We start from the raw sequence: 58,202 nt of genomic DNA on the forward strand, positions 1-58,202 counted from the left end.
AAAACTGCATACTAACTTGCCATACTATACAACTAAGCTGGGCTCAAAACGCAATCCTCCTGCCTCCTGCTATTTATTCATCTCTTTCTACTTTTCACTGAATTTTTTTAAAGAATAAACTCACTGATTGCCATATAGACAGAAACAGTAACTTCAGAATATATGTTGAGGGAGAAAAACAGGAGGGAGAAGAGGTTACTCGCTAATTTTAGTATTGCCATCTAGGGAACAAATAGAAAATAGCCAAAACTAAGGACTAAAACTGTCCTATAAGAGAATTTGAATAAAGTTTCTCAGAACAAAATGTTGAACCTTCCTAAATACCTAAAGAAAGCAAACAAAATTGATCACATTAATACACAGATATAGATACACAGTATTTATATGACAATCTGTATAATAAAACAATGTGACAGAATTGAGGTCACACATATAGAGCATACTGATAAATGTAATTGGGCTTAGCTAGTTACTAAAAGAAAAAATATTTACTTTGGCTAAAAAAAGGCAAAATTTAATGCTTTGTCACATATCAGAGATATTTCTAGCACAAAGAGATTTAGAATGCTTCAAAACAAAAGGGTAGAAAAAAATGTATGAGTAACTGAAAGATAAAACAGGCAAATAAAAGTAAAAAAGAAATTATGAGTTCTCTTGCGATCCAGCAAGGTTGAATTCAGACCAAAAGGCATTAAATGAAATAAAGTGGATACTGCCTTTTCCTAAAGTCTGCAGCTCAGGATGAAGATCTAACAGGAAGACTCCAATGGATGCAGTGACTTAGTGACAACTTTCAGGAAGCAGAAAGCATAGGAGATGATGGGGAAAATATACAGAAATATTACTTTAAAAAAAAGAAATGTTTACTACCTGTATCTCAATCCAAGATAGGTCAACCAGTAATAAAGATACACAGATGCAGAGATAGATGATAAATAAAAATAAGGAGGCCTGGGGCCGAGGATTTAGCTCAGTGGTTCCAGCACCTGCCTCGCAACCACAAGGTCCCAAGTTTGATCCCCAGTACCAAAAAAACAAAATAAAAAATAAAAATAAGGAGGCTTGTAGAAAACTTAAGAAGCAAAATCTTAGATAAATTAAGAGATGAAGGTTAACACTGTGACAGACCACCCGGATTGTCATTCAGAAGCAAAAGCCATAACTGGAAATGCCACCAGAGTTGGCTTCAGCTGTCAGCTCTTGTGTGGCTTTGCCTCTGCAGATGAAAACTCAAGGTCACACCTCCTGCAGCCAGTGATGCATTAATGTGGAGATAGAACAGCCCTCCTGTCACCCCCAGCTCAGCATCTCGGAGAGGCTTTCCAGCCCCAGAGATTCCCCCTGGCCTTGGCTAGTCCCTCCGTGGCTCAACTCGCCCCTTGTCGAAGAAAACACTGAGATACCATTTCTCATCTATGACCTTGGGCAAAAATCTAGAGGTGTGACCACAGAGGCTGCTGGCAAGGTTAGACAAAGAAAGATTTGTGCACTGCTGGTGGGAAATTTAGCAATACCTCACAAAATTATGTGTGCATTAACCTTTGACCCAGAAAATCTGGGAATTTATTCCACAGATATGCTAGTGAAAATATGAAAAGATGTATGCACAAGGTTATTTGTGGTACCACATTCGTAATACTCGCAAAGTACTGGAAACAACTGACAATGTCTTAGTCACTTGCCTGTTGCTGGGACAAAATACCCAACACCCACAATTTAAAGGAGAGACTTAAATAAATAAATAAATAACAAAGGAGAGATTTATTTTGGTTCACGGTTCCAGTCCATGCATGGTCGGCTGGCTCCAAAGCAGAAACAGCATGGTGGAAGGGCATGGTGGAGAAAAGCTGTACAACTTATGGCTGCCAGGAAGCAGAGGGAGAAGGGAGGAGCTAGGGACAAAAATACACCTTTCCAGGTCACACCCCCAGTGACCACTCGGATCAGCCTCCACTTCCAAACACAAGACCTTTGGGGGACATTTTAGATCTAAACCATAACAATCAATAAGAGATTGGTTAAATTAACCAAGTACATCCCCATGGTGGAGTATTAAGTAGCTATGAAGACAAATAGGGAATAATCCTTCATACTAACATGGAATGCTCTCCAGATATTAAGTGGGAAAATCAAGGAGAAAAACATGTATGGATGCCTTCATTCATTGAAAAAATGAGTAGGAAAAAAAAATGAGTAGGGAAACCACATATATATATAACTTGTTTCCCTGAAAATAAGACTTAGCTGGAAAATAATCAGCCTTGAAAAATAGAGATTAAAAAATGCCAAGGGGCTGGGGATTTAGCTCAGTGGTTCGGCCGCCTGCCTTGAAAGCAGAAGGTCCTGAGTTCAATCCTGGTACGAAAAAAAAAAAAAAAATACCAGCCCTGGGCCAGGGATGTAGCTCAGTGGTTCTGCCACCTGCCTCGCAAGTGGAAGGTTCCAAGTTTGATCCCCAGTACCAAAAAAAAAAAAATGCCAGCCCTGATCAGCCTATCCTGGCCTTTCCTCCCTTACAGAGTACCTACCAAGCAAGAGAATAGTGGTGGCAGGTGAGACAAGATAGGCTGATGGGGACTGGTACTTTTTATCTCTAGTTTTCAAGGCTGATTATTTTCCAGCTAGATCTTATCTTCCAGAAAAGAGGATACATACATTTACTTATTTTTAAAAACATTGGAATGACAAACAAAAATACCTTACTCGTTGTCTATGGGGAAGAAGAGAATAGCATAAATGGACAGAAACTAGACTTACTTGAATATACCTTTCTTTGCAGATTAACTTTAGAATTAAACCTAAAAAGCAAGTCATAAAAATGAAAAAGGAAATTACACAAATGAACCATCACTGTATAATATAATCACCAAAGAAGGAATTATTTCAAGGACCTAAACACAGTAATTTGGCTTTATATCTTAGTGGGATAAAGCCTAAGGAGAAAAGAACTTCAACAATATCACCAACTAACTGTTTCCAATAATCATATTGTTAGTTATACTGGCTGGTGATGTCACTCTGAGACCGCTGTATAAGTGTGTGTGTTTGTTGTGGATTAAAGCAAATGACTAAGGATGTAGATACCATTAAGAATTGGGATTTTTGGCTAGGGATTTAGCTCAGTGGTTCTGCCACCTGCCCCCGCAAGCGCAAGGACAAGAGTTCAATCCCTGGTACCAAAAAAAAAAAAACAAGAATTGGAATTTTTCAGTATGAGAAAAAGGAGATAAAGACATAAGATCAATGAAGTTCAGTTAAAACTCTGTAGCTGTGAATCTGAAGTAGTAAAATCAGCGTGAACACATTGTATACTTTATCTCTTAAATGTAAAACATACTTCTTAGCCATAGCAACTGGAAGGACATACACCAGTCTAGACATAATGAGAGCAGCTATCTATAAATACAGTTCCCATTAAAAAGAACCAGGACTCATTGGAGAAATGCCTATTTCCCAGACCAGGGCAGAGAATGTACAGAATGATTTGATTTGGAACATCTTGTAATGTCATAAAACAAGGAAGCTATCGAAAGCTCATGTTAAGGACTCTGAACACACACAAAGGAACAAAAGTAGATCTCACCGGGTGTTGGATCCAGCTCTTGAAGGTGGTAATGATATCGAGCATTGGTAGATGTCTAAGATCATCAAATTATACTATTAAATATGTGCAATTTTTTCTTCATGAGTTGTATACCTCAGTAAAACTGATTTTTAAAACTATAACTAGGGTAATGTCAAAAGAATGCAAGAACCAATCTGAATATAAATTCCCACCAACCAAAAAAGGAGATGTTTCAATAAGGTTAATAATTACACAGGATTGAAACTCAATTTTTTTCACTCCATGAGTTTATAATGCTAGTATAGAAAACTCATCCTTGGGCCGGGGATTTAGCTCAATGGTTCCGCCGCCTGCTTTGCAAGCGCAAGGACCCGAGTTCGATCCCTGACACCAAAAAGAGAAAAAAAAGAAAACTCAGTCTTTGCTTTTGGGGTTTGCCAGGGAATCTTATTTTGAAAAGCCAGTTAAAAATAGGGAACAAATCAAGTGTTTCTATTGCCCTTATATGAACTGTGCCTCTGAGTACCCAAATAGTTGCTGAGAGAAAGTTTCCTATGAAGAAAGAAATCCAGCTATTAAATGAAAAAGAAGAGAATTCAAACACCACTATTTTGCAAGCCCTAATGAATTAATTTGATTTAAACAAAGATCATTAATAGCTTCCATTCACAGAAAAAGAAGCAGCTAGCTACTTTTGTGTCTGCTGTTGAGACAGCACACCACCAAATACAGAATAACCTTGCCAAAACATTAAGCCTGAGCTTGGTGGGAGCTGTAGGTTTAACTATCCAATTATAAGAAATACAGGTGGCAGACAAAAATGTAGTGACTACCCACCCAGCTTGTGCAGGACCTTCTTGGTTTTATCAGTGGCTACACTGGGTGTGTCAGTCTATGTTAAGCCACATCACAAGGATACAATCAGCAAAATCCAGATTGTAGAACACTCTATAGTATGAACAACCTAGACTCTTCACTCAAAACAAAACCAAAAAACAAGGAAAAATATAGAGGAGGATCCATAAAAGCTACTTAAGAGTCATACCTACAAATTGTAAGGTTTGGTTTCTGGTTCAAATAAAGAAATTTTTTCAAAAATATATGAAATAACTGAAGAGGTCTGATCACTGTCTTAGTCACTTTCTCATCACTGAGACAAAACACCCAATTCCCACTACCTAAAGGAGGAAAGGTTCATGTTGGCTCACAGTTTTTAGAGGGCTCAGTCCATAGTACGCTGGTTTCTGGGCAGGAAAGGCATTCTGGAAGGGTCTCGGGGAGGAAAGCTGCTCACCTCATGGCAGCCAGGAAGCAGAGTGAGCAGGGAGGAGCCAGGGAGGACAATAAACCCTTCTAGGCCACACCACCAGTGACCCACCTCTTCAAACCAGCCCAACCCCTTAATATCACTTTTAGCTACAAACCCATCAATGGATTAACCCACTGATGAGTATAGCGCCCCCATGAACAACTTGCCAAAAGTCCCACCTTTGAACGCCTCTGACCTCTGTCCTCCTGGAAACAACCCTTCCTCTGTTGCCCAAAGCACCTGCAACAAACAGTTGTTGTTTTATACATCCGCTGAAGACATAGAGATAACAAAACGACTAGAAGGAAAGTAATTGGGGACATAATCTGATGCTCAATGTCAAATATCAATCTTCCTTAAAATTCATTAGACATTCCCACCTATAAAACACCTTACTATGAGCCTTCATGGACTCTGGGTGTCTTGAGGATCCCTCTTGCTCTCACTGGCCCTCCACCTCCTTTCCCTGAATGTCCATGAACCCCCAAAACCAATTCCTGTTACGCTAACAATGAGAGTTAATCTTGACTTTCAACTTGATTGATTTGAGAGACACTGAGGAGGTTAGTAAAGCACAATTGAGGGTGTGTCTACTGGATCGTGGAGTTGTGATCTGGGGGCTACGTCTGGTCCCTGACCCCTTTCTCTCTAGCTCTTCCCTTACTTTCTGCTTCCTGGCTGCCATGAGTTAAGCAGCTCTTCTCTACCAGGCCCTTCTGCCAGAGCGTTTCTGTTTTGCAGCCAGCTGACCATGGACTGAAATCTCTGGAACTGTGAGCCAAAGTAAACCTTTCTTCCTTTAAAATCTGCATCTCAGATGTTTTGTCCCTGCCATGGAGAACTGATTGATTATATACCATTTTTGACCTGGCCTCACCGACCCAGGCCACTGTCTGGGGACCCCATCCTTAATAACCAAACAGACCCCATTGTATAGAAGGCATTTCTAAACAAAAGTCACATCTTCTTCCCAAAAAGACTATTCTGTCTTTCTCCTAGAATGTTCAGCACAAGCTATAGTTAGCTTTTCAAAATATTCTTTCTGCTACATGTAGAAGCTAGAAATGGCTGTTACCATCCTCAGTGATAAAACATTGCAGTAGGAGTCAAATGATATATAACAGTGACTTGCCACACAGTCTCATATGGGCAAGGAAAAGGCTGCGGAATGTCTCTCCCCAATACATTCTGAAGCACAGGGCTAAGCAGGGTTTCTTGACCACAGCACTGTGACATTTCAGGCTGAACACTCTTAGTGGCAGGGGCTGTCTTGTGCCCGGTAGGGTATGTAGCAGTATCCCTGGCCTTTACCTGCTGGATGCCAGTACAACCCACCTACTTCCAATCCTAGCTATGAAGCCAGAATTGTTCTCAAACGTTCCCTAATATGTCTGTCTCAGGAGACAAGATCACTCCTGGTTGAGAACTATGACCTGGAGGAAAGGCACACTTGTCTCTGCACAACAGGTCAAGGTCACCTGGTTCTATCCCCCTCTGAGCCCATCACTATGACCAAGATCAGCTTCCAATTAGCCAGAAATGGACAGCTGGGTGGGAGACAGTCAGAGAGCTAAAATCAGAAGCTGATTATCCAAGTAGATAGTGATTGAAACAGAGTCTGCTGCTCCCCTCTCCTCCAAGAGAGAGCAACATCTTCTGGAGGTGTAGGTGGTCTGAGCTGAACGGCTCGGTAAGATCCTGCTCCAGCCCCACAGGAAGGACCCCAAGCCCAGGCCATCTGCTGAGGCTCTAGTGTGTTATCTTCATCCCCAGAGAGTAGTCGACATCCTACACAAGTATATTCCATAGGTTGGAACGCCATGAGTTGGGTGCTGGCCTTGCTCCTACGTATCTATATGGCCTGGGGCATGCTCCCTGGGTCTCAGCTCCCGGGTTTCTGTCATGAGTGGGTGGACCTAGGAGCCCTCCAGCCCTGATGTCATTGTCCCGCGGCAGCTGTTTTCAAGCCCATCTGGCCTCCAGTCCTCTATCACCTGTCAAGTGCTCACGACGCTCACTTTTCCAGCTGTGACATTTTCAGTCAGCCAGCCAGCCCTCGTAGAGCACAGCAACAAGTGACAATGACAACAGTGAGAAAAATTAAAACCTCAGGTTTGTATTTCCTGTGCCCAGGGACAGGGATGTCAGTCGAGATACATTTGAAAAGCATCGCCCTGCTGCCTGTCTGCTGCCGGTCTGCTGCATACACCTCTGGCGAGAGACTTTCTCAGACACCCCCACTTCATTTCAACTGCAATCTCAGCCCCAGCTTCAAGGAATTTATAGTTGTGTTAGGGAGACAAGACTAACACACATTTCTATTTTATTTTGCCAACGTTAAAATATGCCACCTTTCACACAACAGCATCCAGCAAAACTCATCCCCAGAATAGCCTGGTTTATATCAGGTTTTGTTTCATAATCTTTAACCCTTAACCTGAGTGTTTAAACCCTACTTTGGAACACAAAAAGAAGAAACCCATCACGTACAGCTCACCCACCGTCCCCCTCCCTCTCCACTTCCACAAAACACTATGCTAGTTAGGCTACCTGGGGCCCATCCTGGCCCCCCACAGCTGTGGTACCCACACACCTGTGGCTCCCGCCATCATATCCCTAGCTACTCTCATGTCTGATTCTCCAAGAGCCACATCCCTACCCAAGCCCGCAGAACCGCCTCCACCCACAACCATGCCTGCCGCTGACGTGCGCCAGTCACTGTGTGACTTCAGTTGAATTTTCATCAGGCTGACCCTGCCTGAGGCCCAGTCTCAAAGTCTATTGTAGATTCTTTCTGCTATCATTTGCATGTCAAATATTCCCAAAGGTCTGTAAGTAAAGGCTTGGTCCCAGAGTGGCACCATTGAGGGGTGGACACTACAGGAAGGGGGCCTTTGAGAAGGTCAGTAGGTTATTAAGGGGTTACACTTTTATTTTTGAACCTGGGATTGAACTTATGACCCTGCACTTTTGAGGCAGGCACAGTGCCACCGAGCTAAATTTCCAGCTTGAGGGCTCACTCTTGAAGGGGATTGTGGAGCCTCAGTCTTTCAGTCTCTACTTCCTGGTTCAAGATGTGAATTCTTGCTCCAACAGGCACTCCTGCCATGATCCACCACCATCTGCCACCGAGTCTTTGAACCTCCAAAACCATGAGCTAAGTAAACCTTTTCTCTTTATAAGTAGCTCCTTCAAGTATTTTGTTGTAGCAACACAAAGCTGACTAAGATGCTCCCCTAGTGGGCCAATTTTGTCCCTTAAAGACTTCTGAAAACAAAAACAACTAGAATGTGGTTATTACCTGGACTACTGGAGCCCCTTTGTAAGCTCTCCTTTAGTGTGAAGAAAACATGCCCACAAAATTATGGCATAAGTAAGAGCTAGAGCTTCCTCCAGTCCAGGAACCCGTTGCCCCTTCTGGCTGTGCAGTAAGAACTGAAAGTTCCAAGATACATCCTCATGGGGCCGAGGTACAGCTCAGTGGTAGAACACTTGCCCAGCATGCACGAGGTCCTGTGTTCCATCTCCAGCACCAGGGAAAATAAAGAAAAGATTAGAAAAGATATCCTGGGACCTGTCATCTGGACATGGGCTATAGGTGAGAACAGAATCTCAAGTAACCAGAGAGCACATGGATAGCCCTGAAAGGAAATTGCTTTCCCTAAGTCCCAAGCTGTAATTCACACAGACCTCACATCTTGCATGATTTGGGTTCCAGATTTCTTATAAGAAAAAAATGGTTGCCAGGGTCAGAACCATGACAGGTAATTGATATCCTCTGCTACTGAAGAAGGACTGAGGGTTCCCTCTGCAAATAACAAACTCTACTTGACCAACATAGAGTGGAGAAGGGCCAGGGGCTCGCATTGAGCCCCCTTCCCAGGAGACAGGCAGCATCCCACAACCAGGGAGAAAGTCAGAAATTGGGAGAATGGAGAGGAGGCGGGAGGAGGCTGAATGAGGGGAGAGTGGTGGGTAGCAGGTCTTTCTCACCACACTCTGGTCAACTGTATTCCTCTGTACTCCACAGAAACCCTACCGGAAATCCTCTGTGAAACAGGGCTCGAAGACCACAGCTATGTGCAGGGAGTGGACACAGTGTCGTTGTTGGAGAGTGGATGCTGTGGACACTGTCATTACTAGGGGAACATCACCTCGGTGTCAGTATCCATATTAAATAGTATTCACACTGAAGAGGTCTTCCCCAACACAGCTCTTACAACAAGGACTTGTCACAGGACAGTGTGGGGTGGTGTGACATGTGAGCTGACAAGGGTCGTGGACAGGCCTTGTAGTCAAGGCCACCAGGAGCCAGGTACACACAGTGAGGAGGACTTGAGCAGGAATAAGAGGCCCTGCTGGGGGCTTATTAGGGAGGACCAGTTATTTTCCTCTTCTTCTCTCATGTGCTCCCAACTGAGCTCCAGGGTCTTGTGGGCACAGCTGCATCCTACATGGTCACCCCTGTGGCCTACACCACTCATGGCTGAAGAAGGACTGGATACCAGGAGGCCTCATTGCCCTGAACTCACAGAACTGGGTTGTTCTCCTCCACTAAAGCATGAGGGTAAGAGACTGGGCTCTCTGGGGACCTTTCTTGGCTTCCTGTAGGTCTAGGTGGTGTTCAGGAAAAATCCATTTAGTTGAAAACTATCCTGCCTTTGTTCCAGCTGTGAAGTCAAGATGGGGGAGCATGGTTGGTGGTGGCCACCCACATGGCTCAGGATCCACTCTGTGTAGAGACCGGCAGGGTAGGAACCTTCACAGTACTGGGCCTGAGGTAGATGGAGAGCTGGGGAGGTGCTATCTGGGAGGATGATGTAAGGACACAGAAATGTCTGTCCAACTGGCCTCAGTCAATTCCAACATGCTAAACTGCCTCTTTACCAAAGCCACCTGCAATTTTGCTGCATTTGATTCATTTCCAAGCCACAGAGTTGACAGTCACCCAGACTACAATGCCCACCAGTCCATCAGGAGGTTGGTTAGCAGGAAGCCATGAGGAATCTGTGCTCCTCCTGCAGTATTGTGCCCCAGACCCTGTTTGGGCCAGCTCTGCTAGTCAGCAGTGGCTTTTGAAGTCCCTCCTGTCCCAGCCCTTCGCCAGTTCTTGCGGTGACAAGAGTGGCCTCCCCTAGAATCTCGGGAGGAGGGAGAGCTGGTGCAGGAAGAACTTTCCCAAGACCATGGCTTGATGCACTCACTCAGCCCAGCCAGCCCCAACCTCAGACCCACACTAAGGTCCTCAGAGAGTTCCCACCCCCAGCTTGCTCCCTTCCTTTATATCTTCCTCCCCTCCTTTTTACTCCCTGTCTGTGCAACTCCACACCTCAGCATGCATCACTAATTATTATTAGGAGGAAGCTGCTTGCTAATTTAAAAAAAAATCTTTACAGCAGCCAGTTTTCCCTTCTAAGGACACCATTTAATTCATCTCCTGAGCATGCTATCAGATGTAAGCATCCACTGACTTTGGAAGGACCGGGAAAGACATGGTCCGAAGAGAAAGCCACTGAGAGGAAGGTGGTCAATAACTTGGGGCTGGAATGTCTGAGATCACTTGGTAAGTTGTTTGTTGGCCATCCAGTGGGGTAACTTCCCCAGGGCTCACAAAATACTCCAAAGTCTTCATGAATCATCTGCTGCATGCAACAGCCTTTGGCAAGTGGTGTTTGGGATTATGAAGGGGAACGGTGTCCAGCTAGAGCCGGATGGCATGGGAGAGGGGTAACAGCAGGAATAGATGTTAACTTCTGCTCTGAGCCTGGTGCCTGCAGAGGTACAAGTCAGGGGTGGGTTAACCTAGAATGTAGGCCTTGCTTCTCAGGCCTCCCCATGGCATGGCCCTGGGCATACCCTACCCTACATAGGATGGGGTTCAACCCATTTCCCAGTCTTTCCAGAGAAGGGCTGCACTTGGGTGCAGGGTGGAGGGCAGCAAAATCATGTCACTAATGCTCTTTGCCCTGATCCTCACCCCTCACACTCCTTTGAAGAATAATTTTCCTTTATGGTCACTTGGAGCCCTACATAAAGCAAACTTCCCTGTGGAACAGTCCTAGTTCTGGGTGGTCCTGGCATCACTGGTCTTAGGTGCTTTCTTGTCACTGGGACAAAATACCTAACACCCACAATTTAAAGGAGAGGCTTATTTTGGCTCACAGTTTCAGAAGTTTCAGTCAATGACTAGTAAGCTCAAAGGCAGAAACAACATGGTGGAAGAAAGTGGCTTCTGTAGAAGAAAGTAGTTCAGGTCATGGCAGCCGGGGAGCAGAGAAAGTAGGGAGGATCTGGGGAGGGAGATATTCCTTCCAGGTCATGACCCCAGTGACTCATTTGTAATCAGGCCCCACCTCCTAGCAGCAAGCCAGCTATGAAATCATCAGTGAATTCATCCGTTGATAAGTATAGCATCCCTGTGATCCAGTTACCCTCCAAACACATGAGGCTTTGGGAGGACACCCCAGATCTGAACCATAACACCATTAAATGAAGCATTTGATGGTTACTTTCTCATCTAAGAGTTCCATTCCATCTAAGAGCCACCTGAGTGGCTCAAAATTTGACCTTCATGGTGTCCCCAATCGGTGAGCACAGCTTCTCTGGCTGTTGTCACCTGATGGAGCAGGAAAGGAAGCACTGGAGTTACATACGGTCACGTTGTTAAGAGATCCTCTCCAGACTGTTTCCCCAGAGACTGGCTTCCTTGCCAGTTAGTGCTAAGTCTTTTGCAGCCAGACCTTATGCTACTGCTAATTTTAAAATAATGGCAAGACAACCATGCTGAATTCCTGTTCTGGTTTCTTAGCAATGGTTGTTGCAGACTTCCAAGTCACTTATAAGGTGTGATCGTAAAATAATGAAGCCGATTATTTAAACAAAGGTCTCAGGATGCATTCTTTTGTGTTTTTTTTAAACAAACATTAACGACAAAAAAAGAGTTTGAACTGTATTTAGACTTAGAACATAAATTAGAAAAAATCACTTTATTTTCATTGCTACTGCAATAAGATTAAAAACAAGTTTTATTCCTTAATATCATGCACATAAGCACTTTGAAGAAAGTTACTAAATCATGACTTTTCATACTAACCACTCTTATGTTATGCACTTATCTGAAAATGCCTCAAAATAATTCCCTCGGAAGACCTTGAGCTTCAGATTTCTCTATTTTGAGCACCTGGGACAGACTGGCGTGCATAGTGTCTCCACCCAGAAGGGTCCTATCTTGTTGGTCACCAGGACCCCAGGAGACACAACTGCTCCCTGGAAGGCAGTTCGAGGCTGACGGACTCTCAGGTCCCATAAGACTGTCCACTCCCGAGGAGCAAGGTGGCCCCACTGGCCAGATGATGGCTCTGCCAACCCCAAGATGTAACCTCTCTTGGCCTTGACCATCAAAGACAAGTGAGCCCCCGACAAGGCAGTGAGCTAGAGTCCTCCGTGTGGTCTACCTGGGACCTAGCAACTGGGAGAAGACCCTCAGCAAAGTGCCACAGAGCCACCCCAGCCCCTCCAAAGAGCTCCTCAGAGCCTGGGAAGAGGACAGAGCCCAGAAGGAACCAGGCTGAGGCAGTGCAGACGATGTGCATTTTATAAAACCAGCTCTGGGCTTTGGGGGCAGCACATCTCCCCTCATTCTCTTTCAAAGAGTTAATCGGGGTGTTCTTAAAATGCCAGCGTACCTTAGTTATGATACAGTAAAAATAAATAAATAGTAAGACAAACATTTTTATCTGTACTTGTTAATGAAGAGGTGAGGTCTGGACTCCCTGGGGCATGTGGGCCAGGAGAGGGAGCCACAATCAAGGGGCCAAACCCCAGAAGGAAGGTGAGCTCCAGGTCAGCAGTAAGCTTAGCTGGGTCTACCCAAAGGGCATCTCTCCATTCTGTAACAAAACCACTTTCTACATCCTGCCAGATCTGACCTCTAATAGTTCGTTCTGTTAAACAAATTTCTATCTATGTTCATACTTTTTTCTTCTATTATCTTTATCCAATTTTAGGACTAGCACAATGTTGAGTTCCTAAAATGAGGGGAGAAGTGTTCCTTCCTTTTTTTTCTGCTTTAAATGTTTGATATAATTTATCAGTTAAAATGTATATGAGCCTGCTGTTGTCATATAGGTAGGTTTTCAAGCTAGGAATATACTTTCTTCAATAGGTGCTATTCAAATTTTATATTTCCTCCAGAGTCAGTTTCATTAATTTGTCTTCCAAGGTACTTCTTAGAAGTTGTCAAATTTATTTCAAAACAGATTTTTGAAATATGCTTTCTATATCCTTTTAAATTCTGTAAAATCTGTGGTAATGTCTCCTAGATCTTGATATTGCAATTTTAAAAATGTATAATTGATATTGTGTAACAGGAAGAAAAGGTCTAAAGGTGCAGGGGAAGTGGGAAGGGTGGGGGAAGGGAAAGAAGGGAAAAGAAAAAATATGAGAAAAGGAAAAAATGGAAACAAAGTCTTTGCAAATAGGGAAGGGTGGAGGGGGTGAAGGGAGGGCAGGGGAAGGGGGGGAAATAAGAACCAAGAGACTCATGTAATGGTACAAGATCCCAATGATGAACGTAACTGTATTTTATACCTAAAATGTACCAATAAACTTAATGCGGGGGGGACCCCCTCATCCACCAGGGCTTCATGGATGGATTTCCTGGTGGCCTTACAGGTACCAGGCACTGTATTAGATGCAGAGGTGAAAAGAGAGCCTCACTCTGCCCTTTTTGGAAGACAGACACGAACATGGCAGGATGTTGTAAGGACCAGCATAAAGGTGTGAGCCAGGTGCAGTGGGAGAATGGAGAGGCCGGGAGAAGTGGTCAGGCATGAGTGATGCCTGAGCAGAACCAAAAAGGGTCTCTCTGGGCCAACAAGAGGGAGCTGGCATTGCAAGAAGGAGGAAGGACCAGGCAGATTCAAGGAGAATGAAACCACAGTGAACAGGACAGAAGCTCCTGGAGCAGAGTGGAGGATGCGTGGTAGAGGAGAGAGAAGGGTGGTATGTCTGAAAAGGAAGGAGAGAATCCTGAGCCAGGCTGCCACGAAGGCTTCTGTCCTTAAGGCAAGGAGACAGCCACCCATCGCTTCAAGAATGAACGTGCTCCAGTCCATCTGTTCCTGCAACATGGGCAGGACGGTGGCCAGGCTACAGCGGCTTCCCTGGAGGGTGTGGCCAGGCTAATGATGTGACATCTGTGTGGAGCTCAGCCCTGGCCATCACAAGCATCCAGCTGTGCCTTAAGATGCCCACCCAAGAGTTCCAGCCCCAGAGGGCACCAAGTAAGATCTGAACTTGTAACTCAGGGCAAGGACCACTTCTATGCACGGCCTTGAGCCAACAGCACAGGGAAAAGATGTGACCACATGTGAGTCCTTAGGCACCATCCCTGGGGTGCAACCCCATGTCTGCTTATCACAAAAGAGACTCAGAAGTGCAGAAAGCCTCTCAGGCTCTGGCTCCAGGCAGGTGGAATAGTCCTGCCACAGAGGCTGTGCTCAGAATGTCATTTGCATTATTTGTCAGTGAAAAGGGAGAGTGGCTGCTTCCTGGCTGTACAGCAGTGGGAGTCCAGGTAAGCCCAGGTGCTGGGCAAGCTTCTGCCCGGACAGCAGAAGTGGCTGCGTCACAGGGTGAGTCGCACCACTACGGCCTCACTGAGTACAGAGGTGGAGGTGGGGGAGGCAGCAGGCCCTGCTTCTTCGCTTCCAGCTCCCAATACTGGCTGTGAGACAGCTAGCTCTGGGCACCGCTCCAGGCTTCCTCCAGGAGTTGGCAGCCACGTGGATCCCTCTCCTTGCCTGCCACAGCCCCTTCTCGCTTCTGCCCCACTCTCTGGCTCTCTTGGTTTGGGAGAAGCCTCAGCTCTGGATGACAGTGCCCCCGCGGGCAGGCTCCCACCCTGCAGGAACAATAGGAAGTGCCACGGCTTGCCCACCACCTGCCATGTTCCTATGGCACCAGGAGCTGGGGTGAAAGGAAAAGGCCGGGGTGAGCAGCTCCGGCCCAGGTAACAGTAATCTGAGCACCTAGCAGAGCAGGCGCAGGAGCGGCAGGGGGAACACAGGAGTCAGACACACCTGCCACCTGCCAGTGTAGAGCAGCCACAGGCCAGTCACAGGCTATCCTGAGCCCGGCTTCCACATGGGCTCACGGTCCCCACTTCTGCAGCGGCAGGCATTAATGCTACAGAGCAGCTACAGTGTGGCAGCTGGCAACACCTGATAGATGGAGCCACTGTGACTGTCCCCTCCCCAGACTCCAACCTTGGGAGGCAGCTCTGGCAGGGCCCCTGTCCAGGCTGAACAACTGAGCCCTAGGCAGCTGTGTGCTTCAGTGGGGTACCGGTGTTCAGGCTTCCTGCAGCTGGCCCTGCCCCCATCCTAGGCACACACGCTCACACACATCCACACTCCATGTGCACCACAGTGCATACCAAGCCTCAGGGTGGGCCTGCCTGCAGCTACTTTGCTCTAGCGTGCCCCAAATAAATACTCAGGGTTACCCCAACACAAAGCCTCAGGGAGGGCAAATACCCAGGCCACCAACACCCACCCCCTCCTGGACCCTGAGGCGTGTGAAGGAAGCTGAGCTCCCAGGATGAGGACACAAGAGGGACAAGGGCAGACAGTAACAAAGGTGTGACAGTGCCAAGGCGTGGGGAACCCAGTGTGCTAAGGGCACTGAGCCTAGCGTGCACCTGCACTGGCCACCAGCAGCCCTGGGCCAAGATCAGACTGCTCACTGCGCAGTCCACAGCCCACCGACACAGACACCAGTGGTTGACTACCAGGGGTGGCCCCTCCCCCACTCACAGTCACACCACCCCCCGGGAGGCTTGGGTGAGCTGCCTGTGGGAAGTGGCTAGGATGACCAAGGTGGGGTCCCTCTGGAGCCAGGCACAGGTGAGCTCTGCACAGGGCTGGGGAAGCCAGTGTGTCCACAGTTGGGTTCACTGGAGGCCAAATTGTATAGGGTCAAGATAAAACCAGGCTGGGCTGGGGATTTAGTTCAGTGGTTCTGCCGCCTGCCTTGCAAGCGCAGGGACCTGAGTTCAAGCCCCAGTACCAAAAGAACAAAAAAAGGTAAGACCAGGCTAGGTACAAGGATGCACACCTGTAATCCTAGTATCTGGGAGGCTGAGGCGGGAAGATCACTGAGAGTTCAAAGCCAGCCTGGGATACAGAGTGAGTTCAAGGCCAATGTGGGCTACAGAGGAAGACACTGTCTCAAAATTGTTTAAAAAATGAAAGATAAGGTCACATGGAGGGTTGAGGTGGAGGCCACATTCAAGCCGAATAAAGTGCCAAGTTAGGGCCAGTGTGAGGCTGGTCTCATCAAGTATGTAAGGGGGACAAGAGCATGGCAGCCTCCGTAAGGGGAACAAGTGTATGGTGGCCTCAGTGTGGGGCAGCTTTGGGGGTCGGTGGGCCTCCCAACAAAGCTGCATGGCCAAGGGTCTGGGCCGGGTGGGAAGCAGACCACCAGGACATCTCTAAATCCAAAGAGGCCACCTGGTTCTTTGCTACCCTGAGTCCAGGGCCACACGGGCAGGCCTGAGGATGGGCTGTGTGCACCCCCAGGGAGGGCCTTCCGCTGCACACACCGCCCCAGATATGTGGGTGGCCCCACAGACCCCAGTCCCCAGGCAGACCTGGATCCCGGCCCCCAGAACTTGAACATGATTCAGAGCAGGTGCTGGCTGTACCCTCCCAGAACCACAGAGTTGCTTCAAGATAATTATTTATTATTCATAGTCATCAGCATCTTCATTAATTATTCATATGATCCTTAATTATTATCCTTAACAATAAGAGCAGTAAATAGCAGAAAAGTCCTTGAGGTGCCTAAGGCCCAGGGCCAGGTGCCTCCGGGCAGTTAGACCAGCTAATGCCCCCAGGGCAATGGGGGGACCACAGACCCCCTGTCCACTGCCGGTCCCTGCCCCTGCCCCTCCCAGTGGGGCCCAGGGGACTGCAGCAGAAGATGGTCCCAAGGGTGGGGGAGGAGCTGCTCCTTCACCAGTATCCCCTCCACGACCAGGGCCTCCTGGGCAGGGCCTCTGAGGGGAGCAGCCAGGCGGTGCGCAGAACCCTGGGTGAGCCATGTGTCCACACCAGGCAGCCTCACTAACTGCCTGGGTCTGAGCCATGTCTGTGCAGGGGCTGGGAGGTGAGGGCCCCCAGCTGGCCGGGCAGGGAAAGGCGTCGAGTGGGGCCATCTTGGGGGAGTTCTGGGGCTCCAGGGGGAAGCTCCTCGAACGCCACACACTGGGAAACCTGCAAAGAAAGAACAGAGTGTAGGGCTGGGATTTAGCTCAGTGGTTCCACCTGCCTTGCAAGCTTAAGGTCCCAAGTTTGATCCCCGGTACCAGAAGAAAAAAAACAGAAAAGAAAGAACAGAGCGTAAGCAGGCAGGGAGGCCAGGGAGAAGAAAGGGGGGCAAGGGGACAGGAGAACCCAGGCCACAGAGAAGAGGGTCAAGTGGCCACCAGAGGGCTCTGGAGGGTCAAGGAGAAAGGTCCTGGCAGACAGAAAAGGACAGGGACCACTAAGGAGAGGCAGGTGGCTGGAAGCAGGTATGCACTCTCAGGGCAAGAGCCAGGAGCAAGGAGCAGCTGAGGGGCCTCCACTTAACCCAGGAGCCTGGCCCCTGGTCAGGAAGACTCGAGGCCATAGCCTCTTTCATCTCAGGGAACATGGCAGCTGGATCCAAACCCAACCTGGAATAAGGAGGCTCTGAGTTGGGACAGAAGCAGGGACAGAGAGACGATGTTCCTTCCTTTGGTTCTAGAAAGAACTCCAGGACCTAGAGTTGGAGGCAGGCTGGCGGCCAGGCTTCTGAAGGCCAGGGAGAGCGCCAGGGCAGGCGGGAGGGGTTTGTGGGTGCTGACGCGTTGCTGGTGAGATCCCTGCGGGGGAGGCTGTGAAGGGAGACTGGCACATTTGCTGACGTGGGCCCTGGTGTCTGCAAACAGGAGCAGGCAGCATATGGGAGGGGGAGCCGTGCCAGAGGCAGGAGGTGGGGTGCAGATCCCAGGCCGCCTCTGGGACTTGGAGGAACCCCTTCTTCACCCTCAGGAACTGGTACAGTCAGGCCAGGAACACACCATGTCCTTTCAGGAGATGCCAAAGGGCACCTGAGACCCACCCCCAGCAGGACCAGGAGGTGTTGGCCCCCAGGCTTGGCCTCAATACAGTGCAATCACCAGCAGCCTTCAAGACAGCTCTGTGACACAGTCAGAGCGGGCAGGGGGGTGAGGGGGGCAGGACGGGCAGCGAGTAAGACCAGAGCAGGGGGCAGGGGCCACTCCACCCCAGCCCCAGGCTCAGGCCGCACTGTCAGGTCTGGACCTGCAGATAAAGCCAGGGGAGCCCAGGACACTCTGCTGCCAGTTTCCAGTCCCAGGGGCCCCCCTGGTCCCTTGCTCCTGGGTGACAGGAGGGCAGAAACAGGGTGATGGGAGGCTGGGGCAGACAGGGTGGCAGACGAGTTTGAAGACACAGCAAACAGACAAGGTAGGGCAGAAAAGGCAGGCTGGGGTGCCAGGGCCCTGGGGAGAAGGGCTCGGAACTCACCTGAGAAATCGAGTCCAGGGTGAGGGTGGGGGCGGGGCTGATGGGCAGCAAGGGAGAGGTGGCAGTGGGGCCGGGCCCCGGGGTGGTCACAGCACTGTAGGCCGGTGGGACCAGTGTCATTTGTCTCTGTAGCAGCTGCAGGACAGTGGCCATGTCTGCACTCAGCCGGGTCTCCAGCCTGGGCCAAGAAGGAGAGCAGGCAAACTTGTGTCCCAGAGCAGGAAGATAGGGCAGGGAAATGGAGATGCCAGGCACTAACTCTGGGACCTGCTGGGAGCAGGGCAGCTGGTCAACCCCAGGATCCCTCTGCCTCCTGGGTGTGGGTAGCCCTGGCTCAGCCTGGAGTGGAGAAGGGAGTCACAGACAGGCCAAGACTCAGCAAAACTCTCTCCCTTTGCCCCAGGACACCACCAGGAGACGGAAGAGCAGACTCCTATGCCCTCACTGCAGCCCAGGCCATGTTACCCACCTGGGTCACTCTCCCTATCCCTACCTGTTGAGCTGCCGCTGCAGGGCATCCAGCCTGCTCTCCACGTCACCCCGGGGCCGCCTGCCCGGGCTGGACAGAGGGATGTTGAGGAGGCTGGGGGTGGGGGCGGGGCATCGAGGCAGCTCCTGGTACTGGCGGCCCCGACTGTCCCCCCAGAAGCTGAAAATGTTGGAAACCCCGGAGAAGGCGCCTGCGGCAAGGGGAGCAGAGGTGAGGCTGGAGCGAAAGGCTACGCCCGCCACGCCCCCGCCGCCCGGCCCTGCAGCCCCGCCCCGCCCCTACCGGACAGGGGGTTGCACGCATCGCTGCTGCTCTTGTCTCCATCCTCGGTCAGCGGCTCCCCGCCCCGTGGCTCCCCAGGAGGCCTCGGGCTGGAGAAGGGCACCAGGCGCAGGGGGCTGGAGCTGAGGCCCGGGCCCTCATCCTCGCTGCTCTCCGGGCTGGAGGGGCCGCTGGACGGGCTGTCCCCCCACGTAGTCCCTGGCGGGCCCCAGCCGCTTGGCCCTCCACCTGCCCCTCCTGGCCCCAAGGCTGCCACCTCCCCAGGCTGCTCAGGGTCTGTGGGGTGGGGGGAAAGAAATCGGGCCTCAGGGGGAAGGGAGGGGAGAGGAGGAGGAGGAGGGGTGGGGGTCCAGGCCGGGGGTGCCCCAGGCAGCTCTCTCCACTCCTGAGCACACGGAGAACTCCAGGGACTCCTGGGCACCTGCGGTGTCACTGCTGGGTGGGGCTGCCTGAGACACCCTGAGGCTGGCCCCTTGCCCTCGTTTGTCCTGCATCTACCCGCTTCCTCAGCTCAAGGCAGTGCCCACCAAGAGCCCACCCCTGTGAGGACCAAACAGCCCTTCACCTGCCCTGGAGCTGAGGAGAGGGCTTCCTGCAGTAGCCATCAGCTCAAGGGGGCCAGAAAGGCTGGCTGTTCAGACTGCTGGAGTGAGGAGTGGGCACCGTGGAAGGGACAGGAAGGTCCAGGTTCCCCGGGCCCACTCTCCCCTCCCAGCCCGCCCCTTGCCCACCTCACCCTTGTCCGTGCGCCTTCGGAAGGACAGCTTGCGCTTTCGTTGCCTGTTGAAGCCGCCCTCTAACTCTGTGCTGCCAGGAGAACCCGGGATCATGTTGGTCTGGAACCAAGAGCAGCATCAGGGCCCATCACCACCCTCAGGCCTGACCCCTTGTTAACACAGAAGCAGTGGGCCTGAGCCTCCTGCTCTGGGGAATCCCACCCCACCCCCATGCCATCCCCCACCTCCTTGATCTCTGCCCCAGGGCCAGGCCTGATGTGGGACTTTCACAACCTGGTATGACTGTAGTATGACCTGACAGGCAGGGAAAACGAGGCAGAGAAACTGCACCTTCGAGCTCACTCAGTGAAGGGGCAGCCTCACAGCAGGAGGGGCAGGCAGCTCTCCTGGGGACAGAGGCCAGCTTCGGATGTCCCACTCACATCTCGAAGGTTGAAGGTGATCTCCAGGCTGGACCAGAAGTGGTCTGAGAACTCGGGGTACATGTCCAGCACCTCCAGCAGGTCGTCCCGATGGATCTTGTGCAGGTCGCAGTAGGTGAGGGCCCGTACGTCCCCGTTGGACTTGCCAGGCCGTGCGTATAGGTTCAGAGGCTCTCCAAAGATGTCATTCTTCCCTGGGGAACACAGAGAGGACAGAGACCTCAGCCCATGGGTCCAGCATCACAGGCCCCAGCAGGCAGCTGCCACTCTGCCTGCAGTGCCTGAGGAGAAGGGGCCAGGAACCTTGGGTCTCCCAGCAAGGAGGGCCCAGGCAGAAGGACCACCCCAGCTGCCTGTGGCCCTGAATTCCTTCGGTTGTAATCCTACTATTAACCCCTAGCCCCATGTCCCAGACACTCTCGTAGTCAACAGCTGCACCCAGAGGCATGCTCTTCAAACTGCAGATGAGAATGCAGCAGTGAAGCAGGACCAGCATTTGCGTAACTGAGAGAAAACAATATAGTGCAGCTTATTTCGGCTCAGGAGGGAAACGAACACAATGGACCACATGTTCTGCTGCGTAGTCAAACTTGAGTTAGCTCTTGCAGGGGGTGCTTGGAGAGTAGATGTATGTGTTTGTGCTGAACTGAGAAATAAAAATCTCTGAGAGGGAGAAGAAAGGAAGGAGATATACAAAGAATTAAGATGTGCTATGCACAGGTACCGACTTATGAGGAATACAACCATTATGGACTGCAAACATGGACTAAGAAAAAAAATACTTTTTAAAAACCTAGAATGTTCTACTGTGAGCCATGGTCAAAATCATTTGATGCCTCTGTCCCTAAGGCATGCAGGGAGAAATAAAAGACAGGCAAGGGCAAGAAATCCCCAGTGTGCAGACACACGTGCACGGGTGGGCCAGGGAAGGATGGAAGGGCCGTGTGAGGGGAAGTGGCAGGACTCCCTTCCTCTGGACATAGCAAAGGTCCTGGCATGGTTATATCACACGAGGCTGCAGGGAACCACCCGGCCCTAGCAAAATCTACGCACAGCCTCCAGGTTCACACTTGCCTCTCCGCTGCTCGCTTGGAGCATCTACATTTGGCCCTACTTTAAGGAAGTAAGAAGTGTCTGCCTGTGGGGAGATCACAAAGCTCCCTGAAATTCAGGGGAATCCGGGAGCCCCCAGAATTCTATACCCTATACCCTGGGGGGCTTCTCTCTGCTGCCCCCTCTGGAAGGCCTAAGCTTGGGTGAGTTAAAAGAACGCAAGACCTTGACAGCAGCCCCAGGTCCTCAATGACCAGGTATTCAGAGGTCTGAGGCCTCTCTGGGCTTTGGCGGTCATTTCCCGTTCTCTATCCACCAGCAAACCGTACCCAATATGGCCACTACGACATCGCCCCGCAGGATCTCAATGGAGCCACGGGAGATGAAGTAGAGAGCGGTGAGCAGGTCCCCGGCGTGCACCAGGGTGTCCCCTGGCGGTGCATGCGTGGTCTTGAACTTCATGGCCAGGGCTCGCAGGCAGCCCTTGGTGGCCCCTCGGAAAGGCTTGCAGTGCTGCAGCAGCGAGCGGTTCAGGTGCAGGCAGATGTCAGCCTGCAGGCACTCAGGGAAGCCCTTCAGCACCTGCAGGAGGGTGGGACGGCTCAGGACACCGTCACCTGAGATACTGCCCGCACCCCAGCACTGCCCACACCTCCATCTCCTCCTCTAGGCCCCAGATCCAGAGTGCCCCCAGAGTATCTTGGGCAGCACCTGGGTTCCCACTCCGGCTGCACCACCTCTGGCTGGGCACCCTTGGTCTCTAGACCTCCACACTCTCAGGGTAAGTGCAGGACGAATTCCTGCCTCCAGCTGTAAGTAAGATTTAACACCATTGCCTATGTGAAGGGCCCGGTACAGTGCCTGCTTCAAAGGGAGAGCTTTCCCAGGACAAGGCCCTGGGGCTTCAGTTTGCTGGTGGGCAGAAGGAAGCACCATGCTCCCCAGAGTCCTTCTTAGCACTAATCACAAGCATCTGACCCTCCCTACCAGTGCCTCACCGCATTCATGTCGATGCCATTGGTGTAGGACCAGGCGTGCTGGAAGTACTCCTCCAGGCGCTGGCGAAGTGGGTTGGGGATCTGGTGGAAGCGGATGAACTCCCGAACACGGAGCATCTGCGTGTGGTAGCGGGCTGTGCCCGAGTACAGCCGCTGGATGATGGCCGACACATTGCCGAAGATGCTGGCATACATGAGGGCTGGGGGGCGTGGGTGAGTGGGGTCGTCAGTATCCACAGGGGCCCCGCCCGCCCATGGGGACCTGCAGTCAGGTCACCTCTCAGTCTGAGAGTGGCTATACACATACACACACTCAAACACGCCAGGGTTCTCGTGCCCTGGTGTCCCAGACTCCAAATCGTGTCATGTTGGTGGGCCCTAGAGTCTCTACGTGGTGGGGGCCTCTAGCCTCAGCTCTCTGCTCCACCCAGGCTCTTCCCCGCCACCCCTGCCCATGCCCAGGGTGCACTCACAGCCAATGAGCATGACACAGATGGAGAAGATCTTCTCCGAATTGGTATTGGGCGAGACGTTGCCGAAGCCCACACTGGTCAGGCTGCTGAAGGTGAAGTAGAGCGCCGTGACGTACTTGTCCTTGATGGATGGCCCACCTAAGCCGCTGCTATTGTAGGGCTTGCCTATCTGGTCACCCAGGTTGTGCAGCCAGCCGATGCGCGCGTTCACGTCCGGCTGCTCCATATTGCCGATGGCATACCAGATGCAGGCCAGCCAGTGTGCGATGAGAGCAAAGGTGCACATGAGCAGGAACAGCACCGCTGCCCCGTACTCTGAGTAGCGGTCCAGCTTCCGTGCCACACGCACCAGCCGCAGCAGCCGTGCAGTTTTCAGCAGCCCAATGAGCTGAAGGCCAAGAGAGGGCACAGTCAGGGTGTAGGCAAATGAGGAGCAGGGGACAATGAAGCCTTGGAGAGAATGCTGGAGGAAAGCTTCCAAGGACTTGCTCCCGGAACATCTTCCTACTCATCGAAGCCACCTTGTATGAAGCACCTCCGTGACTGCCCCCAGCATAGATGTCACATTAATCTCTGTGCCAGCTTTAAGACAACAGGGTCACAGCCCCATAGTGAGAATGAGGAAAAGGGGACCCAGCTGGGCATGATGGCACCCGCCTGTCATCCCAGCACTCAGGCTGAGGTAGGAGGATTGCTTCGAGTTTGAGGCCAGTCTGGGCTATATAGTGAGTTCAAGGCCAGCCTGAACTATATAGTGAGACCCTATCTCAAAAACAAAAATGAGGGCCGGGGATTTAGCTCAGTGGTTCCGACACCTGCCTCGCAAGTGCAAGGTCCCGAGTTCGATCCCCGGTACCAAAAAAAAAAAAAAAAAAAAATGAGGGTCCCAAAAGGTGCAACAGTCACCCCAATGTGCCTCCCACTAGATTCTAGGGCACTCATGTGTAAATTAGAAAATAGTGATCCCTTTCAGTACACAAATCGGAAAAGGAGCCCCTGACTCCCTAAAACTCTGTGGGCAGCTCATACAGAGAGAAGGACTGAGCGCTCCATTACTGAGCTATCTGTGCAGCTCTCACTTTCTGTCGCCGCCTCCTTCACCCCACTACCTCCCACACCGTCCTGGCCTCTCTTCCCCTTCCTCCCTCTCTCTGCCTCCCCACCAATCCCACCTCCTCGGAGCCGGAGCCGAAGATGAGTAAGTCGAAGGGGATGGCAGCCACCATGTCAATGAGAAACCAGCCCTTGAAGTAGTGGACGGCAATGCGGCCAGGGTGGCTGACCACCTCCTCGTTGGCATTGACATAGGTGGTGCGGAAGTTGATTAAGATGTCCACGATGAACATGATGTCCACGATGAGGTCCACCACAGCCAGCGGCTGGCAGGCATAGCCACAGTCGGGGGCCTGGGGGCCCTCTTCGGTCTCCTTCAACAGGAAGGCAGCTGAGTAGGGCGTGAAGACAGCCGTGTAGATGACCAGCAGCAGGATGAGCCAGTCCCACACAGCCTTGAAGGGGCTATAGTGCAGGATGGTCCAGCGGTGGATGCGCGGCGCTTGCAGCTTGTACTCGGGGAGCACATCAGCACCCAGGGACAGGACCTGGGTGGGTGAGGAAGGTACAGGTGAAGCATGGGGACAGGTGTAGGACCTCAAGGCTAGGGCCAAGGAGCATAAGGGGAAGCCAAAATATTTCCATCAGAATGCTCACCCCTCAGCCAAGGAGCCAGAGCTACTAACCACCCCCAGAGCTGGGCACTAGAGTTCCCACACTAGAATGCCACACAGCATACGGCCCTCCCGGCTGTGGCTCCACGCAGTTCTAACAGCTCCCAGATACTCAAAATCAGTGCACCCCACAGTAAACTCTGGTATCACTACCCACTAGCAATGCAGACCAGACCCTTGGACTGTAACTGGCACCATGCAATCTTCCCCACATCCTCAAAACACACACACACACACACACCTAGTCTCAGTCCAGAAAAATGTCCAGGACCACAGCTCCCAGCCTGGGCAATGGCCAGAGTCCTAACACAAAATGGTCACTGAAGTTCCCTGCCAGGTCCTTCATGCCACCAGCCCAAGGACACCAGCAACCCAGTCTTGGGGCCCTCCTTTTGGGGAGATGGACCAAGACACTCCCGCCTGCTCTCCCAGCCCCTTCTCTCCCCAGGGCAGCCTCCCACACTTTTCCAGGGACACAGAGGACACAGCCCAGCACAGAGGAGTCCATAGCAGAACAGGCACAAGATTGCCTGGGGCAGTCCTGGGCACAGCTGCCCAGACCAGCGGGCAATACCATACTTCCTCCCAAGCCAAACTAGGAAGAACTAGGCCAGCTTTCCACACTGTCCCAGAAGCCTCTGTCTGTCCCTCTGTGTGTCCCTCTGTGTCTGACCCTGCCCTCAGAACCCTCTGTCAGAGACATCTGAAGCAACCCAACAGCCTCTTCCCAAATGCCCCCACCTCGGCTCTGTGCCCCTTGGGCAGCTGGACCGAAGGCCTTCTCTAGCCCCCAGAAGCACTGAGTCCCAGCAGTGGCTGGCTTTGGGCCTCTGAACCGGATGGAGTCCCAGTGACTCCATTCATACACAAGCAGCGTTCCCTGGCACCCTGCACAGGCGGGGCTGTTTGGAAAGCATCTCCTTAGGGGAAATAACTAGGGGCTAAGATGAGTCATAGGAGTCTGGCCACCATGGGATGACACAGCATCCCAGGAGAAGCGGGGAAAAGCGGCTTGGGTCTGGGGCAGGTAAGGAGCCTGTGGACAGCCAGCAGCCCAAGTGGCCTTTCCCTAAGTCAAACAGCAAATGTGCATGGTACGGTGGTCTTTCAGGGGTCAAGTGGGAATTGGAAAAGGAACTGGCCAGGACCCAGACAAGTGGCAGAAGATGGTAGCTGCCCTGGAATAGGACCCCTCCTCGTGCCTGTGGTATCAGGCCATAGGGACTTTGCTGGAGCACCCAGGACAGCAGCAATCCTGCCCCCAAATCTGGCCGCAGCCCCACTGCAAATAAGCACACACGTGTAGGGTATGAATGGGATGCAAAGTGTGGATCCACCAGCCTCATCTCCCCCAGCGCCAGCCTTGGGCCAGGTATGGAACCCCCTTGATGCATGGGCCCGTAGAACACTGATCCAACCTTGGGTCCTGTCCTGTGGGTGAGAAGAACCCTATGTGTACCTGTGCCCCGGCTGGAAGGAGCCTATGAGCCCAGGCAGAGGGGAGTCGAGCGTGGGGGAGGTGGGTAGCAGGGCCCCTTCTAGGCTCTGAGGAAGAAGAGGAGAGCCACTTGGGGTACAGAGGGTGGCTCTAGGGCTGAGGAGGGGAACTAATCACCAGCCTGGGGCCTGTGTACCCTCACCACTCATCCAGTGCTCTCTGCTCCCCGCTTCCTCAGACTCCCTGAATGCAGGCCAAGCCTCCTCTGCCCACAAGGGTCCACCCCCAGCACAAAGGGCGGGAGCCGAGCGCTTCCGCGCCAGGCCTGGCTGGCTGTTGCCCACCACCGTCTTGGTGGCCCTGCCCAGCGGCTCTTTGCCTCCCTCCATCGCTCCGCCACCCTCGCTGGGCACCCATCTGATCCCTGTTGTCCCTTTCCTCCCTTTGCATTTCAAGCCACAGGAGCGAGTGGGAGAGGCCGCCCAGGAAGGGAAACCCTAGGAACCCGAGTCCCCCAGGCTGCGAAGACAGCGAGTCTGGTGGCAGACCCCAGGGCTCCCCAAACACCCTTCTTATGGAAGCCCTCTCCCAGCCTGGGGCCAGCGCCCTCTGGGCCACATCCTCCGCCTCAGTGCCCCAGCCCCGGAAAGAAGGGGGAGGGGCTGAGTCACCTACCTCCTGGGCCACCAGGCTGGAGATGCGAACAGCCCGCCTCATGCGGCCCTTCTGGGTCCTGGGCCGCAGAGCCCCAGTCCCACTCGCCTTCCCTGCTGGGGCCGCCATGGAGGGCTTGGCTGCCCCCAGCTTGCCTGCCCTGAGGCCTGAGGGCCTGGCCAGCACCTCACTGGCACCCCAGCAGCACTCCCAGCCCAAGCTGCACCCCCAGAGCTGGCCGAATGGCAGCCGGGGCCACCTCTGGCATGAAGCCAGGATGCCAGGAGCTGGGCCCCGGGGCTGGGGTCACCTGGGCAGTGAGTGTGGGCTGTAGCCTGCCTGGCTGGCACTGCCCATGGCCCCCTGGTGTGGGCCCAGCCACCCGGGTACTGTGCTCTGCTCGCCTGCCGCCAGCCCAGCAGTTGCGGTGGGAACCGAGGTGGTTCCTCCGGCCAGCCCCTCCTCCTCCCAGGTCCCCACCCCACCACACTGGGCTCCCCCGCACCCCGCCCGTGCCCGCCCCTCCACCCCGTGCCCAGCCAGCGGCCCCCTCCCCCGAGGCCAGCTCTGGCTCCTGCTGCAGCCGCTCCTGCAGCCCTTGCCCCTCCCCCTCCACCCGGCAGCTTGGCCTGTCACCACAGATTAATGGTCTCCCCGACACCCCCGCCCTGCCAGGCCAGTGCCGAGCCAGCCAGAGTCAGACAGAGACACTCAGAAATGGAGAGACGCCCAGTGACGGGCAGGGCACCATACCCAGACACATACAGAGGCAAACGCACGACACACTGACATGCAGGCACATGCCACTGTCATGGGAGCAAGGCACATGCCAGGGGCCCAGGTAGGAACAGAGACCCAGGAACCAGTGGGGAGAGGGGGAGGCTTCCAGAAAAGGGCCTAGGGTGATGGGGGACATTCTGGAGTCAAGGCCAAGGGGATGGAGACCTGGCAAGGACTCAGAGTCAGAGGCAGCAGGAGCAGGGCTAGGACGCTGGCCAAGGAGGCCAGAGCGGGGCAGCTCCTCACATGGGCCACTCAGGCAGCCGCTGTGCCTGAGGCCAGAAGGGGAAGCTAGGGACAGGATCCTCTGCCAGCCTGAGCTCCTCCCTCACTCAATGCAGGACCCTACTCCTGGCCCTCTGGGGCTGGCCTGGGACCACCCTGCTGCCAGTAGATGGAGAACCAGGCTGGCCCTGCAATGGGTCACATTAGCCAATGCCCTGAGGCTGGTGGTTTTCTCTGGCGCAGGATTCGGGGACTTGATCCCTCTGAATCTTTGCGCCCACAGCCCCACCCCACTCCACGTGGGAAGGAAACTCCTCTCTTGTGCTGTGGGGACAAGACAGGCCCCTCCAGGCTACCCTCACATGGCCACCCACCGCCTGCCCTACCTCAGCCTAGCAGAATCGGGACCCTCCTGACCTTGACCTCTGTGGCCCCTTCCAGTTAGAAGCCTCCTCCTGCTGGATCCTCCCACCCACCTTGGCTCCCCCACGTCCCCAGCCTCAAACGTCCTGTCCTCGCCCTGTGTGCTCCAGTCACACGCCCATCAAGCCATCTGCGTCTGCCATCCCAAGGCTGCCTCCCCTCCAGTACCCCTCTCGCCAGGACCTCATCTCCTCACCGCCAGCAGGTCCTCACGAGTAGGCCCCCACCCCACCTCTGACCACAGCCGGCTCCCCTCCTTGCCCTGGAAGCTCCCCCAAAGTGAGGAGAAGCCAGGCAACTGGGCACCTACCTGGGTGACCTTCTCAGTGACATTGTGAGTCCGATCCTTTATCTTGGGTGCTATGATCTCCCGGTCACTGGTGGGTGAGGCCAAGAAGGGCTCACCCTTGAGGTCCACAAAGTTGAGAGTGATTTGGGGGATCTTGCTAATGGTGCGGTAGCGCACGAGGTCCGAGTCTGAGGTGGAGTTTAGCAGGCCGCTGCGCAGGGGATGCATGGCCCCTGGGGTGGAGAGGCAAAGCGGGGTCAGGAGGGCAGGCCAGGGGCAGAGGAGAGCAGACCCTCAATACAGAGGTTAGCCTGGAGGGCTGGGGATTTAGCTCAGTGGTTTCACTGCCTGCAGCGCAAGTGAAAGGACCCAAGTTCAATCCCTGGTACCAAAAAAAAAAAAAGATGCTATCCTGTCAGAGGTTAGGGTGGAGCCCAGGCCCTGCCTGGCCAACAAGGTCAGCTCAGGAGACCCGCAGTCATGGAAACCAACAAGGATCAGCCCCTCCTCATTTTACAGAAGCAGGGCATGATGCAACCATGAGATGTAGAAAGGGCCTGTTCAGTGAGTACTGCAAACACAGGCCAGGTAGTGTCAGGAGCCCCCTGGGCCTCTCCTGTCCTTCCCAGTCCCCATGGTCATCCCTGCTACAGGACGTCCTGGCACAGCTGGCTCCATGCGCCAACAAGGTCTCTGTGAGTGGAAGAATGTAATGGGATGAATGGACGTTTAATAGAGTAAAAGGCCACTTAATGAGATTAAATAAGTGCTTAATAGGATTTCCATCTCCCAGGCTCCCAGGCCCCCAGGACATAGGGGAGAGGGAGGAGGGAGAGCCTGGCACCAGGCAGGCCTGGTGGGGCCAGGGCAAGGCAGTTGGCTGGGCATATGCCCTCACCAGTGCTGGCATGGCGCGGTGGCGGGGACAGCGCCCCAGCACGCATGGCCTCAATGTCGTCAGCCGAGGAGGCCCGTCGCACGCTGGCACAGCTCTCCCGGGATCGTGTCCTGGCCAAGCTGCAACTGGAGCCCGAGGCATCAGGGTTGAGGCTGTGCGCCCTGGGCGAGGTGTGTGCAGGGCCTGGCACACCGGTGGGCAGCGAGCCCGGGGCCACCAGCGCACGCCGCTCCTCCGCCAGCCCCACCACGTGGTTGTCCAAGGCCGACACCTCGTCCAGGGCCAGTGACTCGCTGCTGGGCACCGCAGGCGTCAGGTCCACGTCTACCACCACAGCCCCTGGGGCGCCACCTGTGCCCCCCGGCCGCACAGATGACGACTCCCTGGCAGTCAAGGCCAGCAGCGCAGGCAGCTTCAGCCGGAAGGTCTTGGCGCGGCCTGTGGGAGGAGGGAGCCCAGTGATGTGAGGACCGCAGCTGCTCCAGAGGGCACAAGAGCTGGAGTCCTGGCCAAGGGGAGCCAGGGACCATGACAGAGGCAGCCCCAATCCCATGCACAGAACTCAGTTCCCAAAGACCAGGCAATCTTATTGAAGCCTAATCCTAATCAACTCCCAATTCCAGCCAAGCTTCAGGCTGGAAGTCTGAAGTCAAGCCCTCCCTGATTCCCACAACTGCACTGCTGGGTGCCACTGTCTCCACTTTTATTTTTAAATTTGTTCTTGTTTTTTTGAGACAAGGCCTCACTATGTAGTTCAGGCTCACCTTGAACTCACTATGGAACCCAGGCTGGCCTCAAACTCACAGTGATCTTCCTGCCTCAGCCTCCTGAGTGCTGAGATTACAGGCCTGTGCCACCACACCGGACCTATCACCTCCATTTTAGACAGGAGGGAGCCCAGATGCCTTGGTGACCTGCTGGGGTCACATAACAGTGCTGGGCCTGTGCCTGAGGGGGAATGATACCCCTGGCTTACTCCCATTCCCTGTCATCTGGCAGCCCGCACCCAGAAGCCAGTGTCATTAACGCCGTGTCAGAGCTTGAGATACCAAGGGGTGAACCCTTTTGTCCTGGAAAAATTAAACCAAAGAAGCCATCCTGGGGGAGGCAGGGTTTCTGAGCCTTTGGGTCAGGAAGAGGTGAGGCCAAGTGAGCCTCCTACACATCTTCTTCTCCACTAGCCAAGGCCACTCCGGGGACTTGGCCAGGCAAGGATCCGGGACCAGAGGGTGAGAACTCCACAGAAAGAGAGAGAAGGGGATCTGAGACCATGAGACAAGCAGAGAAAGCCTCTCTCCAGGACCCAGGGCCATCAGGCTGCTCAAAAGTGTCCGGAGGACCACTCCTCAGGAGGACTGGGCAGACTCCCTGCCCTGAGGATTCGTGATTTCGGGCCCTGTCCCTCCACCTGACTGTCCAGACTTAGCTGCTGCACTTACCAGGTGCCAGCCAGCTGGGGGGGGGGGCCCGGTGATTGGTGTCTCTTGCTGGGGACCCCGCCATGTCCTTCTCCATCACCACTTCGAAGTTGAGGATGAACATGATGACAGCTCCATCCTCGTTCTTCACAGGCACCACATCCACCAGACACAGGAAGCAGCTCCCTGCAGAGAACAGAGGACACAGCCATGGTGGCATCAGTGCCCCCAGGGTGCAGGCTACAAAACTGGCCTGGACGGAGCCCCAAGACCAAAAGGACCTAGTCACTTCCACCTCCCCCCAGAACCCCCAGCATGATTCCCCACCTGACCCGCCCCCGGCCGCGTGCTTGCCAGTCTGCGTGCTGTCCCTCACTCTGCTCCGGACTGTCACTTGCCTTCCTCTCTGCTGACCCATTTCTCTAGCCCTCTTTCCCTATGTGCTTTATTCTCACTGGCTTATGATCCTTCTTTCTCTGTGTTCTCATCTGTTTCCCAACCCTTTGTTTTTCCCTCATTCAAAGCAGTACAGCCCCATGTTCAAGCCCATGGCTGTAATCCCAGGACACAGGAGGCTGAGGCAGGAGAACTGCCATGAGTTCGAGGCCAGCCTGGGCTCCACAGTGAGTTCAAGACCAGCCTGAACTACATATTGTCTCAAAAAAAAAAAAAAAAAAAAAAAAAAAAACAAGAAAAACCCACCAGCTCTACAGGCCTTGAATCTCTGGGCTCAGATCTGGCCTCTACTGTTTATTGCTGTATGTGTTGCCTCCAACTTGTTTAACACCTTGTGCTTCATTTTCCTCACCTACAAAATGGGAATTAAAATAACTCTTTTCCCAGGAGCCACAAGGATTAAATAAATGTACACATGCTAAGTGTTTGGGGCAAGGCCTGGCATGTCCTGAGCACTATCGACGCCTGGCCGTTGCCATCTGTCTCTGCCTCTGTTCTCTGAAGACTGGTTCTCAGCCATGGTGTCAGTCACAATAAGATAAGTACGGAAGCTGAAAGCAAGAGTTTTGAGACCTTACAGCAACTCGGCATTGCCAGAGCAGCCAAGCATGCACTCTTGGGTTTCACAGAAGTACAGGTCTGTGACAGAGCAGAAATAAAGAACGTTGCTCCTTCACCAAAGCCCTGCTTCTAGATCTTTCATTTGGCTCTCCTTGTCTTCCTCCCTGTCCTTGATTTTCTCCCTCCCAGTCTCTCTCTGGTCCCCAGAGCCCTTCTGCTAGGCCAGGTCAGCTCACTGGTTCCCCTCAGCTCCCTGTCAAGCAGCCCACACACAAGCTGATTTCTAAGAGGACGCTTCAGTTGAGCTCTCAGCCCAGCAAAGGCCCAGCTCAGAGTCCCACACGCAGGAAGTCACCCTTGGTGAATCAGGAGGGCATGGCGACACCCGGTCCTCCTCCATGGGACCCAGGCATGTTCCTCTTCTCCTATCTTTGGGGGTCTTTTCTCATCTCGCCTCCCCCTCTGCCTCTCTGCCCCTCTGCCTTCTGTACCTCTCAGTCTCCATGTTCCCTCTGCAGGGCTTTGCACCTGGAATAATGGGAACCAGCCTATAATAATGGGGACCCATGGTGGTCAAAGTGGGGGTCGGGAGTTGTGCAGTCCCATGCAGTCCTTTCTGCTCACCTCTTCCCCTCTGTACTTTGTCACTCCAGCCCTGTTGCAGACCACAAATGGCTGGCTATGGAGATTTGAGTCAGGGAAGAGCTGGCACCCCTGGGACTAGGGGCAGTACCTGACACCTACCAGTTAGGAGAGGTGGGGGCCAACATCACAGCCCAGGGGGGCACACAGGCCTGGCTCCCAGGACATGCTGGCCATGCTCCAGGTAGGCTCCTTAAGGATGGGGCTGAGAGTGATGCAGACCAGCAACCTAACAGTTGACCCCAAGGTGACGGCCGGACCTGGGAGGAGCTGGTCAGAACTCTGCCTGCCCTACAGCCCTGCCACTCACTGCATCCCAGGCCCTCAGGGCTCTGCACGGGACCTGAGCTCAGGGGCCCGGCCTGGGTCTCCCTCCAGCAGCTTCTCTTGTCCCTTGACCTCCAGCCTCTGACACATGGCTATGGTGTTGGAGCAGCAGGGGGCTGGACCCAGCTGGAGCCTGTTTGGCACTCAGACAGCCTCCTGGAGTTTATGCCCTAATATGGTGATGGCTAGCAGCGGCCTGAGCAGGGTCTGGCCTCCTCCGGACTAAGGAGAGGCCGGAGACCAGGGAACCTCAGTTCCAGAGACCCCAGTGCTCACCCTAGGACCCTGGAAATCCAAGCCCTCACCCAGGAAACCATCTCAGGGAGGCCTCAAGTCTGGACCCAAGGGGACCCCAGCCCTTCCAGATGGCTTGGGCACTCTTCCCCCAACACAGGGTCCTAGAAATTCTGACTTTCAGTCCCTGGCACCCTATGCCCATTTCAGTCCAGGTGATTCAGCATCCTGAAGCCTTACCCAGCCAAGGACCCTGGCATCTCAGCCCCCAGGACTCTGGCATCTCAAAAACACAAAACAAAACAAAAAAACTCTCCCAGTGCAGAAACTCCAGGATAAGCCTCCCTCACAGCATAACTCTCTACTCACGCCCCGACACACTCACACACAGATACCCCAGTCCCCTCCCTTTGTTGACATTCAAGAAATTTTTCTTTGCACGTAATCTTGTCAAAGGCCTGGTTATTCCAAAACTGTGCCCCTCCCCAGCCCTCACTGATGGCTGAAGCAGACAGAGACTTGGTGGGGGATTGTTGAAAGGAAGAAAGCAAGGTTTCAGTAGGCTCTGGCTCGGCAGCACTGTCTCACCTGTCTGGTGGGCTCGGTCCTTTGCAAGCTGCCGCACCCGCACCACCCAGCCCAGCTTTTCTGCCAGGCCTGCCAGCCAGACCCCTTCCCATCACTGACTGGAAGCATGGGAAGTGGGAGTCCCTGGGGGCAGGAGAAGGTCAGCCAGGCCAGAGGCAAGGCCCAGGAACAAGGAGCAGGGCATCGGCCAAAGCAAAAGGCAGCTGTGGGTGTCCTAGGTGAGTAACTGTCTGGCAGAGAAGAGATGCTGCGTGGCCGAGCCGCACCGGGGCCCCGTTGGCCAGGCGCACACCAGCCATCTGAGTGCCCATGCACCCCAGCCCCGCACCTGCACCCCTCTTCCTCCCACTGTCCCTGGCTCCCGCCAGTGGCCCAGCTCACCCAGGGCAGCTCAGAGGCGGCCTCAGGAAGGGCCAGGTGGCCGGGAGCCAGGCGAGGCTGCAGTTCCACTGAGAGCCACTCTGTGGCAGGCACGGCCCACTCTCCCCAGCAGCAAGAACCTGGGGAAGAAGGGGGCAGCCAAGGCAGCTGGAGGGGGTCAACCAGATAGACGCAGGATTCCCCATCTGGGAGGGAAAGGGGCACAGGCTGTGCAGTCAGGTGGCATTGTCATCACTCTGAAGGGTCCCGGAGCTAGCCACTCACCCTCCCATGGTGCTCATCTGTGACACAAGTGATCCTGCCCACCCCACAGGGCCACAGGACTGAAATGATATAGTATCTGGGGGGCTTGGACAATGGCTCAAGGAAGCGCTCCATAAACTTGAGAAGGAGGAGAGGAAGACATGGTGGGCAGGTCTCAGCAATGGACAAGTCCCCTGGGCCAGCCTGGCTATGTGGCTAATGCCAAAGCATCCTGCCACCCTCTTCCTGTCAGCCCCAGCCAAGCTGGAGGGACCCAGCTTTGAGCGAGGAGCCCTCCCTGCCGGGCCCTCCAGGGATGGAGACCCAGAAAGGAAGGCAGGCACAGACTGGCAACCACATGCCAGCAGGTGGCCACTCTCTCCCAGCAGCCTCAGAGGTCATGTGGTTCACTGCAGGTCACTAAGCAGAGAGGGGACCTTTCAAGAGAACCAGGCCTGGGCACATCCAGCCACATTGGACCCAGCTCATCTGGACCCCATAGAAGCTCCCTGTCATCAGAACACAACCCTGGCTTGCTATCACATGATGCTTGCTCACGCCTGGAGAGGAATCCCTGCCCCACGTCCCTGCCCAGCATCCTAAGCCCACCAGGGTCAGTCCCAAACCTGACTTCCCACCTCTGGCACAGCCAGCCCAGGCCAGGCCCCAGGCAGGAAAGGCAAGGAGGTCTGCAGATGACCTGAGCAGCCTTGGCAGGTTCCCGGGATTGGAGCCACAGCTCCACAGCTGTCTTACCTAAAGCAGATGGGCTCATGGCTACCTCGACACCCCATGGATCTTACTGAGCACACACAGGAAAGCACTCACTGGGGAAAAGATGGCCCATGAGACAGCCTTCATCCAGCCAGTGTTCAATGCGGCCTCAGTTTGGGACACAGGATGAGACGGAGGAAGAGGGAATAAACTAGACAATGGAGGAGCCCTGGGAAGCTGAGCCACTCTGTTGGGAGACCTGGGCTCTTGCCCTCACTCTCCTTTGCTGTGTGGCTGTGGGCAGATCGCCTACCTCTCTGAGCTTACACCGTCTGTGGGTACAGCAGGGACAAGTAACTTCTGTTCTGGGTGCCAGATGGTCTTGCAGAAGCATCCAGAGCCATAACAAGGCAGTGTGGTGGGTCCCTGCAGGGAAGGTGACCTTGAGCATCTTGTCCTGGTCGCCTCCCTGCCTCCCTCTGAGCAGGGGAAGCTGTGCCCAGAACAGGCCCAAAGTCATGCTGAGTGCAAGAGGCTGGGGCCACAGTCGGCCCTGTCCGCCCCCAGGCAGAGGCTGTCTCCAGAGCTGCAGCCCAGGGCTGTGTAGTGTCAGGTTATATTTAGCCTGGTGGCAGCGACAGGAAGATGCAGCAGGAGCCGCTCCTGGCCGGGGGCCACCGTGTCGCTATCACCACTCTCATGGGCAGCCAGGGCCCTAAGGAAGGCCAGGGATATTGCAGGCCCAGGGGGATGGAGGGGGAGCCTCAGGTCGGTCAGTGAAGGAGTGTACAAGTGTGCATGCATGTGTGCATAGGAGAGAAACCAATCCTATGCTCCTGGGTCCAAGAGCTGAGAAATGCAGGCTTAGGGAATACTCTCTGCTGGACAGGGTTGGGGGAGCCCAAGCCACACCCCAACTGTCACAGAGGCAGCACCTCCAGACCAACTCCTCCACCTACCCTTCCGGCCAGACCCTGCCAGTGATCTATTTAGAATGCCCAGGGCCTCAGCAGGCATCTGGATCTGCACCCAAGCCCTGGCCTGGGGCATGCTATCCTCCTAAGAAACCCCGGGAAGGTGAGACAAGGTCACAGTGACCTGGGCAAAGCTGCCTCACAGCTCCAGGCACTGTCCAGGCAGACTGGCCTCAGTGCCCTCCTACTCGGCATCCTCCGGCCCCTCCTGCTCCAGATAGCCCACACCCCTCTTCCACCCAACTCCTCCCCATCCCTCTGGGATTCCTCTGCACAAGTTTCCCTGAATGTTCTCTGGGAAGGTGTCTAAAACCACACCTCTTACACAGGAGATGTCTCCCATCCTGTGTCTGGATGGCAGACAAAGGCACCATGAGAATTCGGGTGTCTTTCCTGGAAGCAACATTAAAAACAGAGGCTAATGCCTGGAGCTAGGGTGAAGAGGAGCAGAAGCAGGGCTGCATCAGCTGCGATACACCTGAGCCTCAGATCCCTTCAGATCCCTTCATTGTGACTTCCCCACACACACACATACACAGCCTGCACACAGAGCTGCCACCATCTGCAAAGGGCCAGTCTGAGGGTTCCTGCTCTCCTCTAGTGCTTTGTAAGCTTCTAGAACTGTACGTTGACTCCCAGTTTATCCCAGTGAGCCTGGGGAAGCCTTGATAAATAAAGCCTGTCCCAATTCCAGCTCTGCCATAGGTCACTGAGTGGGCCACAGCTTCTTGATCATTAAGCCAACAATTCTTCTCTGGCTTGCCCTCTCTTGGGACTCTGAAAGACCCACAAGCAAATCCAGGTGCCAGTGTAAACCCCCTAAAGTCAGGCTACACACCACAGCACTGAAATACATGACAATAATCCAAACAGAAGCAAGAAAACTGGCCTTATTTGCAGACAATAGGGTCATCTCCCTAGAGAGCTGACAAAATCCACAGATAAACAATTAGAGCTGAGAAGAGAGTTCAACAGAGTTACCAGATCAGCCCACAAAAAATATGTAGCATTTCTCTGCAGAAGCAATAAACAATTTAAAAATACAGCAAAAAATAAGATACCTTTGGCAACAGCAACAAAAACTATAAAGTAGCTAGGAACTGACCAAGAATGCACAAATGGGAAAATAAAACAAAAGTTTAAACTAATAAAAGATATAGAAATGATCTGGTAAATGAAGAGAGGGTCTAAGGTCTTGATTGGGACAAACATAATGCAGATATCAATTCTCTCTGAATCAATCTACAAAACCAATATAATTCCAGTCAAGACTATGGTGAGTATTTTTTCCCCTTTCCAAGAACTCAATAAACTTTCTCTAAAGTTTATAAGGAAGAAGATCCAGAAATAGCCATGTCAACTTTTAAAAAGAAGAACAAAAAGGAGGATTCGCCTTACCAGATACTGAGACATACTAAGCATCACAGTTTTATGGTTGTTTTTAAATGTGGTTCGTATGCAAAAACCAACAAATATTTGGAACGGAATAAGCAGAGACAGACAGGAAAGGTGGCCGCACAAGTCAATGGAAAAAAACAGGCTGGATGTCTTGGGAAAGTTGGCTCATTACATGGAAAAAATAAAACTTGATCCCTACTCTATGCCACCTCCAAGCAAGGTTCAGGGTAGATTCAAGACCCACTGGAGAAAGGTGAAACAATTAAGTTAACAGTAGAAAAGGCAGACTTCTGCAACCAGGGAATAGAGAATAATTTCCTCAATAGGACTTCAAAAGCACAAACAAAGCTAAAAGTCAATGATTCATTTCTATCAAAATTAAATATCTTTAAACTGGGCAAGGTAGTACATGCCTCTAACACCAGCTACTTGGAAGGCTGAAGCAGGACGATTGCCAATTCAAGGCAAGCCTAGACAGTTTAGCAAGATTTCTGTCCCCAAAATAAAATTTTTTAAAACTTGAGGGTGTAGCTCAGTGATAAAGTGCTTGCCTAGTGCACACACACCCTAGGTTCCATCCCCAGAGCTACAAAAAAAGAATCTCTGTTGTATAAATAGGACAGAGACTGAAAGGGAGTAGATATTTGCAGTATTTCAGTTCAACAAGGAATCATTAATTGGGAACATATACCGAATATGCATTTGTATCTCTGGATTATGCAAGCAACTCAGGCAAATCCACAGAAACAAAAGACAAACCTCAATAGAAAAATGAGCAAAGTATATATGCAAACAATTCACAGGAAAGCAAACTGGAAAGGCTATCAAGAAACACTGGAGACACTGGAACTAAGAGACACTGGAACTCACTAGAAATCAAAGAAATGAAAATGAAAATATCAAGATAGCATTTTCACCTATTAGACTGGCAAAAATGAGAAAGGTGGACAAAAATGTGGCAGAGATCTGGGGACGTAGGAAATTCAGGCTCCACTCAAGAGGGTGGCCATGGGAGCAGCTGACCCAGTGCATAATCAGGCAGTACTTAGTTAAGGGTCCACATATCCTACAACCCAGCCATTCCACTCCCAGGCATGTCCCCCACAGAAATCCTCACACATGTCCAGTAGCACATGCTCACCACACCATCGTTTCTGGGGGCAGGGAGGTGGAGGCAATCTGGGGGTCCTTCCCTGAGAGAGCAGGCAGGCAATTCGCAGGGGAGCCACACCCCACAATGAGAATCCACAGACTAAACATCAAACAGCAGCCCCACCGGGCTTAAAGGCATATTCCTGTGTAAGAAAGGAATACAATATAACATAGCACAGCATCATTTGCATAAATTAAATCTATATGCATCTATCCAGACAAAACACACATTTGCAAGAACATATGCAAGCAACACATTCACAGTAAGTACATTTGAATGGTTGCCTATAGAGAGCGTAACAGGACTGGGGAGCGAGAGGAAAGGGAATGGAAAAAATAAAATGAAAGAAAAGGAAAAAACACTAACATAAATGCTTGCTGTGGTTTCCATCATTTGGGGAGCTGGGCCAGCAGAAGCCTGGGGAGGAAGCTGAGAGGCAGGCAGGGGTGCTGAGCAGGGCTCATGGTGGGCGCACTCACTTCCCCTGTCGCATGGGAGACACGCTGCTGCCTGGCAGCCCAGGGAGCCCAGGACAGCTTGTTGCTTTGCTCTCCGCTTATTTGAGGAACTCCCTCGCCCACACAATGCTGGGGACAGGTGCTGGGATCCTCGTCAGCAAACAAGGACTGAGGTAAAAGCCAGGTTTCCAGAGGCCCTGAGCCCATCGTATACCCAAAGGGCCTCTGGGGCCAGGCAGCCTGTGCAGGTTACGGTCTATGCCTGGGGGGACTCTGGAGGTGGGGATCACTGAGCTCCAGTCCCCTAGGGCTCCCAGAAGCTGGGTAAACCTGGGAAAGTCCCTCAGCCTTAGCAAGCAGTCTCCCTCCTGCAAAAGCACTGTGGGATCCTACTGCCAAGAGCACCGTGTGGCCCACCTGTGCAGAAGCATGGGCCCTAGTTTGCAAACCCTAACATGCATCACAACAACATGTGTGTCCCTGCACTGCCAGGCAGCTGCCCTCTCCCTGCCCAGCTTTTCTCTCTTTGGCAATTCTAAGGCTTTGTTCCCACACCTGGCCTCCTCGATCCCCTAAGTGAGGAGGTTATGAGACCCCAGATGCTTTCCCTGCACCCCAGTGTCTCACCCACAAAACAGGTCCCTTCGGTCCTACCTTTCTCTGCCCTGACAGCCTCCCCATCCCCTGCGAGCCCTCCCAGGCTGGCATTGTTATTATTCTACCCAAGGCCTTTCAGAGTGAGAAACCAAGGCCCAGAGATGGTAAGTGATTTGCCCAACGTCCACAGCAAGTCTGTAACCAAGCTGGAAATTGCCCCCAAGTCTCTTGCCTCCCACACAACACCACCCACCTCATTTATTCATTCATTCACTCACTCATTCATTCAGCAAACCTGTACAGCTCCCACTATGCGGAGGCACATAGACACAGCAGAAAACAAAACAGACAGGCTGCCCTCTCCCCTCCTGGAGCTCACAGCCTGCAGAGGGAAGATGGATGTGGCAAGTTCATCCAGTCTTGGGATCCAGGGAGATGAGGGGCCTAGGGCAAGACACCACTGGACCGCTTAGTTGCTCATAGGCCAGCAGACCAGTGAACAAACAGGAGAGGGGTTTCCTGCAGGCCAAGCCAGTGCACAGCAGAAGTTTTTATGGAAAAGAGAGGATGGTGGGACCTCCCACACCCAGTGTCTGTCCCAGGTGTCCCCTTCTCCTCTCTGGCCTTGAGCCCCTGGCCTCCATGCAAGACAGGTGGGAAGTTCTGCTAACCCCTCACCTTGTCACCAAATATTGCTCAGGCTCCCGCCCATATGCAGGGATCCCTGAGAGAGATTGATTTTTTTAAAAAAGGGCAATTCTCAGCCTGAGAGGAAGTGCTTCAGGCACCCTTGGGTAAATGTTTAAGGGTGAAAAGGGTTTCTTGGAACCTCTCAAATCACACCACACAGGAAATCACTTCTAGGCAGAAAAGAGGCTCCAGCTCACCCCACCTCACACCCCAAGCCAGCCTCCTGCTGCCCCTGGGCACCATCCCCAGACCCCAAGGCCACCATCAACTCTGCTTCCACCCAGACAGCTCTGCACAAATATTTACATAGTTCCTCTCAGGCCTTCCGGAGACACAACATGGAGTCGCCCTCCCAACACTCCCCAGGTCCATGGCCCAGGGAGCGTAGAGAGCCTCAACGCAGTACGGAAACTAGACAGGAACCTTCCCTTGTCCCAGCACAGCTCAGAGGGAGAGAGGCACTGGGTCCTCCCCAGCAGAAAGGGGGACCCCCACCCCATAGTCTTCAGCCCCTTGGAAGAGAGATCCCTAGGGTCCAAGCTCCCGGGCCCTCCAAGGTCACTGAGGGCTGCTTCTCATATCAAGAGGACAAACACAGCTAGTCAGCAACCTCTGACCCCCATCTGCCTAGCCTCAGGGCTTCCCACTTTGCAGACCCACACAGGGCCTGGAGGCTGGAGGGAGATAAGGGAGTGGACATCGGACATGAAAAAGGAGGATAGGACCTCTGATTTAAGGGGACAAGGAGGGGCAGGTGAGCAAGAGGATCAGGAAAGAAGGCCTAGGGTGTGGAGGATGCTGGGAGGCCCAGAAGCATGAGGCCGGTACTAGAGGGGGCCTCCTTGAGCTCCTGGGAGGCCAGGGTCTGAGTCAGGGGGTAGCAGTCCAGCCAGTATGTGGCTACCTCTTGGGTTCTGGAGACACAGTGCACTGGGGAGCAGCCTGGACCCTGGGGGCCCACCCCTTCCCCCAGCGGCAGCATCAGCTGTTGCAGTGGGGGGCCTTCTGACCTTGTTGCCATGGCAACTGGCCTGCAGCTGGAGTGGAGAAGCCAATAGACTCTTCTCCAGAGACACCATGCAGCCACATACAGGCTCCAGGGACACAGGGACAGGGAGACACGGCCAGGACTGTCAGAGGTATAGGGAGATAGATAGGGCCTTTGAGGCAGAGACCCAGAGGGGCGCAGGTCACAGGGAAGAGGAAAAGAGGCAAGATTTTGAAAGGAGACAGAGAGAGAGACAGGTGCAGGGAGAAGGAGGTAAAGGCAAAGGGACAGAGCCAGAGACAAAGGCAGGGAGGCCTGAGTGTGGGGAGGGAGAGCTGCCGAGAGGATGGGGCACCTAGGGCCACCAGAGCAAGCCGCAGGGAGGCAGCACAGAGAAATGGGAACAAAAAGCAGGACAGAAAGGAAGGGAGAGAGAAAGGACCTCCTGGGATATGCTAGGAGAGAAGCCACATCCACCCAAGCTACAGCAATATGGGGGCACAGGTGTGTTCCCAGCCAGCACCTGCGGCCCAAGATACCTCCCCAGGGACATCACAGCCTGCTAGTGCCACATGACTGGGCTCTGCTCACAATTCCATCTTTATCCTGGGCCTGACTTCCAAGGGCATCAACATGGGGCCAGTGAACCCAGGGCATGGGCACGCTGTGTCTCTTTCTCCAGCCACACTCCCCCAGTCTAGCCTCCCCACCTCCCAGCAGCCCCAGCAACTACATAATGGGGCTGTCTGGCTCCAGGCCCTGAGACTGCACAGAGCTGGGCTGGAGGCACCGACACAGCACAGCTGTCCTTGGCAGCGCCTGCCAGCAGAAAGGCCCTGTCTCCTCCCCAGTCGTTCCGCCTCCCTGGGGCTACAGCCCAGGGACCCACTCCCCCAGGGCTGGCCCAGACAGAGACCCTGGCACAGGCCTGCACAGAAACAGGAGGCGGCACTGGCATTCTTTCCTTGCTTCTGCTTGGCCCGTGCACCAGCTTGCGGAGGCAGCCCAGGTCAGGCCATGGAGTGACACCAGGGACTGTCTCTAGGCAAAGAAAGTAGAGGCTAAGAAAATCTGTACCACCCTCACCCTAGAGGGCCAAGATAAGTGGGGCCCCTGAGGACTGAGGGCCAAGGCCAGCCTGCTGGCCAACAGGAGATACCTGATCCCCACGGAAACTAGGTATGAGCAAAGAAGGGGGCAGGTGGCGGCAGCTGGTATAGGGTTTTCTGGGTCACTGCCCCATATGGAGTAGTAACCAGGGAAGGCGAAGAGCTTGAACTTGGGTGGGGACTGGCTGCTAGGCCCACTCTCACCACTAATACACTGGTAACCCGACCTCTGCTTCCCAGCTTCTCCATCTGGAACTCAAGTAGGCCCAGTTAGGTGATCCTCATGGTCACCAAGATTCCACTATAGCTCCTCCGCAGAAGGGGTCCCATATCCATCCTCTCCCAAAGGAGCTGGCCTGGGTGGGAGGACTTGCTCCACCTAAGAGGCCCCAGACCCCTGCTGCCAAGGGGCCCAATATGCCAACATAAGTGTTGGGGGCAAGAGGACTGGCATGAAGTTTACAGAGTTAGGCCCTATTGTCGGTGCTCTGTAAACAGCTCAGCACCTTTGTAGGATCCTTTTGTGAGCACATTATCCCAGAAGGAGAAACAATTCAGGAATCCAGCAACGTGAGCACTATTATACAATTTCCCACTTTATACTTGAACCTGGGATTTATGTGTGTCTATTCTTTTCATTACACCAGTGGTCAGCAAACTTCTAAAATAAAACTTCACATAAAACACTGCGCAGCATAAAGATAGACCTGTAACTGTCCAGTGTCATTTTCAGTATATGGTATACAGCAGAACAGAACCAGAGTATGGTTCTGGTCAGACACTGACTCTGTTCCCAGGCTTGACACTTGCTAGCTGTGTGACTTTGAGGAAACCTTTTGGGTTTCTCTGAACTTCAGTTTCGTCATCCAAAAAAGGGAAATAAAAATAATCTCTATTTCTGTTGTGAAGATTGGACAAGATAACGGAAATGACCAGTGTCCAGCAGGCACACGCCATCCCCTGCCTTGGGGTTTGCATCTAGTCCCACAGGTGCTCCCTGTCTGCCAGCCGAATAGGATGTGCCATGAGAGAACCCACTTCCCCAGGGCCACAGTGGCTCCACCCCGCCCAGTGCTGTCCAGCGATGCCACAAACTGTGCACCTGCAAAAGGAGGCCATGGAGGATGCAGACCTTTGCAGGGCAGCCTCAGACACCCTCCAGCATGCCTGGAGACACAGTATGCTTCCCGTGCAGAGGACAAGTACCCTGAGGGCAGGAACTTGGTCTTTTGGCAGATAGCTCTATGTGCTCAGCTCTGAGCTGAGCTCACACATTGGTGGGCAGCAGGGTGTAGGCAGTCCTGGAACTGCCTTCACAGCCCTCCCATACCCACAGGGCCCCTGCCCACTGCACCACCCCAACAGGGTAGGACAATGTGGGAGCAGCCGCGCCTGGCTTTGTTTATCCGATCCCCTCTCTGCTCTCCGGAAGCCCAGAGCAGCTGGACTGTAAGGCGGTGGCTGAGCAGAAACACCTGGCGCAGGAGGGGGTGGCGCTCCTAGGAGCTGAACAGCGGAGACAAAGAGAACTGAGGTCGTGGGGAAAGCACGCCCCACCACGTGCGGCTGAAATGTAGCAGAGAAAAGGGGCAATAGAGAGACAACCAGAGTCCTACAGCCCTCACCGGGTACCTCACCCGCGGTGACATCTTCCCAGATCAGTCAACAGGAGGAGATCCCCTAGGGTAGCTAGAGCCCTGTGACCAGAGGTCAGTCCGCAGATGCCAACTTGACCTATCCACAACGCACCTGCCTTCCCCAGCCTGGTCAAAGTCTAGCCACATTTGCTCAGGAAGGAACCAAAAGGGCCAGGCCCTCGGCCTAGCAGTCCCTGGACACCTCAGAAACCATTCCATCAGAGTTAGATGGGGACCCTGACGGTGCCTCCCCGCTGGCACACGCGTCTAGTCTTGGGTACTAGAGAAACCCGACAGGTTCACCCTCCGCCCCCTCCCTGGTCCCCGCCCCGCCCCATCCAGACCCCGCCCCTCACTCCGGCCCCGCCTACCATCTTTCCGGTAGAAGGCTATCTCCACTTTGCGCTCCTCGGCCCCCAGCAGGGCCTGCGCGATTTGCGCGGCAGCGCGTCGCTGCGTGCGCGGCCCGTGCAGGAAGTCGCAGGTGCAGGGCCGCTGCATCACCTCGGCCCGCGAGTAGCCACACAGCTCGCAGAAACCGTCGTTGCAGTAGATGACGGCGCAGTTCTCCACCCGGGCGTTGGCGATGATGAACTTGCGGCCTGAGGAGAGGGGCGGGGATGAGCGCGCCCTTGAGCGGAGACCCAGCCTGGGGAGCTTCCAGCCCTTCCCCCACGTTCCTCGTCACACCTAGCGGTCCCAGCGCTCCCCGCTCCAGGGAGCACAGCGGGCACTGGGGTCCCCAGCAGGTGGCGAATGCAGCCACGTCCCGAAACAGGTGCCTCGACAGGGCACAGCCAGGAGGCGCGCCCCCTGCCTTCCTTGCCCGGCCGCGGGCTGGCTGCTTGGCTTCCCCTGGGCAGGCCGCCAGGCAAAAGCCGCTCGCAGCCCCCTCCGCGCCCGTGGCAGAGGCCAGCCTGGGCGGGTGTCAGCAACTCGTGTCAGCAGCCACGGCCCAAGGATAAACACGGGGCCTGGAGAGGGATCCTGGGAAGGGCCGGAGATGGCGGCCAGCCTTCCTTTTGCCCCATCTCCTGCTTCTTCCTTTTGATCCCTGACCCCTACCCTGGAGTGCTCCCTAAGAAACCACTCCAAGTATCTTAGGGCAGTCAGGAGCTGGGGAGTGAGTGCGCCAGAGAGGAGGAACACTCCTACCCCGAGATAGGTGCCATTGTCCTGGGTTTATAGATGAAGAAACTGAGGCTCTGGAGAAGTTCAGCCCAAGTCCTCCAGCTCATAAATGACAGCCAGCTTTTGAACCTTGTTTGACAGAAGGCAGAGGAATAGCCAGAGGGTCACAGGCAGAAGCCCAAGGTCACAGGGAGCGAGGAAAAGGACCTGCAACTCCAAACCATCGAAATCCCTAGAGCCTCAGGACAGACCTCAGTCACGGCCCACTTGTAAGGAAACAGGCGCCAGAAAGGGGACCTTCCCCAGGAATGGAAGACCTTCCTCAGTGCCTACATGAAGGAGAGAAGTCCCCAATGGACCCATGGCAGCTAGACCTGGGTTCCCCACCCCTACCTGCCCCAAGAACCAGGCTCCTGCAGAGCAGCAGCCAGGCAAGATGCTTCACGGATAAGAGCGTTCTATAAACAGACGTTGCCGCCACTTCGGCCCCTTTCACATGGGGCTTTCAGTGGCAGTTGGCACTCTCCCGCCCCTCTCCTCTCCTCACCAGCAGGCACAGCCCTCGGGCTGCAGGCCTAGGCAAGCTCATAGCAAGGCCCTGCTGCTGCCGCGGGGGTGCCCAGAGGCAAGCCCAGGCCATCTGGGTCTGACCTCTTCCACCCTCCTCCATCATCTCTTCCCGGCACTGAGTAAGTTACTTTTGGAGTTGGGTCATCTAGAGATCAGTTCCCAAGGGCCCTCAAAACTCTCAGGCATCAACCCCAGGTCAGGGTTTCCTGTCACCTCTTAACTCTGCCTCCATCCCCACCTTGGCCCAAGGTAGTCCAGAGCACCTGCCACACACACACAGAAGGAAAGCTGTCTCTTGTCCTCATTCTTAGCCTGGGAGAGAACAAGTTTCTTCTTCGAAGGCAAGCCCCACCCCACCCCCACACCCTACACTAACATCCTGGAACACTGGCACAGAGAGACCTCAGCTCCTCCTTCAAAGAGGTGGAAACTGAGGCCTAGAAAGAGAAGTCACTCAAGGTCACAAAGCAGTCAGTGGCAGAGGTAAGGCCAGAAGCCTAGCCTCTCAAATCCCACCCCACATCTTCAGGTTCTTTCCTCAGGAAACTGTGGGAAGGAAAGCCCAGGACCCAGCCCCACCCCCAGGCCCTCCACCTCTGTCACCCCCTCGGGATCATCCTGTTCCACTGTTGAGACAATGCTGCCTTCCCACTGACCCCTCCCTCGCCCCACCACGGTTACAAGCACACGTTGTCCTATGTGCAGAGGGGCATGGCCAGTGAATGTCACCCTCTCCCCACTCCTATGGCAGTAACACCCACCGTGGCACATGCAGCCTTAGGGACAGGCACACGAAACACCCAGAACATTCACCCAGCCTGGGACACTTCTGGAAGCCTCTCCTGCCAGGCCAATATTAGAGGTGCTGTAGTCCCCATAAGGTGACAGTGTCTACCGAAGGAAAACCCACAACGTGAGGGCACCATAGCCGGCCTGTTAGCCTAGGGCTCAGAGTCAGCCCTAGGACACCTTCTTACCACCAGACCCACAATGTTGTGGCCATATCAAAGACACCTCCCTACTCCCTCCCTCCATGCAGGGTCACACACCGGCTGAGGGTCATATACCCACCTGCACTCAGGAGCAGATTAGGACTGGCTGACCCTACCTCCTTAGCTTTCACTGTCACATACAACACCGTTGAGATTGCCACACATGCTGTACGTGAGGGTCCCACAGTTTGAGTCATATAAATCTCTTGTCCTTGCACACACTCCGGACAACCAGAGTTGGGGACACCTGCACACTTCCATTCCGCCTCCCTGGCCTGCGCACTCAGGCTGTCACACACTCTGAGCTGTCTCAAAAGTCTGAGCTGAGCCTCCACTCCAAGACCCATCACTAGGTCCCACGGCCAAGTCCCCCACCAAGTCTGTCCTCCACAGTCCCCGGCTTGAGCCTCGGGGCCCACCAGCCCACTCCGACTTGCCTCGGAGCTGCACACGGCCCGGGCACGCCCCCCATGCACACTGGGAAGAGCTCGACCCGCCCCCGACCCCCTCCCCGCCGGCCCCCTCCCCCACTCACTCTGGCCCTCAAACTTGCGGATGATGGTGTCCAGGAAGGTGTTCTGCGGCGCGACGTGGCCCCTCCGCACGGGCATCCTGAGCCCATGTGCGGGCCGGGCGGGCCCCCACCCACCCCGGCCCGGCCCGGCCCGGCCCCGCACTAGGCTTCGGGTGGCCTGGCCGGGCCGTGGTCCCCGCACCCCGCGGCCAAGCTGAGCACGGGCGAGGCCGGGGCTGGACTGCGGGCGCAGGGTCCCCGCTCGGCTCCCGGCTGCCGGCTGGCGATCTCGGGCCCGGCCTGGAACTGGCGGAGCTGGGGCCGCCCCGCCACCCGCACACCTGTCTGCCGGCTCCCGCTGAGCCCCGGGCCCCGCGCCGCCGCGTCCCCGCGCCGCGCTCCCGGCTCCCGCCCGCCCGCCGTGCCGACAGCCGCTCGGGTTCCCGCGGCTCGGGCAGCGCCTGTGGATCGGCCTGGCCTCGCAAGGGTTAAAGCGGCGCGCGTCCCTTGGCTCCGGCCCCCGCCTCCCCCCCGCCCGCCGCGCGCGCCCGCAGCACCGCCCTCTCCCCTCACCCCGCACGCCCGCGCTTCCCATTGGCTGAGCTGCGCCGAGCGCTCCCCCCAGCCCAGCCCCTCGCTCGGCCTCGGAGCCCCCGGGACTCGCGCGCCTCGGAGAGGGGGAAGGGATCCTTGGGTAGAGGCACCCAGAGCACAGGTGCGGGTGCCATGGCCGGCTTGGAGGCGGCAGGGAGTGGGGGTCGGGATTCTGCCCCCACCCCAGACTGGGGGCTGAGCACCCTGATTTGAAGAGAGAGGGCCGAACACCGGCTTTGTACACGCAGCATGTGGTCAGAGCTCGCGGTGGGGGACTGGCTAGGGCCTAGACTCCAGGGAGACGAGTTCAAGGTCAAGGGAGACCCGGGCGAGGGGAAGGGCCAGGCACTCTGGAGGCCCCAGGCCAGCAGACATTGGGATGAGGATGGCGAGCCCTAAGAAGGGCAGCCCCATGCACACGCGCGCACACACAGCGCTCTGGGAGGTCATTCGAGGCTCTCCGTGGGGGGCAGCGACGTGCTGGCAAGAGTTGCAGCTTCCTAGCTGCAGGATCAAAGAGAAGCCCCTGAACGCGAGGTTCCAGCAAGGGGATCCCCGTGTGCGAGAGGTTTGCCCTCCCCCCGCAGCGCGGGGCGGCCTCGCAGGCCCAATCGGCTGGCGCGGGGTGCTGCAGCGGCCGCCACAGCCCTGCCCCTCGGAAAACCCTGGCCTGCCGCAGGCCCCTCCCCCGCCAGCTGGCTGGCTCCAGCTGCAGCTCCCTTATTTAGGCAAGGAGGCCTAGGGATGCTCAAGGGCAGGCAGGGTGTCTGCCCACCGCCTGCCACCTCTGCCAGGGACTGGGTAAGGGTCTTCCTGGCGAAGCGGCCTGAGCAGCCAGGAAGGGTCGGGCTAGGCCGCGAGGCGAGTGTTGACAGCTGAGCCGGCGGGCTGCTGGGAGGAGTCTGCAGCGGAGGACCCGGGCCCCTCCCCGGCCTGCAGCCCGGATCAGAGGCCTGTCTAGATGGACGGGGCCATGTGGGGGCTCCTGAGGACTTGCAGCTGCCTCTGTCCTTGGAGAAGGGGGGGCTGGGTCTTGTCACTAGGGAGAACCGTCCTGGGGGTGGGGGAGGGGAGGAACAAAGGGCAGAGAAGGAAGCCGCTGGAAGGAGGGCTGCGCAGAAAGGAAGGCTGCCGAGAGACCACTCTACCCACCTCTCACATCCTTCTCAGGAGCAAAAAGATGCAAGCCCAGGCCAAACGGGGCCACTGGCCAGCAGATGACACCCTTTTTTATTTGCTGGTGGGTGGGCAGTGACTCAGGAAGGCAGCCAGTGGGAGAGAAGGAGGTGGCTCTACCAGCTGGTGCTAAAAAAGTCCGGAGGCTCCTGCCTGTACAGTCATCCCTCAGGCCCCTCCACCTCCAGTGATGCCCGGCCTTTGAAGCTGTGGGCTCCCCCACCTTGCGACTCAGCATCAGGGGCACCAATGTATCTGGGTTACTGCCGGCCCAGCCCTGCCTGCCCTGCAGTGGGGCCGCCCCTGGCTGCTGGGCTGCCTGCCTCATGGGGGTGGAGGGTCTTCCCTTCCAGGTGAAGAGGAACTGAGTAAGGGGCTGAGAATGGTCCTGGTGAGGAGGGGAATGGAAGGGGACATCTAAAGCCTTTCCCTCCAGGTTGAGGGCCCAGGAGAGCCTGGTGCCGAAAGCCTGAACTGGTGGAGCTACTCAGCTGGTCTGGCCTGTTGTCCCCACGACAGCGACCTACACTGCTGGGACAGGCCTCTGCTCTTATCCCAGAGGGAAGACAGGAATCAGCGGGGCCCTCAGACCTCCAGTAAGAGGGGGACCCGGCACAGCTTCCCTTCCGTGCACAGAGGAGAGGGGAGAGCTAGTCCTTGGCCCCAGGAAAGCCAGATTTCTGTGTCTCTGTCCCTGACTGTCTCTGTTCCCCTGTGCACACACACAGAAGTCACAGCTGAATGCAGACTTCTGACTGGAGGCTCGGGGAGAGCCTGAAGACAGTCTCACTGAGCCACCCCCATGTCAAGGACTGAGACGAGGAGGAGAGACTGAGACGGGACAAGCGATCCCCAAGGCATCCTTCCTGGGGCACAAGTGCCAGGCACTAACAACAGATGAGCAGGGGGAGAAGCCTCCCCCTACCACCAGATGCCCACCTCTGCTACTCCCCAGATCCAGGATCCAGTACCAAGGGGATCCGGAATGTACCCCAGCCTCATCCCTGGGGCATTTTCAGGGACCATCTTGGGACAAGCTCTCCCCCACCCTGCCTGCCACTGAGGCAAGGGAAAGGCTATATTTACAGTGAGACACACAGGCTCCTCCCAGCTCCCAAAAAGAGGCAATTTAGGGAGAAAAGTCTGCAGAAAACATCCTGCCCACCCCACTCTGCTCCTGCTCAGTCTGAGGGAGTTGAGCCAGGACTTCCTGGGAGGAAAGAACAAATGGAAGCTTGGCGCTGCTGGTAGGCCCCCCAAGGAGCAGTCAGGCAAGAGAGCAAATCAGGCCCAGGAGAGCAAGTGACACTTGCAGGGGACTGGGAAGCAGTTCCAGTCGGATGGATGCAGGAGAGAATTCTAAACCACTGGCTCCTAGAAAATCCCAGGAGAGGAAGTAGCAAGAACAGCCTCTTAAAGTCTTCAGAGGGAAGCTTAGATTGTAAGCTTTCTCCATGCACCTGGCTCTTCAGAATACAGATAGCTTCAGATAAGAACTGGAGTTAGAGAAGAGAGCCAATGGAGCAGTGTGTTTTCTCTAGAGGAAGCAGGTGCTTAAGGCTTAATGGAAGCAAGAAGGGAGTCTTAAAAAAAAAAAAAAAAAAAAAAAAAAGGGAGTCTTTCTTTCAAAAGAAAGGGAGAGTGGGAGGGAAGGACCCATCCACCCCAGACCCATAGCCAAGAGCCCTTCACTCACTGCGGTTCACATGCAGCGATCCTGCCAACCAGGAGCCCATTCTACAGTCACCTCCCACACCCATATTGGTGAGATGCTGTCTTAGCTTTTTGGTATCAAAAGTGAGGTGCAAGAGACTGGGATTGGACCAACTTGTGGTTCCAGTCCTGCTAGTAGAGTTGCATCCACAACTGTTTCCTGGAGGCCTGTGTGTGGGGCCCTATGTAAGATGCTGGGTGGAGGGGACAGGAAGAATAAGCCAGGCTCCCTCCTCCCAGGGTTCACAGTCTAGTGAGCACTGTGGGATTGCAAGGCAGAGCTAATTTGTTTCAAATAGAGGAGCTGAGAGGGCCTGGGGATGGGAGCAGGCTTCACAGCAGGTCCTCAAAGGTCCAGGTGGGACAGGGCAGAAGCACTGCAGGGGAAGGGACACGAGCAAAGGTATAGAGATTACAGAATGGAGATCAGGTCTAGGGGCAAAACAGGGACAGTGAGGCAGGGAAGAGGGCTGAGGAGCATGAATTTTAGTCTGTGTGCAAGGAGGACACACTGTAGGGACGGTGGCAGCAGCTGAAGTACATTGTTCACAAGTGTAGAAACCATGTCTGCCTTTGTCCTGTCTAATACAGAGTAGATATCCAATAAAGGTTTGATTAATTGAGGAAATGTGTATAAAAGCTTGGAGAAACAGGCAGACATGAGGTGATTCTGTTAACTACTGCTGCCTAACAGCCACTTCAAAACTGAGTGGCTTAGATCAGTGACAGCATTTATTTTGCTCATGGACCTGTGATTTAGGGAGGGACACTAGACAAGGGACTGGAAGGCATATTTCTCTCTGTTTGGTAGTTAATGCTGTCCCTGGGCCCTCCACTTAGGCTGGTGGCCACCTAGTTTCTTCACGGCACTGTGGCTGGGTGTAAGAGCAAGTACCCTAAAAGGAGACCAGACAGCACCTAGGCCCCCTTTAATAATGTAGCCTTGAAAGTCACATAAAATAACTTCTGTAATCACAGCCCATTAGATTCATGAAGAAACACCCCCACCTCTCAGTGGAGGGATGTCACTGTCATATTAGACGAAAAGCATGTGTGATGGGACATATTGCCACAACCACCCTGTGAAAGTATAGTCTGCCACACAAAGCTATGCAACAGTTCAGGGGAGAGATGTCAAAGACTTGAACCGGGTCGGCAGGGCTGGAAAGAGGGCCCACTTCTGTGTAACTCTAGAAATATCGCTAAATCTCATTTTCCTTAACTGTAAAAGGAAGCGACGCAACAAGCTGGTCTCTGAGGTCCCTTCCAGCTCTAAGAATGATTGCTTAATTCTGCGCAATGACACTCCCTATCCATGGCCAGTACCTCCCTTTTCTCTCCCTACCCACTCCCTCTCACCTCCTGAAACAACCAGGTACTACCGATGATGTGTGGAGGGGAGTTTGAGGAACAGAGGGCTGAGTGGTAAGGGCTTCCTGGGGGACCCACGCCCTCCTGGATGGTAAGAATCCTCCCAGGCACAAAGGAAGGAGGTGAAGAGCTTCCTAAAGACAGATCCCAATAGGACCTGGGTGTGGGTTCTCTCACTCATCCCCAAATGAGAAAGAAAGGCACAGGGTTAAGGTTCCTCTGCCTGAGAAACTAACAGCCATCTGTTCCTTTGATTTAAGGACTGGACTCCTGAGATGCAAAAAGAGACTCCAAGAGTTCTTACCCAGAATTCAATGGGTGGTGGAAGCCCTAGTATTACAATATGGGAAGGGTGGTAGGGAAGGAGATGCTCATCATAAAGGGTCTGAGACACTTGCCAGAAGGCTGCATCTGCATGTATTCCTTTGAAAATATATTTACTAAGTGCCTAATATGTACCTAACACTGCTCTAGGAAATAGATGGTTTTTGTTGTTATTTTAAATAAAACCCTCAGAGTTTGCAGAACCAGTACTTTTTTCTTTTTTTTTTTTTGGTACCGGGGATCGAACTCAGGTCCTTGCGCTTGTGCAGCAGGCGGCGAAACCACTGAGCTAAATTCCCGGCCCAAGTGCTATTTTTTTTTTACCAGTGCTATTTTGACATAAATTGGGGTTTTATTTGGGGGTGACTCTGAAGGACTGAACAGTATTAAGGAGCAGCTTGAAGCTGCCCTGCTAGGCAAGCAGGACATTCCAGACTCTCTTGGCAGCTCAAGCCTCAGGCCAGGCTTGAACTGTCTCTGTCCAGGGTGCTGAACGCCCTGCATGCCAGGCTCGGCAGGAAACTAGGGAGGGCAGCCCAGGTGACAGGACGGGGGCCCTCTTCAGGACACAGGGAGCTAAACAGCCACTCCAGACCATGAAAGTGCTTCTAGAACCCGTGCTCCAGCAGGCAGCCTATGAGAAACAATAGCTGGTTTGCTGGTCGGTGCTGAGGCCCGGTCCGTGTATAGAGAAGGTACCTTCCTCTCTCGCCACCCCAAATGCCTCCAGGAAACAGTGCGAATCTGCTTCTGGATTTTACACCTGAAACTCCCTGGATTTCTATGGGGGCATCTGTTGCTTTGTGGAATATTAGAGCTGGAGGTAAAACTTTAGATGATAAAACAGAGATGCAGATGGTGTGGGCTCTTCCCAGAAGTTATGCTGCTAGTTAGAAATGGAAATTAACAAGAAGTCAAGTGCCTTTTGTCACCAAACAAGGCTGGAATGGCGTTTATGTACCATATATAGCAAGAGCTAAAGAATTAGGGAACAACACTGAGATTCCATCTTACCCCAGAAAGAATAACCATCATCAAATAAGAACAAACGCTGTGGGGAGAGGCTGCAGAGAAAAAAGAACATTTCTACACCACTGATGGTAATGTATAAACTACTACAACCACTGTGGAAATCAGAATGGAGGTTCCTCAAAAAAAACACTAAAATTAGAAATTTGATTTGACATAGCTATTCCCCTTCTAGGTATCCTCCCAAAAGACTTAGAGATGGCATATTCCAGTGATACACACATGCCTATGTTTATAGGAGCACAATCCATAATATCTAAATCTTGAAAGCAGCCCATATGTCCATTAACAGAAGAATGGATAAAGAAAATGTGATGTTTACATACGATGGAGTACTACTCTGACATAAGAAAGGATATACTTGAGTCATTTGTAGGAAAATGGATACACTTTGAGACCATAAAGTTAAGTGAAATAAATCTGACACAAAAATATTGTATGGTTTCTCTTATATGAGACACCCAAAGTATAAATAAAGACCAAAATAAAAGATCAATGATGGGAAAGAGAGAGAGGGATTTCTCAAAGGTGAAGAAGATTGGTGACAGATGGGGGAGGGAATGAAAAAGGAATTAAGATGTGTTTTGTATATGTACCAACTCCACACAAGGAATGTAAACATTATGTACTGCAAACACATATTAGAAAAAGAAAAAGGGAAGAGAGGAGGAGAAACTATGCTCTGCGCACTCTGTTAAAATCAGACAGGGCTGGGGATTTAGCTCAGTGGTTCCGCTGCCTGCCTCACAAGCGCAAGGACCCAAGTTTGATCCCCGGTACCAAAAAAAAAAAAAAGAAGAAATGGGTTTATCTTGGTCCTTAGGGGCCAAGAACTTAGCTCAGTGGTGCTGTTATCTGCCTCGCAAGTGCAAGGACCTGAGTTCGATCCCCGGTACCAAAAAATAAAAATAAATTTAAAAAGTAAAATAAAATCAGACAGAATTGAGGGTCTACCCCAGCTTGCTGGGATTATGAATGCCAGGCAGACACTAGCTCCATGTCCGGAAGGGAACCACCCCTCCCCTTGGACCACTAAGTAGCCAGCACCAAGGACCAGAGAAGACAATTCAGGTCCAACCAGCTCTCCTCCACCCTCTCATTTCCCCTACCTACTCACACTGATCCATCACTTTCTATGTCCCCCACCTAGGGAAACACAAGGTCTATGATCCAGCCCCTGGCCTTATAGGATTTGCAATTACTTGGGAAGATGAGACGTTCACACATGAGCAGACAATATTATGGAAGCCAAACACAAGCAACAGAAGAAGCTGAAAAGAGAAGTCATATAGCCCTGCATACCAAGCCCAGAGGTGAAACAGCCCAAGAATGCTTCAACTGCAGAGTAGGGGAGACCATCTTGAGGCTGGGAGGGGAAGGGAAGGCTTTGAAGGTAGAAGTTTAGGGGAAATCTGGCCAAGCTAAGAAGTGTGGTCAGGACCTCATCTCTCCCTGTGAAAATGATCAGTCCAGCATGGGGCCTTTTCAAGGGAAGGAGAGCTGGTGAGGGTGGGGAGGTGACAGCAGGGCTGATCACTGTGTGGAGGCTCAGAATGTCCTGGAGGAGGTGATTAGGTCTCCTTCCACAGAAAAAGAAAGGACCAAGACCTTCCCCTGTTTGCATTCATGAGTCAGTAGCCCTTCTACACACAGGCTCCTCTAGGAACTGGGGCCAGCAATCCCTAAAGCAGCCTAGGCTAGAGTTTAGGAAACCAGACCATGGAATGGGAATGCCAGGAAAGGTTTGGCTCATCAACAGCAAACATATGAAGACAGTCTCCATCCAGGAATGGTAACCGACAACTGTAATCCCAGCCTTCTGGAAGGCTGAGCCAGGAGCACTGCAAGTGCAAGCCCAGCCTGGACAACTTAGTGACTTAGCGAGACCCTTCCTCAAAATAAAAAAATTAAAGGAAGCTGGAGATGTAGCTTCATGAGAAGGCCCTGGGATCAATTCTCAGTATGGAAAAAAAAATAAGATTTGTATGATGGTTCTGATCTTGTTACTGGGAATTGAGGGGCTTATAATCTACTTGGAGGGACAGAAAAAAAGAAAGAAATCCCACAGGTCCCTGCTTCCTGGCCACCATGAAGTAAGTATCTTTGCCACCATGAGGTAAGTACCACTGCCTGGCCACAGGCCCAAAACAAGAAGGCCAATTGATCATGGTTTGAGCCTCTAAGACCATGAGCCAAAATGAACCTCTCCTCTAAAAAGAAAAAAAAAAAGACAAACCCCACAGTGACTGGAGGTACATCAGGGCTTGGGGTCAGGATTTATATATCTCCAAGCCAGCAGGAGATCTAAAGACCCACAGACCTGCTCCTCCTACCCTAGTGTGGAGAGGTCTGCCCCCCCCCGACATCTGAGGGGCTGGTTGCTGTGGAATTTCCATACTGGGCACACTTAATGCTCAGAGACCTGGTTCCCAAGAGACCCAGGAAATTGAGGCAGCTGAGGGATTGCAGGAGAGGAGAGGGAGAGAGGAGGAGGGACCAAGAGCAGGGCCTGTCACACAGCCATAGTCTCAACTCTGGGGTAATCTCATGATCTTGCACCATAGCTTTCTATGTAGGGTCCCTATGGCCAGAAAAGGGCCCCCATGGTCATCATTCAAGAGACTAACTCAGCCTAACCCTAAAAACTGCTCGCGTTCACTGTGATCCCAGGAGTGAAGAACAATTTCAAGTCCCTATGTATGTTAAAACATTCATATCCACATCCACAGCAGTGTTCTTGGCCCAAATTAGCTTTGGAGAGGCAAGGACCAGATGAGGAGGCAGGTGGATAAGGAAGCCCCAGGACACACTGCTTGTAGGCACATGTACACGTGTGCCTCTGCACACACATTGCACACATGCATGTGCACACTCACAGATATAAACTGTTTATTTCCCTCCCAAATTCATATGTTGGAACCCTAGCCCCCAAGGTGACGGTCGTCAGAGGGGAGGCCTCTGGAAGACGACTGGGGCTTGAGAGTGGCACCCTCGTGAGTGGGATGGTGCCTTTAGGGAACAGGACTCCGAGAGCCCCAAAGCTGGCAGCCACCATCACTGCTGGGACAAGGTCTGATGGTTTCCAAAGGCCAATGGGCCCCAAGACTTTCCTGCCAGTCTTAAGGCCAGGAGGCAGAAGTGGCTCCTAAAGAGGGTGGATCCATCAGCCTGTGAGAAAGGGGACTCTTCAAGTACCCCTTCCCTGGCTCCCCCGGCTCCAGGAACTGCCTGGTCTAGCAGGAGCCACGGCACCTGCTGTACTTGCCCCTGGCAGTGCTGGGCATGGCTCCCTGCACCTTCAATTCCCCAGGCCCTGTGCAGTGTGTGCATAAAGGAGGGAGGAATAGGGGACTTGCCCCAGGCAGGGGTGGGATGCTCGAAGAGTTACCTCAAGAGCTTCAGGCTAATGCAGACAAGCCACTTGGGCACCCCCGAGGGCTGGTGTGGACCCACCACGGCATCTGGGCTCAGGGGCACACACCACCGGCGGCGGAGGGTTCCTTCCTTGAGTCTCACAGCTGGCTTTGATGTCTGAGCCCAGGACTTGGGACAAATCTGTCCTCTTCAGCTCTCTGCTGCCCCCATGTGGCTCTATCAAGCATGGCGGAGGCTGCTAGAGGGCGCCCAAGGCCACCACCGCAACCCTTTCAGTCAGGCAAACCTTTCCTTGCCTCCAGCCCTCAACATCTCAGGCCTTGCCCGGAAGCCTCCCCAACACCCAGCCCCAGTCTTGTGAGCACCTCCCTGGCTCACAGCACGAGTTACATCCCGAGGAGGAGGGAGGCCGCCTGGCAGACAGAGGCACAAGGGCTGCCCCTTCCCGCTCCGCCTGGCTTCAGGCCTCCGGTCCCTCCTTTCCCCTCTCCTCCCCACCCAGTCCTTGCCCACAGGCAGGAAGGAAGCTGCTCATAGTGAGCGGGTGGGACACTTCCAGCTCACACTGAACAACCTCGGGCTGGGCTATACAGAGTCGGGGCCTTCCACTACCGTCATCTGCCACCCTCCTACCCCTACACGCACACCCTGAGCCCAGGGCCTCTGCTTCCCAACACAGGCACCCCAAGGTCAGGGCAGTACCCCCCCCCCGGCCCTGCAGCTCTCTGGTCTAAGAAGGAACAACACAGGAGCAGGACCTGCCACCTTCCCAGAGTTCAGACAGGAACAGGGAGTACCAGGGGCCCGGGCCTCACTGGAGGGTTCCCCTACTCAACCACAGAAGGCTGTCACCTGCCGCCCAGGACAAGGAACGGGTGGGCCTGGGCCAGCAGAACAAACTCATCACTCTTAGGGATAGGGCCTGTGCTCCAACCACACCATCAGAGCTCCCACCACCTCCACAACTCATGATTTAAATTTTAAATTATTTCTTTTCAATACAATTGTACCCTGAAGCCTTGGAAATTTTGTTTCAGAAATTACTCTCTAAAATGCAGTAGGATGGGGCATTTAGCTCAGTGTCACCACATCTGCCTTGCAAGCGCAAGGACCTGAGTTCAATCCCAAGTACCCCCCCTATATATATATATATATATATATATATATGTATGTATATAAAAAATTTTTTTAATTTAAAATGCAATTGTTGAGCTGAGCATGGTGGTGCACGCCTGTAATCCCAGCACCCTGGAGGCCAAGGCAGGAGGATCACAGAGAGTTCAGGTCAGCCTGGACTACACAGCAAGACCGTGTCTCAGACAAACAAAAAGTACAAGTGTTACCAAAAGATGGAAGGGAGGAGGGAACAGAGGAGAAGCATATGTAAAAAAATTTGAGATGTCTTATGTACACGTACCAACTCCCCAGGATGAATGTGATAATTGTGTACTGCAAACATAGACCAAGAAAAATAAACTTTTTAAAAATAAATATAATGAAGT

General features: G+C 53.6%; 1 protein-coding gene across 7 annotated transcripts; it reads right to left on the reverse strand.

Annotated features, from left to right (window-relative positions):
- Window positions 1–16,606: 16,606 nt before the first annotated feature.
- Kcnh2 (potassium voltage-gated channel subfamily H member 2) lies at window positions 16,607–47,478 on the reverse strand. Of its 7 annotated transcripts, XM_087207805.1 has the most exons (16): window positions 47,140–47,245; window positions 44,602–45,371; window positions 44,283–44,513; window positions 30,783–30,947; window positions 29,344–29,781; window positions 28,467–28,678; window positions 24,082–24,510; window positions 22,910–23,297; window positions 22,437–22,636; window positions 21,768–22,020; window positions 20,386–20,579; window positions 19,963–20,062; window positions 19,227–19,502; window positions 18,948–19,134; window positions 18,455–18,632; window positions 16,607–17,155 (listed from the first exon to the last, which is right to left on the reverse strand). In XM_087207805.1, the coding sequence occupies exons 3-16, from the start codon at window positions 44,410–44,412 to the stop codon at window positions 17,006–17,008; spliced, it is 3,300 nt and encodes a 1,099-aa protein (XP_087063931.1). In that variant the 5' UTR covers window positions 44,413–44,513; window positions 44,602–45,371; window positions 47,140–47,245; the 3' UTR covers window positions 16,607–17,005. The 7 variants fall into 7 exon arrangements, with proteins under 7 accessions (XP_087063931.1, XP_087063932.1, XP_004860455.1 ...); XM_087207806.1 differs by lacking the exons at window positions 44,602–45,371; window positions 47,140–47,245 and adding an exon at window positions 47,460–47,478; XM_004860398.3 differs by lacking the exon at window positions 44,602–45,371 and having other exon boundaries at window positions 47,140–47,430.
- Between the last annotated feature and the right edge of the window lie 10,724 nt (window positions 47,479–58,202).

This window comes from Heterocephalus glaber, unplaced genomic scaffold (genome assembly GCF_053883595.1).
Source record: "Heterocephalus glaber isolate CG9 unplaced genomic scaffold, H.glaber_assembly_v1.0 deba00000818, whole genome shotgun sequence".
Classification (NCBI taxonomy): Eukaryota; Metazoa; Chordata; class Mammalia; order Rodentia; family Bathyergidae; genus Heterocephalus; species Heterocephalus glaber.

Coding starts and splice junctions, on each gene's coding strand:
- Kcnh2 (XM_087207804.1), bottom strand. CDS start 46,951: ATGGGTCTTGGAGTGGAGGCTCAGCTCAGACTTTTGAGACAGCTCAGA. Junction 44,514..46,683: donor TAATCTGCTCCTGAGTGCAG/GTGGGTATATGA, acceptor CCCTCTCCTCAG/GCCGCAAGTTCATCATCGCC. Junction 23,298..24,081: donor TCGGCTCCGGCTCCGAGGAG/GTGGGATTGGTG, acceptor CTTGGCCTTCAG/CTCATTGGGCTGCTGAAAAC.